The sequence below is a fragment of the Pyrus communis genome, chromosome 4 (genome assembly GCF_041283825.1).
Source record: "Pyrus communis isolate YQ-2024b chromosome 4, ASM4128382v1, whole genome shotgun sequence".
Lineage (NCBI taxonomy): Eukaryota > Viridiplantae > Streptophyta > Magnoliopsida > Rosales > Rosaceae > Pyrus > Pyrus communis.
This window is the reverse complement of record NC_142568.1, coordinates 5803766-5869308: the sequence shown is the minus strand read 5'-3', so window position 1 is coordinate 5869308 and position 65543 is coordinate 5803766. Positions and strand designations below refer to the sequence as shown.

The 65543-nt window shown below is 38.1% G+C and overlaps 7 protein-coding genes across 13 annotated transcripts; 1 reads left to right on the top strand and 6 right to left on the bottom strand.

Annotated features, from left to right (window-relative positions):
- Nucleotides 1–9743: 9743 nt before the first annotated feature.
- Nucleotides 9744–11247, bottom strand: LOC137722766 (large ribosomal subunit protein eL24z). Its single transcript, XM_068461849.2, has 3 exons — nucleotides 10887–11247; nucleotides 10621–10769; nucleotides 9744–10062 (listed from the first exon to the last, which is right to left on the bottom strand). The coding sequence occupies exons 1-3, from the start codon at nucleotides 11073–11075 to the stop codon at nucleotides 9909–9911; spliced, it is 492 nt and encodes a 163-aa protein (XP_068317950.2). The 5' UTR covers nucleotides 11076–11247; the 3' UTR covers nucleotides 9744–9908.
- A 349-nt stretch (nucleotides 11248–11596) lies between these two features.
- Nucleotides 11597–15439, bottom strand: RFC2 (replication factor C 2). The gene is made up of 7 exons (XM_068462583.2): nucleotides 15135–15439; nucleotides 13865–13971; nucleotides 13660–13761; nucleotides 13201–13396; nucleotides 12276–12404; nucleotides 11999–12193; nucleotides 11597–11910 (listed from the first exon to the last, which is right to left on the bottom strand). The coding sequence occupies exons 1-7, from the start codon at nucleotides 15285–15287 to the stop codon at nucleotides 11800–11802; spliced, it is 993 nt and encodes a 330-aa protein (XP_068318684.1). The 5' UTR covers nucleotides 15288–15439; the 3' UTR covers nucleotides 11597–11799.
- A 6602-nt stretch (nucleotides 15440–22041) lies between these two features.
- On the top strand, nucleotides 22042–25787 carry LOC137722797 (E3 ubiquitin-protein ligase At1g63170-like). 4 transcript variants are annotated; one of them, XM_068461890.2, is made up of 5 exons: nucleotides 22042–22832; nucleotides 23396–23518; nucleotides 23619–23751; nucleotides 24697–24852; nucleotides 25029–25787. In XM_068461890.2, the coding sequence occupies exons 1-5, from the start codon at nucleotides 22261–22263 to the stop codon at nucleotides 25200–25202; spliced, it is 1158 nt and encodes a 385-aa protein (XP_068317991.2). In that variant the 5' UTR covers nucleotides 22042–22260; the 3' UTR covers nucleotides 25203–25787. The 4 variants fall into 4 exon arrangements, with proteins under 4 accessions (XP_068317991.2, XP_068317993.2, XP_068317990.2 ...); XM_068461892.2 differs by having other exon boundaries at nucleotides 22044–22832; nucleotides 23399–23518; XM_068461889.2 differs by having other exon boundaries at nucleotides 22054–22832; nucleotides 24694–24852.
- A 1280-nt stretch (nucleotides 25788–27067) lies between these two features.
- On the bottom strand, nucleotides 27068–28075 carry LOC137723573 (uncharacterized). The gene has a single exon (XM_088692410.1). The coding sequence runs from the start codon at nucleotides 27880–27882 to the stop codon at nucleotides 27199–27201; it is 684 nt and encodes a 227-aa protein (XP_088548536.1). The 5' UTR covers nucleotides 27883–28075; the 3' UTR covers nucleotides 27068–27198.
- Nucleotides 28076–50781: 22706 nt separating this feature from the next.
- On the bottom strand, nucleotides 50782–52958 carry AT-HSFB2B (winged-helix DNA-binding transcription factor family protein). Of its 3 annotated transcripts, none has more exons than XM_068462024.2 (3): nucleotides 52599–52958; nucleotides 52033–52337; nucleotides 50782–51906 (listed from the first exon to the last, which is right to left on the bottom strand). In XM_068462024.2, the coding sequence occupies exons 2-3, from the start codon at nucleotides 52300–52302 to the stop codon at nucleotides 51175–51177; spliced, it is 1002 nt and encodes a 333-aa protein (XP_068318125.2). In that variant the 5' UTR covers nucleotides 52303–52337; nucleotides 52599–52958; the 3' UTR covers nucleotides 50782–51174. The 3 variants fall into 3 exon arrangements, with proteins under 3 accessions (XP_068318125.2, XP_068318124.2, XP_068318126.2); XM_068462023.2 differs by having other exon boundaries at nucleotides 52033–52347; nucleotides 52599–52889; XM_068462025.2 differs by having other exon boundaries at nucleotides 52033–52330; nucleotides 52599–52817.
- Nucleotides 52959–57876: 4918 nt separating this feature from the next.
- Nucleotides 57877–61235, bottom strand: LOC137722435 (bifunctional UDP-glucose 4-epimerase and UDP-xylose 4-epimerase 1). Its single transcript, XM_068461439.2, has 9 exons — nucleotides 60678–61235; nucleotides 60180–60229; nucleotides 59965–60100; nucleotides 59430–59531; nucleotides 59094–59321; nucleotides 58764–58845; nucleotides 58531–58613; nucleotides 58345–58436; nucleotides 57877–58179 (listed from the first exon to the last, which is right to left on the bottom strand). The coding sequence occupies exons 1-9, from the start codon at nucleotides 60870–60872 to the stop codon at nucleotides 58095–58097; spliced, it is 1053 nt and encodes a 350-aa protein (XP_068317540.2). The 5' UTR covers nucleotides 60873–61235; the 3' UTR covers nucleotides 57877–58094.
- Nucleotides 61236–62223: 988 nt separating this feature from the next.
- LOC137722434 (transcription factor MYB3R-3-like) lies at nucleotides 62224–65542 on the bottom strand. Of its 2 annotated transcripts, none has more exons than XM_088692409.1 (8): nucleotides 65387–65542; nucleotides 64933–65131; nucleotides 64676–64727; nucleotides 64470–64527; nucleotides 64086–64180; nucleotides 63862–63965; nucleotides 63513–63641; nucleotides 62224–63159 (listed from the first exon to the last, which is right to left on the bottom strand). In XM_088692409.1, exons 2-8 carry the CDS (start codon nucleotides 65067–65069, stop codon nucleotides 62346–62348), a joined length of 1389 nt encoding a protein of 462 aa, XP_088548535.1. In that variant the 5' UTR covers nucleotides 65070–65131; nucleotides 65387–65542; the 3' UTR covers nucleotides 62224–62345. The 2 variants fall into 2 exon arrangements, with proteins under 2 accessions (XP_088548535.1, XP_068317538.2); XM_068461437.2 differs by having other exon boundaries at nucleotides 64933–65093.
- Nucleotide 65543: the final 1 nt, after the last annotated feature.

The following is a 65543-nucleotide window of genomic DNA, read 5'->3' as shown; positions in this document are numbered from 1 at the left end:
AATGGTCTGTACGACAGGACTGTGCACCTAACTTGGATCCAAAGTGAGCGTATGGTGCGGGAGGTGAACATCACGTGAAGGACTGTGCCCTAACCACGGTCGGGAGCACTAACACCGGGGCGCAGGTTTATGAGCTCTCAACACATCTCACGTAATCATCAATTCACATAAACAATCTACAACTCACCTGGTACTTACCTGAGCGTCCACCGCGTCAAATCACAATATGCGCATATCATACAAATTCATAGTCTAAGCATAAATCAATAAGCATGGCATTTCAAACATAATTTCATTTAAACACATTTTCTGGGAAATAGCAAGTATATAAGTATATACTGAAAACCAAAAACCCATTCACTGGTATGTGGAAAGGTCGTAGCCCCCAAGCCTCGATTGACTACGCTCGTCTTGAGGATAGGTCTCACCTATATGCGAAACAACTATATAAACGTTAACTTAAAGCACATAAACGAAACTAGCTAATAACTTCTCATACATTGCTCAAATAGGGTGTTTGAATATACCAGCGTGATCTACTCAATACCACGAACATCCCCATATTTTTTGAAAAATTTTCTGACCACCCACGCGCCGGCCACGCGTAGGCACGTGCCTGGCACACGTATGGAAACCCTAACTGCGTTAGGGAATATTCTGTCCAAAAATGGAATATACCGTTAAATATACATGACGCCGTTAGTAACACCGTTAGTATATTCCATCAAAGTTGACAGAATATTCTTTGTCTTCTCTGGTGATCCTCGCTGAAGCCTCCGCCGGCCGCCTTCTGCGTCGCTGGAAACTGGAAAAACTTAGAACTTCGATATCTTCTTCATTTCTCAACCAAAATTATGAAAATTTCACCAAAATGAAGCTTACAACGAGTAGAACAAAACCTTACCACTTTTAGGACTTAAATCCCATGGGATCTCGTCGAAGAAACCTCGAACACTCCGGCAACCTCTGCAACTCGATGAACTCGAGCTTCCCGACGTCCAAAACATTTCAAAATTACTCCCCGAGCTTCGTGAAGACATCCTAAAGCTCCCTAGAACCTTAAAACTTGAAGAAAAGTCCACGATCACGACTGCATGAACAGTAACCCAAAACTGGGTTCTCTGGTTTTCGGGTTTTACAAGCTCTCACGTCGAACTAAGGGTATGGATGAGCTCTTAAGCTCACAAAGAACACAAAAGCAACCTCCTCGAAGTTGATCCGTGTAAGATGAAGCTAGTTTGAAGAGTGACCGTACAACTTGTACGGCTGCGGAGGTGGGGGCTGCCGCCTCCCTTGGTTTTTTGGGGGAAGTATCCCAATTCTTTTTTACGGGCCTGCCGAATCCTACAACGGATGAAATCCGAGAGAAGGAGAGAGAGAGGGTCAACAGAGAGGTTTGGGTGTATGTGTGTGGTCTTAGTGGGTCACCAACCAAAAACAAAAGAAAATAAAACCTAAGTCCTAACTAGTTCCAAAAGTATAGGAAAATTAGGAATTGGACCACAACCAAAAACATATTACACACAACACATCTCAATGTCCAAGGGCAATTAAGTCTTTTCCTTACTCTCGAGGATAAAGTAATATACACCTTCGGGACGGGTTGTCACATAATTTCTTTTCTTTAGTACTTATTTTATTATTTAATCTAAAATTTTTTTATAGAGCGATAATGTTAGTGGGTTAAATAATTAATTACTAAAAGAAAGGAGAATTAATGGGAATCAAACCCGCATCAAGGTACATAGATATGATTACTTTCGATCACTGTAATAAAACATCATATGCCTAAATTTGTTTCTAAAAGTTGGGAAATAAATAAGTTAAACCAGCTCACGTCCAAAAAAGAACAAGTTTAAACCATCTACTAATTGAGCTCAATCTCCAAATTTCTTTGCTACGAGTGTATTTTGAGAATCCTGTTTTGGGGCATCATGTAAGGAGAAAAAAGAAGCAACTTTTACTACTCACATATTTGGATTGCCCACCTTATCTAATTGTGAGTTTATAGTTGTGAATCAACAACCACTGCAATCTTGTAACAAATATTTCAAACCCTCGAGAGACCAATATATTAACCCCATTTAAGGAGAGTTTTACATGAAACCATGGACCGGAACACTACGTGGTTGAGAATTCGATTCATTTATAGTCTTCTGTCACTTATGTCATATTGGATCACTAGTAAACAATACGGCTAGAGGGCTCAACTTTTTCATCAAGATTTCAAAGTTGAATCAATGATTCACTACTAATTATACCGATGTTGTCTCAACTTAACCACCTGCAAAACCGATCAATATTGAATTTTATCACAAAAATCTTCAATGCAATTAAGAATGAAACCATTCAATATAAATAAGATATAATAATTTATTTTTTAATGTTTTCGATGTAAATTTATATTCATGAAGATATTCATCACATATTGTGCATGTAAAATATAAGTCATGTAAATTGTAAGATGACAAAATGTTACTTGGTCACAACACTCCTGGTAAAGTGAGAAGGCTCTTCTTACTTAGAGCAACTCCACTATGGTCCATAGCCCAATGGACCGGCTCCAAAACAAGGGGCAACAGCCCCAGCAATCATGTCCAGCCCATGTGGGCAATTGCGCAGGAGCGGGCCTGAGCGGGAATCACTGGCCCGAGAGCCAGATGTGGGGGTGATGCAATGTTGACATCAGCCACGTTTTATTATTTTTTAAGTCAAGTGCAATCATAACACGCATGCGTGGCGTGTCCCAGACATGTTTAAGGTGTTGGGGCTCGCGGTGCAAGCGTGCGTAATGTTACCGTTGGATGCCACGTGGCAGCTCTGTGTTTGTTGGATTTCAACAGTTACTTTTTGTGGGCCGTTGGATTTCCAACAGTAAAAGAAAAAATTCAAACCTTCATTAATTTCAGCTGTTGGATTTGAGATCAACGGTTCACGTTATTCACCTAAAAAAAATAGAAAAAGAATTAACATTTAAAAAATCTGAAAAGTTACCGTTGTGCCACGTGGCACAATCTGGAGGGTTGGATTTCAAACTTTTTTTAATCCAACGGCAGAAATTAATTAAGTTAATATAAAAATTAATAAAAATGTTAAAAATTAATAAAAATTTTGAAATTAAAAAAAATTTTGATTTTACTTTTCTATAAATACATTCTCATTATCTTCTACCTTATTCCAATCTTTCTCTCAAATACTTTCAACCATATTTTCTCAAAGTTTCAACCATAATTTCATATTTTCTCAAAATTTTCAACCACAATTTCATATTTTCTCAAAGTTTCAACCACAATTTCATATTTTCTCAAATACTTTCAACCATATTCCAATCTTTCTCTCAAAGTTTCAATCCAATTGTTTTCCAACAAAATGACTAATGATGCAGGTACGAATTGGACGCTTCTTGAAGATGTTACGTTGTGTTCTAACTGGGTTAAAGTTACTCATGATCTGATTACAGGTAATGAGATGCAGTTGCGAGAAATGTGAGTCTTATTCATACCAATTATCTTGAGAAAATTGGTGGGAAAAGAACCAAAGAATCGATGTCCAATCGTTGGAGAATACTGAGCCAATCATTTAGTCTTTGGAGAGACGCCTTGGGACAAGCTAGTGCTAATCTTTGAAGTGGAGAAAATTTAGCGGATCAGGTAACAATATATTATTATAAAACGCCTTGGCACAAGCTAGTGCCAATCCTTTTCTGTCCCCATAAACTCCTTGCCATGCACTTGGACAATTTTTTCAGGTCCAGTGCATATAGTCGATGCTTCCAATCATCCCAGGAAAACATCGCATCTCGGCCTTTTTCAGAAGCATTTGCAAGTCCATCTCAGTAGATCTCCGGAGGTACTCTACAGTGTAGATAGATTCGATTACGGAGTAAAACCTCATCAGGGACTCAAGAAAGGTTGATTTCCCCATCCTCGTTATCTCATCTACTTGGTCTGTAGATGCTCCATATGCAAGCATCCGCAAGACAGCAGTAATTTTTTGCTCAGGAATGAGACCTATAACACCAAAAGCATCCTTATTGTGCACAAAGTAAGAATCATGGTTGCAAACATCAATCATGATTTTGTTGAACAAATGTCGTTCCATTCTAAAACGACGTCTAAAGTACGTATCAGGGAATGCACTGTTACGAACAAAATAATCGTCCAAGAGATCCGTACCTCGTCGTTGCCTGCTTACGGAACGGCTGGGTCTGCAGTTCTGAGCCATAGTTTGGATGACTCGACGGGAATGTGAGGCTCTTTGGTTTCTTGCTTCGCCATTTATCCTTCTACGCTCCTTATCCTCTTCGTTTTCCATCTCATTTTGGGCCACCAGGAGATTGAACATTTCTTCCCCTTGTTTAAACAATTCTTTCTCTTGCTCCTCAATTTTCCAAAACATCCTTGAAGAAGAAGACATTGTAAGAAGGAAGCAGCAACTATGAATAATGATACAAATTTTGATTTTGGTGAAGAAGGAAGCATAAACTATGAATAATGATAGAGATTTTGATTTTGGTGTGTGATTTATGGTTTTGGTGGTGGGTTATATGGAGGAAAAAGAAAGGATTAGGTTGTAAATAATGCCACGTGGCATGCCGTCATTCGTTAAAAATCTGATCGAAATCTATCCTCAAAGATTGTCTTCATATTGTGACACATGGCGCGGCGTGATTGGTTAAAAATCTTATAGGAAATCTATCCTCAACGATTCTGAAAAGGTACTGACACGTGGCATGACAACATTGGATAAATATCTTATTGAAATCTGTCACCAAAAATTGTATTCTCAAATAATGACACGTGGCGTAATGAGAACGATTAAAAATCTTATCCAAAATTACAAATAAAATTATTTTGTATTATTTTATAAAATAAAAAATACTAATATTTTATTGCCTATTGCCATGACTGTTCAATGTAGGGGTGGAGATGCAAAAGAAAATTACTGTTCATTAAGGCAGTTCAATAGTTACTTGCCCTAGGGAGCTTTTATAATGGTGGAGTTGCTCTTATAAATAAACAACACGAATTTAGATGTGACTAAAAAGTAAAAAACGTAAGCTTCTAAAGTTGTATTTGCTCGTGCCAAAAAAATCTTTGTAATCTTACTATTGTGTTGTATTCAAAAGAGATATATAGTATTTTTAATGTACATGAAGCACAAGAATGTGCATCATGTGTCATAATATAAGTTGAGATAATATATATTTTTGAGTGTCATGACACTTGTATTATAACACGTGGTGTACTAGTTCGTCTTTTAAGTATATTGAAAATTCTTTGGTTGTATTCTTGTTAGGCTAGAAAACGGGTCGTGTTTATTGCTTTCGTGTTATACTCGTTATCTTAACCAGTCGTGTCGTGTCCTGTCAAACCCGATAATGTATTAGGTTCTTAATAGGTGACCCAAAACGATCTAATTCGTTAACGGGTTATGTCATTTAATTTTGTGTCGAGTTAACGGGTCATGCAAGAAATTGTCATACCTAATTTCTAGATCTGGCACTCAATATCTTGTCGGGTTCTTAACGGTTAACCCGATAATGACCCAATACGTTAACGGGTTATCCGATAACGATCCAAATCGTTAATAGGTTGACAAAAAACCTGTTATTTTCGTGTCGTGTAAGAAATTGCTAACCCTAATTCTTGCACAATACAAAATCAAAATTAAACATTTCGTTTTGGTTGGCTGTGTCAACACTAGTATAATTTTTATTGAATTAATTATAAATAATGACTCATTCTGTTAACCAAGTTGTTTAATTAGTAAAGTCAACTGTGTATGTAATAGCTGGTTGCATTGCAAGTTGTAGAAAGGTTTACAATGTCAAAGCCAAATGTTTATTCCTTAGTTTGTTTGATTGTTTGGAGAAGTTAGTCAACATGACAACAACATAGCATCAGTTAAACAAGAACAACCTACCCACTTACCTGCCGATGCAACATCCATTTCATCATAAAATCAAAATAAGAAACAAAGAAATGATATTATTTCAACAAATTAATGGATCAACATGATTATTAGACTACCAAAATATCATAAAATTTGGGTTTTTATTTATTCGATCAAAAGTTTTTTTATAACCATTTCGTTTTACTTTTTATTTAAAAATAAAATAAAAATAAAAAAAAATAAAAAAAGAGAGAGAGAAGTGAAACTACTTTCTCTAGTTTTCAAATTTTGGTTTTGAGTTTTTATTTTTTAGTTTTCAATTTTTTTTTTTAAACTAAAATAATTACCAAAGTTGTTGGAAGTGGACTTTTGGCCCGTCTCTCTGATAATTTCTACATGGTATCAGAGTTAGGGAACGGATCTGTATTGCCACGCGATAGGCGAGTCCCCTAGGCTCTACGCGATGATGGTGGGTCCCTTAGCCCCGCGTGTACAGTCAGTCCCCTTGGCTTCACGTGGTTGCCAATGTGTGGATCTCCCACATATGATCCACTAATCGGATCCCACATGAGGGGACGTGTTAAAATATTCCACATCAACCGTATCTCTGAGAAAAGAAGAGTTTAAATATCTTAACCTCGCTCCAACTAATACTGAAGCCTTTTGTGATAAAACCTCACACCTGATAGATTGTGCATATGGTAATTACCAAATTGAGGACAATATTAGTGTTGTTGGAAGTGGACATTTGGCCCATTTCTTTGACAATTCTAAAACGATGTCATTCTGAATATAAACACCAAGAAGATGAGAAGTGACTGACCTAGAATGAAGATTCAAGTCACGTTAACAAACGACATCTTCACACATATTTTTATTCTCAATAAATATGCAGAATGCAATAATGTGGTAATTAACTAATTAAATTCCCTCCTTAAACCACCTTGAATCTGAATATGTGGATGGTGAATTTGGTGGTGAAAAGGACATGAGGAGAAGGCATAAATTATGGGTAAGGTGCGCTTTGGTGTGTGTTGAATATGAGAGCATGAACGAAGGGGACATTACATCTGGACAGAGAACAATGCATGAGCAAAACTTACGCGTATGCCAGCCGTATGCGTGTGTGTATATCCAAATATGTACCAAACGATGGCTTTTGGGAGATTGACTTATATGATATACACACACACTTTTACTGTGATCTTTCGTGTCAATGAAATAAAGACATGTGTAAATTGATGCACGTGTCCTTTTTTTCATTGACACGAGACGTCACACGATGTACCTGTATCACACAGCTATATCATGTTAGTTAATTTGGGTTGTTGGATTTGGAAGAGGTTGGATGAAGTTAGACACATGCAGTTGCTTAGAAGCTACATGCTATTCGTTTTTTGTTTTCTTTGCCATCGGTGCATTGCCATTCTTGTGTGTCTTTTGCTTGTTCAGCTTGGCAAGTTAATTAAAAATGCAATTAACTAGTTAATTTAAAGTATTTAATTAAGGAGTTGGGGAAGGGGTGCTTTATTTGATTGAATTAGTATTTTATAGATAAGAATAGTTCATCCACGACCACGAGCCATGCCATGTCAAAGCTGCTACTTTTTTCAGCAAACCCTAGCTTTTGTTGCTTGCATGGAAATTTAAACCCAGTGTTTCTTGCCACCTAACCTGAGGTCTGTGGGACTCCATTCACCAGTAACTGTCATGATCATCTCGTTTATGCACGAGTGAACAACTAGTTACAAAAGTATCTCGCAATGCAATAATTAACGACTCACAACCCCTCATCTGTGTATGAGCAAGTATGTTTAGCAAAAGCCTTTTTCAACTAAGGTTTGAATTAAAAAAAAATTGAACTTTCCACGTGCAAAGCCACTAAACTTTTCCTTTTAATATTTCGGCCCCACTTTAACACACTACCTGTTTCCTGCAATGTGGAGATCTTAGAAATTTAGAACGGCATAAAGCAAGTGTTTGTTTCTTTACATGCAATGCATGGCTTGCTTCTGCTTCTGCTTGCGAGTTGCTTCCAATTCCTGAAGAGTAGCTCATCTTTTATGAAACCTGAACCTAAGGTTAAGTCCTCCTACCTCTGTCATTCTAGTATACATACTCTCTCCATATGGTTTATTGATTATTCATCCTCAATTGAATGTGTTTTCACTATCTTTCTTCCATCACTTGATGCATGAGATGTTTCAAAATCAAATTGGACAGCTATTTAACTAACTGTTCTTTTGCATGTAATGTACGACTTGTGCAAAAGAAGAACAGAGAGTTGAGAGCTCAATGGGTTTGCAAAAGAATGAAGATGTTATCCACAATTGAAGGTTTTTTAGCTGCAAATCAAGGGTAGACAAAATGCATAGGGTAGACTTTTTCAATATGATTAAATTCTTGATTAATGAAAATGTGATTAACTAAAGTATTACATTACATTTGTTATCAGTTCTAATTCCAAATTATGAACAAGGATTATGTGGTAGTTGGTTCATCACACACTAGAAGCAAATAGGTATTGGATTTTGACATATGTGATGCACATTACACCACATATCAAAGGAATAAGTGACGATTTCAGTGTCACTCACATATATGATTTGTAACGAATTTATAGGTTATTGAATTTCATGTTTTGTGACACTTACTTTGTCACATATCTCCTTGAACTAGGTATTCTAATCAATTATAGCTCACATATATGATATGTGACGAATTTATAGGTTATTGAATTTAGTGTTTTGTGACGCTTACTTTGTCACATATCTCCTTGAACCAAGTATTCCAATCAATTATAGCGGCAAGTTTGATGAATGCATCTAATTAGACTACTTTCAAGTACATTAACAATACTGAACTAATGAATCCTAGCTATTCAATCTAAAATATTTCAATTGAAGTATTTTGTCATACTAATTAATATTTAAGATAAAGTTTATAAATATTTTTCTTTTAAAAATAAAGTATATTTAGTAATTTATCTTTATTTGTTAAGAAAATTAAATTAATAGCACATCTACTATTATACATTTTTTGGTCATTTCACACAGTTACAGCTGCTTTACATAAAAGTTTACCAAACACTTTCATACTGCTCTTTTTTTTCCAAAAGCACTTTTACAAAAAAAGTTTACCAAACACTCTGCTGCTTATTCTCACAGCATAGCAGAAACAGCTTTTTTTCAAAGCACAACAATACCAAACCAGCCCTAACTAGAATCAAGGAAGGGATGTGCTATCCACACACCCCATTTTACTTCTCACACACCCTTTGATAATTTATGTCCATTGATCTTTTTCAATTCATCCGATCCGACGGTCGAAAATTAAAAACGTGTATGAGAAGTAAAATAGGGTGTGGATATCACACCCCTCAAAGAATTGCCAATCAGTAAACCTTGGGTTTCAGACGTAAATGAAGGTTTTAATTTGTTTTAATCAAAACGCAGCCACGATGATCATTTGTTTCAATTAAATAATATATTGCCATGTAACAAAGCAACAATATTTTCTCTAAGGCCTCGTTTGAGTAGAGCTGACAATTTGTACCCTACCCGTTTATCCAAACTAACTCATCTTCCTCTTTCATCCACCGTACTTTTGCCAAAAACCTCTCCATCCCTTGAAAAGTGTTACCACCCATGCCTACCACCCATTAGCTTAAGAGTTGGGTTTGAGTGATCCGTTAGTTTAATGGGTTAGTTTGGGTGACCCGTTGACTTAACAGTTTGGTTTGAGACTGACCCAAACCCCATAAAAACGACCCGTTTGCAGGTTTACATTTGACATCTAGGACTTAATTGGAATGACTACTTGTTACGTTCAAGGTATGATAATAAAAATGACAAAACTTTCAGTGATGCAATTGAAACCCAACAGGAAGATCCAAAATTGTAGTGGCCAACAATGCAAATATTGATCCATACAAAAATGCAAACCAGAAAAGACTTAAATTGTCAGAGCAAAACAAGTTGAGTAAATTGTTAAGATAGGAAGAGGAAGAAAACTCATCGCTTTCCACCACCACCTCCAAGCTTGGCGGCCTTGGGAGCAGCAGCCTTGGGCACATTTCCCTTGGACTGGCCCTTTGACTTGGACACCGATTCGGCCTTCTTCGCCTTCTTCTCATCCTTGGTCTTCTTAATCCTCTCCTTAATTTCACTGCCAAATTCACACGCGCAGATTTAAATGAGCTAACAGTGTCCTTGTTGAACAAAACCCAAAACTGAATTTCTCGTCCTAATCAATTGATTGAATTTTTAACAAATACACATAAATATGAAAGAGCAACAGTGCATGTTGAACAAAACCAATAATTGATCAACTTAGAATGTGTCTGGGAATGCTTTGGTAAGGCAAAACGCGCTTCTGGATACCAAAAACACCTCTAGCAGAAAGTGCTATGGAATTCTAAATGCGGTGTTTTTCTTGGCACTGGTATTTGTGATTAACATGTTCGTATGCTTCTAACAAAAGTGGTTCTAGCAGAAGTGCTTATGAGCAGAAGTTTGCAGAATCATTTCCAAATTGCCCTTTGATCAATTGATTCAATTCATAACGCATAGTTAGCCTACCACAACAAAACCCTAATTTTCAAAATCTTAATCATTTGATTCAATTTATATATATAAGCCACAGATGTGAATGAACAAACAAAGGACAAGTTGAACAAAACCCAGAATCCATTTTTATCAAAATAATTCATTCAATTAAACATACCGAAGAGCAGCCTCACGGGCAGCGTCACGAACTTCGGGCTTTTCGGTCCTTCGCTTCTGGATAACTTCTAATGTGGCACCAACAATGGACCTCGAATAGGGCTTCTTGGTCGAGCGGCGCTTCTTCTTCACAGATTCAGCAGCAATGTCCTAAACAGCAAATCACATCAGAGACAGATGAGCTTCCGATAATATCCCTCATTCATCCATCAAACAAATCAACGATTCAAACCAAAACGCAACGTTTCACGGATGTTAGGCTTCTACCTTCTTGTGTTGCTTCCGGTACATGGCCGTCCAGGTGAGCTTGGAAGGCTTGAGGCGGTTGTGGAAGTACCTCTTGCATTTGGAATTGGCGAAGAGGAAGACCTGGGAATCGGAGCGGATGAATCGGATTCCCTTTCCCGGGTAAATCTTGTCGCCGCTGAAACGGCAGAGCTCCGTCTTCAGAACCATGGCTGCTCCTCCGCTGCTTCTGTGCCGCTGATGTCTGCTGCCGCCCCTGCTGCTGCTCGCTCTCCTCTGCTAAAATCTTCGACCTGTCCAAACTCTAAAACCCTAATGCCTCAGGTACCCAATTTAACGTCAACTGCCATAGGCGCTCGCTGTTTCCCCCGCCCAAGACGACACCGTTTAGGAAGCACTGGGCTGTTTTATAACTTTAATTTTGTAGTTTTGAGGCTCAGCCGGCATACGTATGTAGAAGCGTGCATAGACATTAGACGGTTCAATAGTTCACACACGTGTAGACAACTGTCTCTAGCACGCTTCTACGTACACAATAGTCAATCCCTCGGGGCTCAGGGTATTGCCCAATTGGTGAGGTGAGTGAAGGGACGAATTAGGTCTAAGCTAGGTCCAGAGTTCGATTTCTTCCGCTACCAAAAAAATAACTAATGGCTTCTTGAACTTCACATTTTGTCTAGAATTTGTTCATTAAATTATACGAGAAACAAGTACTTTGTAGCATGTATACCTTGGAAGGAAACTGAATATCATGTTTCAAATTTCCATTACTTAGTAGTGTGCTTGGCAATTCTAGACAAACACAAAGAACTTGCACCTAATCCATTTCTCCCGACAAAACAAAACGATTTCTGAATCGAAACCACAGTACAATACAAATATTCACCATCGAAAAGTCTCAGGTTCTACTTGTAATTAATACGACTTTCTTTTTTTATGTTTCCTTCGCGGTTTCACGAACTAGGGAAAGCTTAGCCAGAAGACCACACATCTGAAGGTACGAGCCAACTCCATCACAGATTCTCATGTGAGCAAATCCAGTTTCCTGCAAACTCGCACGAGTAAAAGACTTGTCAAAACACAAGATCTCAGAAATAATGAGAGGGAAATCTCTGCATAGTGTGCATATGTACCTTCATGAACTCCAATTTCAAAAACTCAGCCATATCATAGTTTTTTATGATACGGAAAAAGGTTGTGATTATGTCTGTTGGGGAGTAACCCAGATCGTAGAGCTGCTTGAGACCCGAACAAGCATCATCAAATTTCCCTTCCAGTATGTTGCGCACCATATTCTTTACATGCAATGGGTGAGGCTGGTCACAGACCTGTAAACCAAAGCAAATCCTTTAGGACTACCAAAGAACATACAAAACAATAGAATATTTGAGCGTATTTTGTAAGTATGACCTTGAAAACATTTTCTTGGTTCACAAACCGGAATCCACTGTTTGTAGCTTGCAAGTTATTCAGTGCCTGCCTCATATCACCATCAGCGGTGAAAATAATGGCTTCAAGACCTTCTGGAACATATGGAACCTTCATTTACAGAAAACGCAGATGAATCATACACCACCCAAATTTCAAATATAATTTATACATGGCAATGGTTGATTGTGAAACAACTTTTGATCATTGGATGGAAAGGCTCAAATTATAGTGAATCTCAACAAGTGACCTATATGTTCTCGGAAGTTGGTAGAATTCCTAGGAAATAAAAACATCGAAGCCCAAGCAAAGAGATGCTTATTAAGCTTCATCTGGAGGCACAATTATTAAATATCTTCTGAAACACCGGTTGCAACCCTAGAGTTTAAGAGTCTAATTCAAATGTCAACCTAAAAACCAATATTAAGACTACTAGAAATTAGAAAGATAAGAAACTGGTTGCAAGGGTTTTTTTTCCAATCTCTAGGCAATGATAGCACAAATGCATTGAAAAACACATGGTACCATGTTGTGCTGCAAGTGAGACACACTGACAGAGGAAAGGATTACGGACGACATGCAAATGTCATTTTATTGAGTAAATGAACAGCCTTCCGATAAACAAAATAGCTTAGCAAGGTTAGCATTTAAAGCTCCAGACGTAGTGAGGAAAAGAAATAAAGCTGAATAGATGGGGAAATAAATAAGATGGAATCACCGCAGAAGCTAAAGCTTTGACAGAGAAAACATAATATGCTCTCAATAATAAACTAGTGTAGATAGATTAAAAAGAATTAATACAACCTAATAGTTAAGTAAAGTTGCACAAATACTTCTTTACATTTGAAGATAAATAATGACAGTATGCAGAAATGACATTACATACAATGTCAAGAAATTTCTTTACCTTCTCAGCTTGAACGACAATCATTAGGCGACCAAGTATCTCCTCATCAGTCAATCTAGAAAACCGGACAAGGGCACATCTACTCTGAATAGGCTCAATGATTTTGGAAGATGTATTGCACGCAAGAGCGAAACGAGTAGAATTTGAATATATTTCCATTGTTCGCCTCAAAGCTTGTTGTGCTCCAGATGTCATGCTGAATTGTGTACAATACACACCCAGAGTATTTCCGACACCCAGTGCCAAACCCAAAAATTAATAATTAAACTAAGTAATGCAAATAACAATGTTGTAGCATCAAATAAAATAGAGAGATAAATGTTTTTTCTGTGATGAAAGAAATAGACAAAAGGATGAACAGCCATGCACCAAAAGTTAAAACTTATAACACATAGGCAGATGGATAAGAGCAATTTGAAGTTTTCAGATTGATTTCATGGAGAATATCACCAGGGTTACCTGTCAGCTTCATCCAATATGACAACTTTATGGCGTCCGGAAGGCAGTGTAACTTTCTTTTGAGCAAACATTTTAATTTTGTTCCTCACAACATCAATTCCCCTAAAGAAGAACCGACAGTAAAAAAGTTCATGATAAATCCCAATCACAGTTTAGAAACTGAATTCCATCAAGACCATTTTACGTACTCATTTTACGTACTCACCTGTCATCTGATGCATTCAGCTCTAAAACAGCCTCCTTATAGTTTGGTCCCAAAAGCTCATGTGCAAGAGCCAGTATGCTAGTGGTCTTACCAGTTCCAGGAGGACCCTGAAAACAATAAACAGTGACCAGTCAAGGCATAGGTTAAGTAAATTTAAGCAACTATAACCTTCCCGCTTAGTTCACCAATAACCCTAAACACAAAACACCACGCCTCAAATAAGTTTAATAGCTCAGTATTGAGGAAATCTTTCACAATGCCATACGGAACATTTTGATAACCATTTTGTTATAAGTTTTTTGTGTTCACCTTTTGTGCTATAGATAGAGGAAAAGTAATAGGAGAAGGGAGGAATGAAGAGTGTGAAGGAGGATGGTGGAAAAAACGCAAAAGGGGATGGAGTGACATATAACATGAAAACTAAAAACCAAAACAGAGAACACTTTTGTGTTGTTTTCACTTTCAAGTCTCTGTTTTCAAAATAATCTCCTTCATTTCTCCCTCCTCCCTCCCACCACCTCCCTTCATCCTTCTTTATTCATCATTCTCCCATACGGCTTCTCTCTATCTCAAGCACAAAAATAAAAACTAAAAAACTAAAAATCAAAATGGTTATTAAACGGGCCAATAGTTTTTACACTTTCACCTCTCTTCTAAGCATAAGATCCCAAAGTTTCTGTTGACGTAAAATTTGATACCAAACTGAAGTTGCTTCTAGCATGTACCTCACTTCCACTCTGCGTAATATTAACAATTAGTCAAATTGATCCAAATTCTAGTTAACCGGACAGAAATTTCAAATTCCTATAAGTCGTCACTGTTCTTGTTGAACAGGCAACAATAATTTCCCCAATTTCAAACTTATGAATACCCATGGAACCTGAGAACACAAGCATCCAACACAATGAATGGCCTTTAACCAATCTTCTCTCAAACTTTTCAACTTCAAGTCTACAAATGCCAATTATGTTGCATAATTTATCAAATTGTCTACCAAATAAAAAAGCCCCATTCCTCTCCTCATATCCTAAAACCAAACTGAGCCCAGATGATAGTCCAAAACTTCAAAACTACAATGCTCATTCGAATTTACCTCCACGAAAAGCGACCACTGCCTCAACGAATACACAAATCACAGACCACAACACAAAATTACAAAGAATAAATCCACATAATCAAGCTACAAATTTGACATTCCGCTAGGGTTTAGGGTTTTAGTAAAATTGAAAACGTTGGATTGGGTGCAGAAATGAGCGAGAAAGAAACGTACGGCTAAGATGAGGTTGGGCATGTTGCCGTCGCGAGCGATGACCTGGATTCTGGACACGGCGTCTTCGTTGCCCACAATGTCGGCGACCTTGGTGGGCCTGTACTTCTCCACCCACGGCATGTCGTAGGCTGACGAAGAAGAAGACAACGCCATTGCTGCTGCCGTCTGCTGATGGCTGCGACAGAGAAGGAGAGGTCGTGGCGGCTCACGAAGAAGATGGACTGGAACTGAAAACCCTCTCCCGAACAGCCCTCTTTTTGCCTTCTTGCTTCGATTTGGAGGGAAAATTGCCCTGCTGCTGTTTATTTCGAAGGGCTTGGAGAAGGTCCTATTTATTTGTTTCTAGGGCCTGAGCTTTTGATATTTACATATCCAACCCCACCTTTCTTCTTTTTTTTTTTTTCTTTTTTTTTTTTATATTTTATTTTTTGGCTCAATCCTTTGGCTGACCCAATGAGTTCGGATAGTGATTTTTAGAATCCATTTTCAGCCGTTCAAACATGTAACCCAACCCAATAACCCATTGTTATGCGGGTTGGGTTAGGCAGGTTTATCGGTTTGGGCTTTATACTATTTTTTTAATAACAATTTTATTATTCTTCACAAACAAACATTAAAATCATTCAATCGTGTAAATCTAAATTTCCTTAACAAAAATGAACTTGAAATCTCAAATACTTTATTATTAAACTTAAAATCCGCGTTCCAAACTTCAACCATAAAAGAAAATCAACTTAACAATTCTATAATCTTAATAAAATCCAAAGCTAAACATAAATTGACATATAATCCCAAAATTATAATAAAATTCAAAACTTAAACATAATGAAAAGCTTTAAGATAGTAGCAGTATCCATGAGCTTTGAGTAGCAAAGGTTGACGACCATCAGCAACATTAGACAATAACTACGAATTTATTCCCAAAGTCAAAGGTCAAAAGCATTCAAAAGGGGTTGTAAGCCTACAATGGATTCCAAACGTTCATTAAATCATTAGTAAACCATGAATAACAACACAAAGCATTAGAATTTGGATAGAAGTTTACATTGATTAGTTCATAGAAATTGCAAAGTACCTTAAATTGACCATGTACTAATCAACAGTATCCATTTCAGATGTGGAGGCAACTGAAAGCTCTACACAACATATATAAATTAAAATAAAACAAGTCAGAAAGTATTTAATTGAAAAATGAAAACCAAATACAAGTTTAAATAGTTTGTTACCTGATATTATCTGCTCATGGATTTCCATCTCCTCAATGGATGATGATTCAACTTCTGAAAAGATAGGAGGTAACTTTAATTAGTTTTGAGTGCAAATCAGTGCCTCCACCATCTTAGGAGTCAGGGAACTCCTATAATCATCAAGAATACGTCATTCAGTGCTAAAGGCAGATTACCAGTATTGCAAACACATCCATTGCAATCTTAGCTAAAATTAGATATTTTTCCTAGTGAACCTTCCACCATTTCAAGCATTTAAATTGCTTATCCATTGGATTCTCATGAGGTTCCAGTAAGAACCTATTCACCTCACTTCTTAACTCACCTCTATTTCTCTGTTTTCTTATCTTCAGAAATTAAGACAACCTTGCATCTTCAATAGAACTACTATCAGCAGCTTCCATTGGCGCACTGCTACTAGATGAACCAACATTAGGAGCTTGGGGAGCTTGTTCATTAGACTTCAAATAAAAGTCATAAAGCTGCACTAACACATCTTTAATACCATTAGTCAATTTAGTCACTTCATCTGCACCGTATACAAAACTGAAGCAAAATGAAACATAATCCAATTTAAATCTTGGATCAAGCACCATTGAAATAATCAGAAGCTTATTGACATTTCCCACAGAACCCTAATATTTGTCTTAATTGGATTTCATACTAATGGCCATTTTTTCCAACAAATGATCACCATTGCTACTAAGGACTGTTAATTCTTGTTGTATTGAGCACATCTCATGAAATGCAATATTGGAAGTCACAGTTAAAGATCCACTGAACTTGAGTATCACATCATAAAAGGTTTTCAAAAACCTAACAAAATTTGATGCATTATCCCAATCATCACTTGTAGGAGGAATATACCATTTTCTTGCTCACCATGTATAAAGTAAGTAACAAAATGTCCATCATCTTCCTCCAGCCCTTCAAATGCTTTTTGGAACTTAAGGGCAACAACCAACATTAAATAGGTGGAATTCTACCTTGTTGGTACATCTAAAACCACAAGACCCTTAGACTCTATTTTCACACGATCCTCACATTCCTTAAACTTCTTTAGCCTTGAAGGCGAAGACCTCACATACCTGAAAGCGAATCGAATTCTCAATATAGATTCATGCAATTCCTTTAACCCCTCAAACACAATCAGATTCACAATATGAGCACTACATCATAAATGAATGTACACACCATCAAGAACAAGAACATCAGTTTTCCAATTTTTCAGTTTCTTTTCACATAATTAACATCCTGATCATTTGCTGAAGCATTATCAACAGTTATAGTGAACACATTTTCTATTTCCCATTCAATCAAACAGGATTCAATTAGTTTCCTAATTGTTTCCCCTTTGTGATTTGGTACAGGGCAAAAATTCAATATGTTCTCATGCAAATTCCAATCACAATCAACAAAGTGAGCAGTTAAAACCATATAACTAATGTTTTGTGCAGATGTCCAACAATCAATGGTAAGACAAACTCTTTGTGCATTTATGGTCAACACATTTTTCAAAAGTCTCATCTCATCCAAATATAATTGAAACACATCTCTCGCAATAGTTTTGCGTGAGAGATGGGTACATTTTGGGGAACTAATACCATAGAAAAGCTTAAACCCTTCATTCTCAACAAAGCTAAATGGTAGCTCGTCAAGAACTACCATCTTGGTTAACCCAACCCTACAAGCTTCCTTACTAAAGCCAACTGCCATAAGGCTACCATCTTTCTCCCAAAGCTAAGGATTTTTTGTTTTTTGTCCTCAACCTTATGAGGATACCTTTTACATTGGTTAGACAAATGATTCCACAAACTAGAGGTCTCATACTTCTTAGTATCACAAGCATAACTCTTCTTGTCGTAGTTACAAGTAGCTCTAGGGTCATTGGGATCAAAAGATTCAACACCATCAACTTTGGTGAAGTGATCCCACACTGTGGACATTTTCCTACTTGGTTTTTTGTTCTTACCACTATCCACCAGTGGAGGAAGAGGCACTGATGAGTGGAGGGATGTAGTGGCATAGAGAAAAACAATAAAATTATAGGGTTTTTATAGATTGAGAGAAGATGAGGGATCAATCTCGAAGAGGCCATAGAGAATAATCAGGGATGAAATTGATTCTTGCATGATTTTCCAACAGCCTGATTTCTGAACTTGTGTCTGAGGGTTGGACGAAAAAAGGAGATTAAGTAATTGAGAGAAGAAATCATGTAAATGGGCTAACATATATCTATATTCGGGTGGTTGGGTTTTGACAGTTTTGTATTATTGCAACCCATGTAAGATTAGCCATGACTTCGGGTGGTCGGGTTTAAACCCGAGAATAATTTTTTGGGCTTTCTAACCGACCCAACCCAATTAATGTTAGATGGGTTGGTTGGTTGACCCGCACAAATGCCCACCCCTAATTACCAACAACAAAACTTTACAACACAAAGGACCAAAATTTACAACAAAAAGGCCCAAAAACAAAAAATACAAACAACCAAAAGTTGAGACCGAAACAAGGAAAACTTAAAACAGCCAGTTTCGCTGCATCTTCAGTCATAACCATCACTGGAACCACCAAAATAGCAGCCGTGCATGTTGATCCGCACAAATTCTTACGCCTAGTTAAGCCTTGCATCATCAATACCAACATTTAATCCCAAGCTTCACTCCTAGCATAGCTACAGACAACAAAGAACCCGCAACCAATTGAAAGAACCTTGTGGGATTCCACAAGCAACACTGCCAACAAAGGCAAACAGCAAAGAGAATGTGGTGGTGCGATGAACACCCAACCCACTGGAAGCACCAGATATATACTCACCAACTCGGAAGACCGCAACAAATCGCTGCAAAGTGTGACTAAAGCTCGAAAATTGGATGAATATGGATAAGTGACATCAAAGGGGAGATAAGAAGGCAAATCAGCCAAGAAAACCAGGGGAAAAAGAACGGATAGGAGAAGAGAAAAAAAGAAAGAAACAAACAAAAGAAAACCCATCGATCTCAGCCGTAGCTAGGATCAGCGGCACCGGAATTGGACTCGATTGGAAACCACTCACACAGATCGATGAGAATCACCCTAAAATAGAGGGAAGGTCTCTCACAATGATAGAAAGAGAGAGAGAGTTCCAGAAAGCCTCAGCCTATTCTTTCTCTTTTTCTTTTTTTTTAGTCAAGCTAACTTTCTTATTCTAAACCTAAAAATTTGGTTAAAAACTTTCGAAAATAAATTAGGTTGAAATTGGAGTATTTATAAGATTCAAATTCGATAGTTCTGACTTTTTGAGATGGTTTTGTATTTTGATTATGATTATTGTGTTGTAGTATATACTTTTAGGTATCAACATGTTGTTGTGGGGTTTGAAACTTTGTTTAACATGTGGAATGTCTCAAAAATATATGCGGCAGAGAGTAGTGTTACATACATATATTCGATCCATGTGTTTAGATGTTCCTTACAAATTATGTTTAAGGAACAAAAGTTAACAAAATTGAAATTTTGGTATGGCATAGCCAAAGAGTGTTATTTTCATTCATATATTACATGACAAGAATTGGAGATGTTGGTACGCGATTCCAGGTAGCATTTTATGTCCTAAACTATACAAAGTTCAAAACTAAGATTAGTTCTGCTGAAGACACCCAAATCTATAACTCTATTGATGGCGTCTCCTTCATTCTCTATGACATCGTTGAACTGAAAATCAAAAGAAAAATAAAATAAAAAACAATTCAATCACTCAAGAATTATCACATTAAATTGCATATGAATTGAATCACATTTCTTGGTACGCCTAGTTGCGAAACCAACAATGTAATCAAGAGAATCAAGATGTGAACGTTGAGGGTGGTAATGGTGTCAAAAATGGTCGTGATGGTGAGGCCAATATGATAGTGGCAACGATGGTGATGGGGGTAGTGGTGTCAAAGATGATAGATGAGAATGTGGTGATGTGGGGTGGCGGTGATAGTTGTGATGGTAGTGAAGTGGTGATAGTGATAATAATGGTGACGGTAGTAGAGACATACGTGATTTTATTTTTTTTAATTAAATTTTGACTTTATTTTATCAGAGAAATGTGAGGGTAATGAGGTGTCAGTGAGACGCAGTGTTGTATTACGAAACGCAGCTGGTCATCTTCTTCACAAGGACTGCGCCTCAGCTGCTGTTATGCCTCACGACCTCGACGCCCGCCTTCCAAAGAATTAACGTAATGGCGATTTGGGTAAGTTAATTGGACTACTAATATAGAGAAAAGAAACATCAAAATCCGCAGAAAGTTGAAGATCCATATGAAACATATTTGAAATCATAAAAATTGTAAATTATCAAGTCAGTAAATAATTGTCTGAATTACAACTTTACAGCACAACTAATTAGTCTACATTATACAATTAATATTCAATCCGATCCCATGAACTCCATCAAAATCATACACCAACTTGTCCAAGAAACCTCAACCGATCACCGCTGCTCTGATCAATGCATAGTACATGCATTCAAGAGGCATCCCACCCGCCTCCCATGCTTCACACGCTTGTTTGTGCGGCAGGGAGTTAAGTGACACATGATTTTTAGCACCATTATATTTATTAGTGGATGGAATTAGATCTTCTTTAGATCTCCTCACTGGGGATCCCGAGGATCAAGTGACATCAACCGCTCATCACAAATCGTATGGCCAAAGTTTTTTTTCTTTTTTATATTTTCAACAGTAATGCAGCCTAGTTTTGCATGAAAAATATAAAAAAGAAAAAATTGTGATCATACAATTTTTGATGAATGGTTGGTATCACTTGATTTATGGGATGCCTAATGAGGAGATCTGGAGAGGATCAATTACCTAGTGGACATCAAAACATTCCGATTGAATATGATGAAGATTATGTTGGAGGTTTTTTTTTTTTTAGTTGTATCAACTTTTGCATATGCTGCACAAGGAAATGTTCTGCACTCTCTCCATGTTTGGATGGGATGTAAGTTAAGTTCTCTATTCGTTAAGAAGAGAAATATTAAGGAGACTTTAAAAAATAGAATTATTTATGGACTCTCCGTCACTTTATATTTTTGGCACAATTTTCGTGCCAATATTATAAAAACTTGTGCCCAAAACATAAGGTTGCGGAGGGTTTTGTTTTGAGAAAGTCTTATTTGCATTTTTCCATTAAGAATGCACTTATGTACCCATGAATTTACATGTGGGTGGAAGTGGAACCATTTTGGTAACTTCCTATGCTTTTACATTATGTCTCTATGAGAAATTTTGAAATGACTTGGAAATATAAAATAACCAATGAAAAATTTTAAAATTACTTAGAATAATAAAATAATAGAATTAAAATGACGAAATTTTATTTTCTTAAAGTTAATCATGGAGACGATTGTTATAATAGTGGATGGTGACAGCAGCGACAGAAAGACAACAATATTTGATGGTGGTGGCATCCATAGTGATGGTGGCAGCCACTTAATACATAAATTATGAATTTTTTCTAAATTCTCAATTTATTTTCCTCATCGAAATATTGTGTTATTTTACAAAAGAACCATTACAAAAAAAGAAAAAAAAAAAAAAGAAATAATTCGAGTTAAACTGTAAATACCAAACGAAACGTGTACGGTATGGTCAAATCAATTTTACCAAGCACTGGTCAAATAAACCAAGAAAACGGAGTTAAAATTCCAAAGCCGTGTCCGTATTCGAACGACGTTATCGTCATCGTCGGCGTTTGTCTTTTCTCCATCATCGTTCTCACCGCCAAAGAACGATCAGAGCTCCCGCTCAAAACGCACCGTTTCGGAGATCCGCATGGGTTGAGCCGATTCAACTCACCGAGTCAGGGCATTCCATTCGACGACCTCGCAAGAAACTAAACATCCCCAAATTCTGATTCGAAACCGAAATGGCCTCGCCAAACCGATCTGCGGAGAACATCGTCGACACGACGCCGTTGTTGACCAACTCGGGCTGGTCGTCTGACGATTCGAACTCGGGGCGCCAGCGATTGGTGCGCCGACAGAGCCTGCAGCAGGCCGCGCGGTTTCTTCGCCAGGCCAGCAGCCGCCGCCTCATGCGCGAGCCGTCGATGCTGGTCCGCGAGACCGCGGCAGAGCAATTGGAGGAGAGGCAGAGTGATTGGGCGTACTCCAAGCCGGTGGTGGTTCTCGACATCATCTGGAACTTCGCCTTCGTCGTCGTGGCGCTGACGGTCCTGGTTCTGAGCCGGGACGAATTGCCGAATGTGCCCCTGAGACTGTGGATCGTGGGGTACGCTGTGCAGTGCGTTGTGCATATGGTTTGTGTTTGCGTCGAGTTTCGGAGGCGGCAGTCCCGGCAGAGAAGCCGGTTTTCGGGGGTGAATTCTGCGGAGGAAGGGGTGGGGAGTGTTGGGAATTTGGGTTCTGGGTCGAGAGAGGGGGATTTGTCATCGCAGTACGTGTCGTTGGCTGATCATATGACTGAGGAGGGTACCAGGTAACAACTTTAGCTGTGCTTCGCAATTGTAATGTTTGTTCTTTTATGTGGTGTTTGTTTGTGGGTTGCTGTTAGTTGCTGCAATTTATGATTCGAATGCGCAAATGTTGCTGGAATAATGGTGATATTTTTTTTTATTTATTTATTTATTTTTTTTAATAATGTTTTTGCTGTCTTTGGCATTGTTGTTCATGCCATTTGATTCTTAGTAAAAGTTACTTTTACTTGTAGCTTGGTCCCAATCTCTTTGAAACCAATAGAGGGATCGGCATTTATGCGAAATTATGATGTAGAGTAGAGAATTAGTTAAATGAGTCTTTTTACGTTTACGGATTGCTGGTGGCACCGGTTTTCTCTCGTTTGAAGCTCTATAAATCTGAAATTTTGTATGCTACCTGTCTGTTAGAATCGGTTATTGATGATTGAACTGGTTTTGTACTGGGATTGTAGGATGCTGTTATATTTGGAGCCAGTAATGTGTGAAAAGTTAATGACATATGCTGTTATTTGTTACGTTTATCGTAATTTCATATCTTCTCATTGTTTTTGCTTGTATCTTTCAGCAGCATTGCTAAACACCTGGAATCTGCAAATACAATGTTTTCGTTTATCTGGTGGATCATTGGGTTCTATTGGGTATCGGCAGGTGGTCAATCTTTAGCAAACGCCTCCCCGCAGCTTTACTGGTTTGGGCTCTCTCTTTCTCTCTCTCACTCTCACACTCTCATCCATTTATTTGAAATCAAGGATAAACTCTTAACTATGGCAATGTGGCTTTGTCTGCAGGCTATGTATAATTTTCCTGGGTTTTGATGTGTTTTTTGTCGTTTTCTGTGTTGCGCTGGCATGCATCATTGGTATCGCGGTTTGTTGCTGTCTTCCGTGCATTATTGCACTTTTATATGCTGTCGCAGATCAGGTAGTTCTCATGCCCAGTTATCTCTCTTTTCTGTGTGTGGGGCTGTGTTGGTTTTCATGTTCATAACTATTGGTGTTTTCTATCATTACCACTCCGTAAGTTAGGTGAATATTGCTGTAGTACTGGTTTATAAGTACTAGACTAGAGGCTTGACAAATGAAAGCGGAACCTGACACGTTCTATATAATTCTGCGATAGCAAACTTTATTTACCAAATATTTGATAATAACAAAAATTAGTTGAATCTTGTTAATGTGAACAGAAATTTCGATGTATTAAGATTTTTAGTTGGAGAATTTGGACTCTAAAATGGGACCCAATTGTATGGGCTTGCTTCCGGTTTAGCATAACTTTATGTGGGGTGGGTTGGAAAGTTCAGTTCTGATGTTTTCTATAGAAGAAAGTTTGTGGATAGCCTTTATCAGCTCAAAATAACGGGCAAGTTCCCGTGTTGGTAAAACAGTTTGCACTAAATTAAACCATTCCTTTCTTTCATTAACTGTTAACTTTCATCACCTTAGAAATTATCGGGTATATCCTTCTTAGAATTTGATACTAATCATAGATGGTTGAATTTCTTGGTGTCTCCGTGAAGCACCCTATGTAACTATTAAGATTCATAGATCTCTTCTTTCTATTGATATATGAGGTTTACCAAACTTGATGCATAGTAGTTTCTCTTGGAGCACTTTGGGGATGAAAGATTTATTAATATTATACTAATTTGTTTCATTTATTAAATTTTCTGGCTCTCTTTTAGTTGCATCAAATTTATTGGGCCTGACAAAAATTTGATGGGAATGTGCTTGATTTTTGTCTTAACTAAAACTTGGAAGTAATTTGAATTATTAATTTACTGAAGTATAGCTGTTAGCTCTTAGCATTAATATCAATGGCATTCTTCTTGTCCCCGTATTATGTTTGTGTGACCTGCTATTGAAGCAGGATGGAGCATCTAAGGAAGACATCGAACAGCTTCCAAAATTCAAATTCAGAAAAGTTGGTAATGAGAAAGTTGCCGGCGATGGACAAGGTGGAGGAGTAATGACTGAATGTGGTACAGATTCACCCATTGAACATGTTCTTTCTCAGGAGGATGCGGTAAGTTGCTCTTGATTTTTGACTTATAGTCTTGTTTACTCTCTTGCGTTCTTTTAGCAACGAGGATTTTGTCTACGTCAGCTGTCATAAAGTTGGTTTTGTTTTGTATTCGTGTCACAAATGGACTGTTCAAAAAATTCTTCTCACATCAGTTAGATGATCATTGCAATTTACAGGAGTGCTGCATCTGCCTTTCTTCTTATGACGACGGAGTGGAACTGAGGCAACTTCCTTGTGGCCACCATTTTCACTGTTCCTGCATTGACAAGTGGCTTTTTATCAACGCAACCTGTCCTCTCTGCAAGTACAATATCTTGAAGAGTAGCAGCCAGGATCAAGGGGAGGTTTAAAATTCTTCTCATCATAGACTTATGCTTGGGCACGCTGCAGAATTACATACAAATTCGTGCTCGAGACTTAAGTGTAATCATATGCAAAGCTTGGCACTGAACTCAAAAGCAGGCTTTAGACGTCCTGCTGGAGGGTAAACAAATGCAAACTTCGCCCTCGACAAACTGCAGGTCTTCTATATTGTCATTGTTGATGTTGTTTGCTGTTGTAGAGTAGGCATGGCAGTTGTCATTGATCTTGTCGGCGTAGTAGTGACTGACAACAGCACATCGTTTTCGTTGTTGCCCTGGCGTTCTTAAGGTGCCTTCTGTACATGGGTGTTGCCAGGGCATTTACACGGTAAATTATATATATATATATATATAAACAAACTGCTTTCGAAAGAAAGTTCACTTGATTGTGTAGAAATGTGTTATCACAAGTTAGTAAGATTATTTACTGACCGGACCATTCCATGTGCTTGCAAATTACAGTCGTGCACATCAAGGTCGTAACAAGGCATAAATCCCAATGTCTACTTTTGTATGGCACTTAAAAAGGGCTGCTATATCAGAACACGGAATAATTTTTTGGTGTGATCGTAACTACTGTAGTGTTGTTACTCAGTTTGTTTATATTGCAACACGTAACACGCGTTCGTATAAACCAAGTTTTGTTGAGTAACGATACGAAGAAAATGATCACAAGTCAATTGTTTATGAAATATACTTGACCTGAACAAAGACGTATCCCTTTATTCTTTTGCCTCTCGTCACGTAGGAATAGACCGAAATTGACGAGAGGCGAAATAACACGGGGATATTTTCGGAACCTGCCCTGTTCCATTGTTTATAGAATTTCTGGACCCGCCCCGACTGGGGGTCCAGCCAGTTTGTCCACCCCTAAATATGGTTGCGAGTTAGATGCCCTATCACAATCAAATCAATTAAACAAAATGATAGGATTGGGGGATTGAAATGATCGTAAGTTAAACCCACCAATCTCTAAAGTTGTCATGGATCTTATCCAATGAGGAAAGATAAAGGGTGGTGCTATTTTCATACTTTTTTTTTTATTTTCTATACACTTTTGTTAATTTTTGTCAGTTTGTTCAATACTATGAGCAAAATTAAGAGGTGTATATAAGAAGTAAAAATGAGTATGGATTGCACCACCCAAGATGAATTGTCAATGTAGTGAAAGTCAATTGATTGGATTTGACGAGCTTTTAGTCTTTACATTTGGAAATACTAGACAACTAGTGGCTGTTTTTGTTTTTCTAACGTCTCAACCACTACTACTTAGTAGAAAGAAAATTGCAAGAAAGTTCTCCTCACTCTCGTCATTGATTTGATTCAAGTATCAATCTTTTCACGACATTGGGCATTTTGATGTGTACCTCTAGCTTCTCCACCAGGAAAAAACACAACATTATATTTGTTTGTCGAAAGTGAGATTCTTTTTAATATAAAAATATTGGAAAAACGAGAAATCAAATATAGAATCTCGATTTAGCGTAATATTCTAGAGTAATAAGCTAGCTCAAGGAAGGGAATCCTTACGCTATAACCTAAGAAATACTGTGGAAATATGAATTTTATATAGAGCTCTCAAAATAGATTTAGTACTCTAATATTTTTATTGCATGCTCCTTTTGATTTTTCCAAAATTTCATTTCAAGTGAAACTAAATTTATACCAAATCAATTTACACTTGCTAAACATAGGAATGCATTTTTTCAAAACATTTGAAATAAACAACATTGTTTTATCAACTAGCTTGTCATCCAAGTTCAAATCTTCATTTCTCGTTGTTAGAAAAAAGAAAAAAAGAAAAGATTTTACATGAACTTATAAATAAATTAAGCTCATCATATTTTTCGTCGTTTCCAAACAAGGTAATAATAATTTCTCATCTCATCTCCAGAAAGTAGACATAAAAGTTACATTCCCAAAAAACCTAACAACTAAACGCGACCAAAGTAAAGACGTGTTGGTTTCATCCAAGTGTGTGGTTTTAGTGCAAATTATTGACATGGTCCCAGCCATCTGCCTCTTTACAACCGAAACCCATGTGACCTCTCCGACCTTGACGACTCACAGGGCACTCACCCAAGGGTGGCAGTAGGGTTGTGACCGGCGTACCAATGACTGTGCCACACATACCAAAAGCCGGTGCAGTCATTGAGTTTAAAGGCTGGTGATCGTTGACCGGACCCAAATTCTCCAACTTCACAGAAAGGTTCACAATCCCATTAGTCCTGGAACCGTCCCTAGCCCGTAGCCGGTAACTCAAGAACCGTGCCGAACTAGCCGGCGGGAACCCAATATCATTGGCCGGGATTTGGCACCAACCCAGCTGAACCCGGCCCATTATGAGCCTCTTGGTGAAGAGCTGGAGACATATGCAAGAATACCTGTTGTTGAAGAAAGTCGTATCAATAGGGACATGAAATTTGTCTCCCCACGTAGGGTTGACGCCTCCTTGATCATCCACCCTTGTTTTGTACACGTGGAGGGTGCGATCACCGTTGGTTTTGGGTGTGCATGGCGGAGCAATAGTGGGCTGAAGAGTGGTGAGGGTGATGAAGGGTCTGATTTTGTTGGAGAATAGAGAGGGAGATGAGGTCTTCAGACCTTGGGCTGATAGCACTGTGATCTCCATCTTCATCAGTGACTGGTGGTTGTGCTGCTTCAACATGGTGACATATACATACACAATATATAAATATATATATGTTATATATATTGAGATCTTATATATATTGGACTTGGAGGGTGTCTATAAATAATATATGGGTGTGTGTGTAGCAAGCTTTATATATTTATTTGATAAGGGAGGTGGATAAATATTTAAGAGGAGAGAATTATTGGGAGCTTCAAGGCTTCTTACAGTGCAGTTTCCTTGTGGGGGAAATAGATATGGAAATTTAAGGCATGTGCAGCAATGTATGACTCAGACTTGCTCACACTGAGGAAAGCAAAACAATGGAACTTTCCCGCTTGTCAAGTCAACTTGAGTGAGAGGTTTTTGTGCTTGTTTTGATGTTTTCATCCTATACACACGCGGTCAATAGCGAAAGTGTCCTAATCGTTGTTTTTACGTCTCTCAATCATAACATAAGAGTACATTTCCAATCTTAGTAAATATAATAAATAAGACGCCACTTAATAATACAATCTAGCTAGTAGTATTTCTTTCTTTTTGTAAGTAAGATGTATTAAATTCGATTCTTATAGAGGACCAATTGAATCTTTTTTAGGTCTTCGAATGGTAAAATGCTCTTTCAAGTAGCATCATCTCAAATCTTGACCTCTCCTCTATTTCTTCCCTCAAGAGGTTCTTATTCCATGCCTTTGTTTGCCCGGCCTTACCAAACCTCCTGACATTCCACTCCAAGCACCAAACACTATCACTCTAATATCGAAAACTTGAATCAGATACACTACTAAGGCAATCTCCAACTATGGAGGGCCACATAGGCCTAAAAAATATAATTTTTTAAGGAATAGTAACAAACTAATTTTTTCCGTCTTTAACCATATTGGCTAAATATTACTCTCTTTGTATTTTTATTACTTTTTAGCATGCCCAATTACCTTTTCACCATGTCATTAACTAAAAAGCTCAAAAAGAAATGCCTAAGGCCATCTCCAATGGAAGGATGGCCAAATGGTTTCCTCTAGCCCTGTAGTTTTGCAAGAAATTATATTTTAATGAACAGTGTCAGACCATATTTTATACCATCTTCAACCGAGGGGGCCAAAGGGCCATAGGCTAAACATAATTTATTATTTCAATTGAATTAATATGGTTACTTAAATTAAACTACCATATTAAAAATTAAACTACCATATTAAAATAAGGTTTTCGAACATATTTTGAGTGGCACTTGTCGCCAAATGAATAAGTCTCCGGATTTCTTATCTTTATACAATCTTAATAATTTTTTTGGATAGGATTTCGAGTAACACGTGTCGCTAACGTGAGTAACTCTCTAGATTTCTTATCTTTATGTAATCTCAATAATTTTTCGGATAGGATTTCGAGTGCCACATGTCACTAAAGTGAGTAACTCTCCAGATTTCTTATCTTTATATAATATGAATAATTTTTCAAATATGATTTCGAGTACCATGTGTCGAGATGTAATTGGTTGTGCAAATTTTAGATAGGATTCTTATATAAGTGGCATTTCTCATCTTCAGCTTCTAATGTTAATAAATTGGCTGGATATTGGGGCAGAATTCACACACCTTCATTTTTGCCCTCTCAAATATCTTTTTCAATTCAAGTTTGCAATGAATTCCAACTTTGGATCCTCTTCGTATTCCAACCAGGGGTCCTCATCCAATTCTAAATTGGAAGATAAATGGGCACAAATGAGACGAGAATATGAGGAGTCCAATGAAGAAGATGAAGCATGGTGTAACACAACATATATGGCAGCAATGGCTGAGGTCATGGTGTGTGAGGAAACTGAAGAACAACCTTAATGGGATGACTCTATTATTGGTCACTCTTACAAACCACAAAATAAAGAGATGGCGCATGAGACTCTGATGAATAACTACTTCAACTCCAACTCAGTGTACACAGAAAAAGATTTCAGACGTCGCTTTTGGATGAGGTGTCATGTCTTTGAGTGTTTACTTCATGATGTCCAACATATCAATCCATACTTTCGACAGAAGATGGATATAGCAGGCGGCCCTGGTTTCTCACTTCATCAAAAGGTTACTATTGCACTTCGAATGCTGGCCTATGCCTCCCCAGCTGATGAGATGGATAATATATATGGTATATTTGAGTCTACATGCCTTGATAATCTTGCTGAATTCTGTCACACATTTGTTCAAATTTACAAAGAGGATACCTCCGTGAACCAAATCAAGCATATCTGGCTCAGCTTATTTGCAAAGCTGAAGACTGTAGCTTTCCAGGCATGATAAGGTCATTAAATTGCATGCATTGGCAGTGGAAGAACTATCCCACCGGATGGCAATGAGGATTTAGCGAAAGATCTAGAAAGCCAACTATTGTGTTAGAGGCAGTTGCCTCGTTTGACACATGGATCTAGCATGCTTTCTTTGGAGTCCCAGGATCCCAAAATGACATTACAATACTCAGGCGTTCACCCCTCTTTAATAACCTAACGGAGGGTAAATCACCTCAACTTGACTACTACATCAATGAGCGTCAATACAATATGGGGTATTACTTGGCAGTTGTCATTTACCCAAAGTGGGTGACACTGATCCAAGCAATTGCAAACCCGTGGATGATGCACCAAGAAGCATACCAGAAATATATTGAGAGAGCTTCAGTATTCTACAAGCATGGTGGAAGATCATTAAGGAACTAGCAAGAGGGTGAAGTCAAGATAAATTGAACTCCATCATGATGTCGTGCTTCATATTACACAACATGATTGTGGAGGATGAGTGAGATGGCTATATTGATGGAGAGTTTGATGACGACCAAGATACTCTAAATGGGTCAATGAGGGCTCGTGTGAAAATATATGATGGGCCTAATTTGCTTTTGGATCCAAGAACTGGTAATATCTCTTTAAATGAGTACATGAGACGCCATGGGATGATACATTCGCGTGCCATATTCAAGTACCTAGAACAGGATCTTGTTGCACATCTTTGGGCCAAAAGAACCATGGAGTAGGCGTTTAAGTTTTATGTTGTTAAATGTTTTGTTTAATGTTGTTTAAGTTTGAATAACTCCCCTAAGTAATATTAGGGTGGAGATTGTGTTGTTTAATGTTGTTTAAGTTTCATGTTGTTTGATGTTGTTTAATTTAAAGAGTACAACAATTTAAATTTAAAAACTACAACTTAAATATTAAAGACTACAACAACTTCATTTTAAAGACTATAATCGTCATCTTCATCCACCATTGTAGGAGTATAGTTGGATATAAACAACTCCCGTTGGGCCATAATTTCCCTCTTTTTCCTATCAAAACATGCCTTACTCATTGGAGTGTACTCCGAAGTGTTCCTTTGCATGTTCCTATTAGCCATCTCTTCTTGTATTTGTTTTGCCCGTTCTTCGTGCCTATGCTTCCTTTCTTCCGTGGCAAATGCATTTTGCTCCACCATTAATCGCAATGAAGGCGTCATTTCCTCTCAAAAGGCTAAATCATTCTTTGCCTTGCCATTTTCCTTCAATTTTTGGGCCTTGTTTTGTCCCATAGGCCTAGGTATGGAAGATTCATCCGGAGACGGATTTTCTACCCTTATTTCTTGAATGATAGGAGATCCTTGTTCATCCCCAATTGCATTTGAGGAAACATTTCTGAACACCAGAGTAGGACCAAATCTTTCTTGAGGTGGATCTTGAAATAACACCCACCCCTTACAAATTTTCCAACAACCGTGACAACTAAAGGGTTTTTTCATGTCATCCATATACAATTCCTCCGCTTGGTGTATCTAGAAAATATAATTACAAAAATTAAACGAAATGAATTTATGAAATTAAATGTAATATAATTAAATATTTAAAATAACTTGTGAAAACACTTACTTGGTTGTAATAATTGGCTCCGCTTTCATGTCTGCTTTGGGTGTTTAACACTGCTTGGTGCCATTTATTCAAACTTGGTTGAAGATGTTTTTTCCATCTTGAAGAACAACTTTCATGGTTTCGGGGATTCGGTGGAGTGGTGACTTCGTAGAACTCATAGTACTTTTTGGACGTACGAGTCCAAACACCTTCACTTGTTTGAGAACTCCCCTTGACACTATCTTTTGAGACCCATCTATAAGCCTTGCAAAGATCTTCATATTCTTTTCGGGTCCAAGCCCTTCCTTTCATTGCAGATGTGGAAATTTGAGAATTATTGAAAAAATTGAAGGAAATATTATTGGAAGAGGTAAAAGAATAGAATATGAAGAATTGAAGTAAAATGAGGTAAGATAGTATGAATGGTGAAAATTATGTGAGAAATGGTGTAGAAATGGCTTAAGTATTTATAGGAAAAAAATTTGTCTGAAAAAAAAAAAAAAAAAAATCAAATGCAACAGTAACATGGTGTCAGTATGACGTCAGCTAGCCATTGCTAGCTGGCATCATGTTGATGCCAAGTTACCATTGCATTTGAATTGTTGGGCTGGGAGAGGGCTGACTGGTAGGCTAGATGAGGCCAGCCTGCTGGCTTGATTTCAGTTTTTTGGCCCGGTGGGGCCCACAAGCTCTTTGGCCTAGCCCTCGGTTGGAGACCATTTTTGTATCATTTCAAGCTATTTTTAGCCCTATGGCCCTTTGGTCTAGCCCTCGGTTGGAGACCATTTTCGTGTCATTTCGAGCTATTTTTAGCCCTATGGCTCTTTGGCCGGGTCAGTTGGAGATGGCCTAAGTGCTTAGGGGTGACACTTTTTAGGCCTTTTGGGGGTTGATTTAAGCCCCGAGTACGCCCATTTGTAAATGCTCTTTGGTTGGAGATTATTTTGTTCAATTTCAAGGCTAATATTGACCAAATACCCTTTGATTGGAGATGGTCTAATTAACATCCCAAACACACAATATCACTACAAGCATAGCACAGACGTCTCTAGCAGCAGTTGGTGCATTCATGCACTCACGAAAAATAAGTCAAGGGCTTAGCCCTAGTTTGGTATTAAGGTGATTCTGAAAAAAAGTGGCTATCAAAAAAAGCTGGAAGCTTTTTTATGTTTGGTAAAGATTCAACTTCAGTTTTTTTTTTCACAATTTTGGGTGAAAAAAAGCAAAAAACACAAAGCTGCAAAACCCAGCTTTGAAAAACCAGCTTTTTTTCACATATGTTTTACATAAAAGTTTATCAAACACTATAATACTGTTTTTATTTTTTCAAAAGCACTTTTACAAAAAAGTTTACCAAATACTCTGCTGCTTTATTTCACATTTGCTTATTCTCACAGCACAACAGAATCAATTTTTTTTCAAAGCACAACAATACCAAACCAGCCCTTAGTCAATACTTCAAAACTCCTGACTCATAGACTCAGATACATATATGAATATTAATTACGAATAATCTTTTTCTTTTCTTTTGATTTGTTTTTCCACAAAGTTGTCGAGCAGCATACGGCGGGGTGTGAAAGTCGTTTTGTCATACACATTATTCCTGTTGTTTTAATTAATTAGTGGTTACAGATAGCTCGCCGTCTCTGGTCTGCTGAGATGAGCATTTTTCCATGCAAATTAATTTGCAACGCAATTGCATGGTGGGAACTGGGAAGGTTTATCAGTCTGCAGAAAAATCAATAGAGAATTTGTTATAGATTCAAAAGTTATAATAATTGTTGGAAGTTGTACAAGTGTTACTTATTTGATCCAAGTCTTTTAACGAATCCACTTAGTTTCATAAATTAGGTCGTGCACGAAAATTACATGCTAAATTGTAGAAGTTAGTGGTCGGCACAAATATACAAATAACAAGACACGTCAGAAAGCAACTCTTATAAATATTATATATGAGGATCGATGAGTCAATTTCACATTATATATTTTACTTTATTTTTAATATGTTTTGGTTAATATTTTGGAAGAATTTTGATACTTTGAATTATATTTTCAATATAGGGCTTTCGACTTCTTCTGGAGCAAAACATGGTCAAGTGGACGAATTTTGGAGTAATTCTAGTTGGAGGATGATAGTGAGTCACTTAGCTTGATCGTATCAAAATATCATATTTTTCTACCCAACGGTTATTTTCTGGTGATAAAATAAAGGAGCAATATGCAGTGCTGAAATAGTGACATTTTGGGCTTGAATTGCATTTTTGGAGTCCAAGATGACCTCAAATGGATTTGTGGCCTTCTGGAGATGTGTTCAGAACATCATGATCTTCAAAATAACCTATTATGGGCAGGATTTAGAGGATATTTGAGGCTAAAACGTGGCTGGACATTTTATGTGCAGTTTCTCCTAGTTTAATTTGGACTTTATGTTTTAATATATTTTATTATTAGTTAGCTTCCTAGTGGAAATAAGAGACTTGGTTCCTAGGGTTTGTGTGGCTGGCTTTGAGGGAGATATTTAAGGTTTTAGTCAGCCCTAGTTTGGGACTACGCTTTCTTTTATGCTACTTTGGAGACAAAGAGTGATTGCCAGGGTTCTTGGGGATTTTCTACTTTAAGGTGTTTTCAATCATTTTCTTAATAATATAATATTTTCTATGATTTTAATTATGAATATGCGTAACTGATTCCTTTTGCTAGGGTGAAGCCTTGAGCCTTAGCATGAATATGTAATATTTATTTAATTAATTATGATTGATTGCATGCATACTTTGAATTATTGATTACTGTGATTAAAACTATCTAATTGTCTTAATGCCTGATCACCATTAGGATATTTAGAAAATTAATTTGATGTAATTTTGGTCAGAATGTTCCCTGAAATTGATGATGGCTTCTTGTGATTAATAATTGTAATTTCACTTAAGATGAACACCACGTCTTAAGGGTTGCATGGTTTTTCAAAGGGTTTTCATAAAGCATAATAAGTCTCTCATGTTCAGATTTGATCTGAACGTCCAGATGGGTTGCATGTTAGATATACGTTCTATGTTGGAGGTTCCAAGTAGAATATAAATTAGGAAAACCCAACCTTCAAAGTGGCATGTGTAGTTCATAAATAATTGGTAAAAATACATAGGATTGCTAGGTGATGGTGGAACCTAGTGCTTTTATAAATTGGTATTTAAAACTCTTTTCGTTTGTCATATTTGTTTTTAATTAAAGTTCGTTTTTAATATTACTCAAGTCTAAAATCTCTTTTCTCAACTTTTAATTTTAAGTATTGAGTTAGGTTTTTTTTTTTATATAAATTATCCAAATAGTCTTTGAGAAGAACGACCTTGCATGAGCATCTATACTGCAACACCCTTATATTCTTGCAAGTATTTCATGTGTTTTTATCCCTACTTTTGTAGATGGTAAAAATCATATCAAGGATCCTTTTCGGATTTGCATATTCTATTTGTTTATCGTATATTGTACGGTCAGTTTTCGTTATTTATTGTTTGTGTTTAATTTTAAATTAAAAATATCAAAATGATTTATAATCGCATGATATACGATAAACAGATAAAATGTAATTTTTTTTCTAAGATTCTCAAAAAAGAGATTCTGGATGGAATCCAAATCCAAATTTTACTAAATTTTTCTTGGTTCCAAATAAAAATAAAATAAATAACAACAGAAGTTCACTAGGAAAAGCTCTAGATTGGTCCGAGTTGCAGCATTTGTAGGAAACGTTCACACATGACGTGCTCGATAGAATGTGCTGACTTTAAAGAACAAATCCTGTTTGAGTCATAATTTTCCCACGATCGTGGTAGACTCGGTGTCATTCGAAGGCTGAGGCTATCTCTATTGAATGTATGGCATTTCAGGTGTGTCACTGTTGGCCGTACCAACATACTTGGTTAATCTATTTGTTTGTTTTAGTTGTGCTTGCTAACACAAGTGGCAAGTGCGTGTGTCGCGTAGCTGTATAAACTCGAAGGATCTGACTGTCGAATTCTTTAAAGAACGCAGAAAAACAACGCAAAATTTATAGAAATTGAAATAAAGAACAATACTAAATGAAATGTAACTTCTAGAAGAAACATTCAACAATTAGAAGAAACATTAATGCATCACGGTTCCACCTACATACAACCATGCAGTTTCACTATTTTGATTACTTTTTAAACTCAACTGAGATACAAACAATGAGTGGCAGTCAAGTTTTCTCCATTTCTACTTGAAAAGTAATTTTCATTGTAGATATTCAAAACTAAACACCCATTCAATTCCTTATAGGAATAATCACAAATATAATTTTTACATATAACAACAAAATATTAAGAAATTACTTCACCGAAGTCGTACCAATCTACTAATTTATTCAATTCACGAAAAGCATGAATGTTAAAACAAAACTATAGGAAAAACATGATTGAACCTATGAATCATAACCGATATTCATCAATTCGAAAATAGAATAAATAAAAAATTCCATTGAACATCCACAATGTAAAATTAACATTGAAACTCTAGAATAGAATCAAAATAATAAAACTACATAATCGCAATATAAATTTCCCTCCCATCCATAGCTAGGAAGATTAGTTCTCCATAGATGAAGAGAACAAAAACCCTAAAATAAAGAGTAAAACTGATGAAAAAATGGGGGAGAGAAGCTGGAGCTGTGGCTCAGTGATTGGGGATGAATTTCAGGCCCAATTCTACACGGTACGTCTTGCGTTTGATTCAAGCCGCTACAAAATCACAAGATGGTGTCCAGGAAAAGTTGAAATGCCTATATAAGTCTTCCCGACCTCCCAAAAAGTAATCTACCATGTCGACGTTACCAGTTGATCTTTTTTTTTTTTTTTTTTTTTTTTTGTTTTTAAACAGCAGTCGCAACCTCCTCTTTTTCATATCCCTTATCCCATCCTAACCCAGCCAACGACAACATCTAATAGGTTGGGCCAATAAGTTCAAAAACCCAAATCTCCGTCCTGTCTCAACCCTAAATATCTCGAAAGAGTTAGCTTGTCTTAGGAAATACCCCGGTAACATCAATGGCTTGAAGATAACATGAATGATCTAGATAATGACTTGCTCAAGCGAAGCATGGTGTAGAAATTAAAAGATTATCAGTTTAACATGAGAGAGAAGGGATTTGCATGGTTGCATGGTGTGGAGCCTAAAATAATCCCAAAAATTCTAGATGCAACACATGGACTTTTGCCCAAGAAAGACAAGATTGCCCTCAATAAATGGGCAAGCTCCTCCACGCGCAGCTCACACCCCTGAAGGTCGCAACAACTGAATACGACTGCCCACATCTTACCTACCCTTGGCAAGGAAAAGTCAAAGCATTAAAGATAAGGATTAATTTGATAGGAGCATATTTATGTGACTTAGTTAACTTGTTTTCTTGCATTTACATAGCTAATTTCTCCTTGTTAGAGTGTTTTAAGCTATTTTCGTGTGTTTTCAGGTTAAATTGACAAAGTTGGCAAACAAGTGCAATTTGGAGCATTTTAGAGCAGTTTTGGGCTTGGAATGGATTGCATATGCATGGAGCAAGGTGGATGGACGAAATTGAAGATCAAAAGAGGCTAGGAATGTGCTTAACATCTGGAAGAATTAAATCAAAGACTTGGAGGATAAGGAATCAGCCACAAAGAAGGAATATTATCCAAATTACCTTATCTTATCCAAACCTTATCCAACCTTATCTTATCTTATCCTATCCTAATCTTTTCCTACCTTAATTTCAGCTTCAAAGAGGACTCTTTTTCACATTAAATCGCCTAAATATCAGGTTCTAGAAGCCCTATTTTCGTGCCCTAAGTTTATGCCACATGTAACCCTTCTAGAAGTTCTAGAATCTGCCACAAGGACCATTCCTTGTCCTCCTTGGAATCTGATTAAAAGTGTCCTTGTTCTTTGGTGATTTGGAGCCCTAATTCCTCTCCTTTCCAGCCCAATTTCGTGCCTTCCCTTCACCCTATAAATACATGATGCCGCAACACTCATAAACCACCACCCTCTACCACAATTTCACACAACACCATCCACCACACCTCAAGAGCCTAAATTCACACAAATCCCCATTGTGCGCAGCAAGGAAGGAAGGAGGAGCCACCTGGAGTGTTTCTAGGTGTATTCTATCTTTGTTTTTAATGTTTAAGTTTAATTATCTTTGTTTTGCGAACAAAGATTGACTTCGTTCAAGTAAGTAATCCCAATTTAAATCAATTAGGGATAATTACTCCATTATCTCAAGATATTATTTCATATTTAATATCGTGAGAATATTTCTCCATAAACCTTGGACAAGAAGCCGCCATGTGTAAGGTAAATCCCTAACACCATGGCTAACCACTCCCTTATATATACCCCACATTCTATCAAATTTCGGTAAGCTTTTGCTACCCCTAAAAGCCCTAAACATTTTACTCTTCTCAGATAAACTAATTTAGGCATGGAAGATCCATTGGCCTAACCCCCTTACCTCGTGGGCGCGTGAGGCTTAGGTCCTTAATCAAAAGTGTTGATTGTTTTACAGGTGCATTTTCATCAAAGCTAAAGACGACGAAAATTTTTATCCACAAATTGGTGCTTTCATTGAGAGCTGATTTAAATACTCGAATAAGCCTCTTGCATTTGGTTTCTTGAATTTTTTGTAATGTTGAATTTCTCACATGCCGTATCAATTAATTTTTCCTCGAAAAGTTTCTTAATCAATCCCTGGAGAAAGGAATGGTAGAAAATTCAAAAACCACGATGAACGGAACCCCATACGTACAAGGATCGGACTAGAGAGTGGAGACGAGGACATAGCCCCAAGACGGCGATCCTCAAGGCTTAATGCAACGTGCGGGAGGAGCCCCACTGCCACCATCGCGACCCAACAGCCACGGCAAGGTCGCCAGGCCACGGCCCAAATACCGGCACCACTGCCCTTGCAGCGCCCTAGCCCTCAAAACCCTGGGTAGGAGGCCTAGGTCCATTTCTTGGCCCACGAGCAAGAGGCCCAATGCTTGGCAACTATTATAGCAGGCCTAGGCAAGGAGGCCCAGCCCATTACAATAGCAAGCCTAGCTGTACAACAGGCCTATATGAGCCCAACAAAGTTGGCCCAGTCAATAAAAGCAGCCCACGGGTAGGTGGCCTAGGCCCAGCTCGCTATTAGCTAAGCTTAAGCTCACAAGGAGCAAGTTGCGACCCAGCGTCAGCCAGCCCACAGGCCACCCTTGGATGCCCACGCGCATGCTCCGACCACCCAGTCGGGTTGGCCGGCTAGCGAACCGGCTCGCAATCGAGTCTAATTCGAGGCCACTTCTCGCAATTCAGATTCCGGCCATCGGTCTCACGATAGACCCAAGGTTATTTTCACCCCTCTTTTTAGTAGGAATGCCCGTTTTGTAACTGTAGTCCACTACTCTTCCACCACACATAAAGACGCCTATTATCCAGATTCTTCCAATCTAAATGACAAGCACCACCTGCCCCAGCAGGTTGCCAATTTAACAAGCACCATCGAGCAACAGACCACCTTGGTGAACCAGCTTATTAAGTGCATGAGATGCAGCGCACCCTAGACGAAGTGTCCCAAAGCATAACGATGGTGGAAGAACGTGACTCGTTCTAGTGACGTCCAGGCAAAGAGTCGCTCAGCCCACCACAAACCGTGTGTTCAAGTAATGTGCACTCTCGTTTAGACCCTAAAAAAACGTCATTTTCTGCCTCTATGTGCAAAGAAGCATTCATTCTTAACTTGGGTCACTAGTCAGTATGCATTCAAGGTTGGGCCCATACTCCGATAAACACTCAGGACATTCCAAGCGAAGCGTCCACACAAGGTTAGGTCCACAAGAAGATCCTCTTGTGAGGCACCGAAGTAGGCAGCCACATAACAAACAGAGAAGAGCGCGAGAGTAGTCCAACTCGAGTTCTACTGGCAGTCTCCGTCAAGCACGATGACGAGTAGCCCAGGATGAACCACATACACCGCGATTATGGCACAAATACGCATGACATGCAGAAGAGCAACGCAGACTAGCAGGTCAGCACAAAGACTCGTAATAAAGCAGCTAGGTGGATTCTTGTGCATTGAAACCACTGACAAAGCTTAACCCCGTCAGGTGCACATCCAAAGAAGATTAGAACGATCTTAGATATAAAGTCCTCTACTACTCTAAAGGAGATCCAAGGTCTGACCTGGCGGGCAACTGTACTTAAATGTTTCCTCTCGCGATCCACTGACCGATGCAAGACCTTCTTTAAGGCAATCAAGAGGGTGTAAAAAGACAAATAGGACAAGAAATGCAATAAATCAATCCAAGACTTGTAGAAGTACCTAACATCACCTTTCTAACTGTCCAAGCTGGAAGCAGTGGAGGATCTATGCATCTATATGGTGGTATCTGAAGCAGCAATGAACTCCTTATATGAAAAAGAGTTAGGGGCCCAACCACCTGTATTCCACAGTTCAAAAGCTTTCATTGATGTAGAAATCAGATACCCGAAAAACAAAACTTTGATTTTGATGGTAGTTGTTGCAATCGGGAAGCTCAAGCCGTACCTTTAAACGTACACATTCATCGTCATGACGCAATATTTTGCACAATCTAAACGCACGACATTAAAGGCGTGAAAACTGGCAAATGTTCTGATGAGCACATCAACTCGGCCCAGAAACGCTTTAAAGGCAGCCAAGAACACCATAGCCACAACAACCCCACCTGCAGAAGATTTCTGATGTTTTCACGTCGACAAATTATCCAACTACTAGGGATAGAAAGTAGGCCTAGTTCTCACTACCCCAGACGGTTCGATGCTCGAGCAGGCGAACACTCTAAGCTTCAAAGCATCAAACAACGAAGTAGAGTATGAAGCCCTACTAGCAGGTCTCTGATTGGTTAAAGACCTAGCAGTGAAAAAGCTCGCAATCTATTCTGATTTCCAATTGATCACCAACCAAACCTCAGGGGAGTACGCAACAAAACATCCAAGGATGGCCTGATACCTCAAGAAGGTACGAGAGCAGCTGGTGACGTTCTAGGCGTACACACTTACTTAGGTTCCACGAGCAAAAAATGCCCACACAGACGCACTAACAAGCCTAAGCTCTGCTTTAGACTATTAACTTAAGCACTCTATTCTGGTCAAGTACTTGGAGAAGTCGAGCATAGATGAGGAACCAACAGTCAAGGTGGTAATACAACTCCGAGTTGACAGGATCTCATCATCGACTACATAGTTAACAGAATGCTGCTTGCAAAAAGATTGGAGTCCAGAAAGCTCCAAATGAAGGCAGCACACTATTGCATGTGGAACGACATTCTCGTTCACATATCTTTCTCAGGGCCACATCTCCGCTGCCTATTGTCTCCTGACGACGTGAAGGTTCTTAGCTTAAAACCTCATATGGGTCTGCTTTCCAGTGCGAGAGGGTTAACTAATTCCCCAACACCTATCTGGGTATGCTTTCCAGTGCGAGGGGGGTAAACTAATTCCCTGACACCCATCTGGGTTTGCTCTCCAGCGCGAGAAAGTAAACTGCTATGGAATATCTAAACGTGGATGGGTTTTGCAACTACTCAGTTTCCCCTGAATGCATTGACTACCTATGTCAAACTGTTCCCAAAATTGGCCACAATAGACTTTTTCCAAAAAAGACTTAGTCGACTGAAGGATTCAGTTTAGCGGGAGCTCGAGTCTCTAACTAGAAAAGACGTTAAGTGCAGGATCCCTGCCCATTAAAGAATTCGTGTGACTAGATGGTCCGTCCTCGACGTGCAAGTTTTAATGAATGTAACTCTACTCTAAAGTGTTGTAATACTAGTTAAGCGACTTACAGAATCAATTACAATTAATGCCCAAGAGATCCGTATCGAGCTACGTGCAGCTTAAAAGATCAAGAGTCAACAGCTTAGAAGGATATGGCCTCTGAGGTGCGATTTCGCCTACACCTTAAGCCTAAAACGCCTCTGAGAGCCAAGGCCAACACCTAAAGTGGTCATGCATGTTATTTGCTTTTGTAAGTAAGACACCCGACTGACGACCTAATGGCTGGTAGCCCTAGGCAATCTGTAAGCCGAGACTTACAACTATTATGACGACACAAACCCATTTGCTTATTTAAAAGCAACACTTCCGGCCGATGGTCTACGATTAAGTTTTGGAAGAGCTAAAGCCGAAATGTACAACTATAGTGGCTACGTGGATTCCTTTGCTTTCTACAAGAAGAAGGTGTCCGGCTGCTGGCCTTATAAGTTAAAAATTTCGCAACAAGCCCCGGGAGGGCCAAGGCTCGTGCAACTGCTAAAGATGAGATTCATGACTATAGCAGCTACGCAAACTTGTCTGCTTTCTTCGCAGGCTAAAAGTTTGACCACTAACTCTATAAGTTAGAAATCTTGCATTTTTTCCTCATGCAGGTAAAGCTCCTTGAGCATCAAAGCCGAGACTAAAACCTAAGTGACGACGTGGGATTGATTGCTTCATTGAGGCAGCTCACCCAGCAGCCTAACCTTCGGTAAAGTTCTGCAAAAAAACATGGCAAAATAGAAGGATGAAGCGAAGCGAAGCAAAGCAAGGAAATCTGTTTATTAAATTTCCGGCAAATTGATAAACCGGTTTGAATGCCAACAAAGTTCAAATAAAGCAGAATGAAAAGGAAAAGAAGAAAATTCCTAAGTCTAAGCAAAAAGATTACTCATCGGCAGCTTGTGCAACCACTAGTCTCTTGACTACCAAGCTCTCAGCAGCCAAAGCTTCTATTAGCCCATCCTCAGCCGCTCCTGCTTAAACTGCTTAACCCTTAGCTGCTCCACCAAAGGCAGCCTCAAACGAGAAGTGAAGCAAATTAACTTGAGAAATGGATAAAAGTCTTGAAGTCATTCTTGAAATACTCATAATCTGACAGCCTACCCTGAATATGGTCTACATAGCCAAGCTTGTAGAAATCAGCCTGATAAAAAGCAAACACCATTTCATGGCCTACCTTTTCATTATCCAGCTGCACATTCTCTTCAACAAGCCTAGTGTGAGCATCATGCAGCTTACCTAGTTCATTTTTTAGGTTATCGCTAACAGACAATGTACCTTGTATATCCACTTCCTTGGACTCAAGCTTACCAGCAACATCCTTGAGATGAGACACTTCAGCATGCATGAAGACAAGCTCATCGTCTTTGGCAAAACAAGCAAATCGTAGCTCCGAATTGACATGCTCAAGGTCCTTAACCACCGGTGCAACACGATTAACTTCATTCTCTGCAGCTTCTAACATTGCTTGAGTCGCACTAAGCTTACCCTTCAAATGGACGACCTCCTGATGAACGGTATCCAACTGCATAAAAGTGGGGGCAGAGACATCAGACTTCTTCAAAATGGCGAGTTCAAATTCGAGCTTTTCGATCTTTTCAGCAGCAGAGCGAAGCTAAGCCGTTAACCCCACTTCGGCCTCTTTAGCACACTTGACAGCATCCTGATCGATGCTCATGGACTCAGCTGCTAGGATCAAAGTCTTATGCATTATAGCAATCAGGGAAGACTTTCTCCTATAGGCAGGACACTTCGCAAAAGAGTTTGAGCCGATAACTTTCCCAACACCATCAATAAACTTGGCGCATGTATTGACATCCTTAAGTAAGTCAACCTTCAGAAACACACTAATCTCGGGAAACTTCCCAACTTCAAACTCTGTGAATCTCTCACAACTGCCCGTGCGAGCAAACTTCCCTTTCTCAATAGACGAATCAGTTGCAACAGAATGAAAAACAGGCTCAGACGCCACCTTAGCAACATAATCCACCTTCCCGCTCTTCATAGCGGCAAGCCTATCAGAAGTCGAACCAGACTTAGCTCATGAGGCACGCTTTGACACAAACCCAACACTATGGGCACCACCGAAATTTTTCGTTGGGCAATCTTCTCAGCAATGGTCGTGGCTACTTTCGGAGTAACAGGTTTCACAGGCTTAGGCTCAACGATCATTTTCGTCACCTTGGGAAAAGTCAGATGAACGACAAACTCTTCTCCCTAGATGATGCCTGACCCATATAGACCTCGGCCCACATCTTTCTCTTTTTAGCAGAACGAGCTTGTGTCCAACTTGCCAAGCACAGCGCCTTGTGCCCAAGTTGTGGCCTTAGCCATGCAATTCATGGTTCATGAAGCCCGACCTGTGGCCCAGGTCATAAGCAAGAAATATGGCACCTCATGCCTCTTTCCTTTCTGTCCTCCACGGTATAGCAAGCTCGAGCCTACCTCGACATACTTTGCCCATGCCAAGTCAAAATCTAAAAAGGCTGGAGCCTCGCAGCTCGCCAAGCTTCGCACTCAATGCGCCGTTCACCTCGCCAACTCATAATCACCTTTGCTCGAGGCATCGAGCAACCTATGGCGAGACCTTAGCTGCTCTACACCATCCAGCATGCCTGATTGGCCTATGTCAGATTCAAGCCCCCAGAAAGAGCTCGAGCCTGGTGGTTCACTCTGTATTGTGCCCCAGCGCCTTAAGTTGCAGCCCTAGCTGCACAACTGCCTTTGGTTCCAACTAAGTTGAGCAGCCCAAGCCGTGGCCTTTGCCACGCCACCTCCTTGACCCACGTTGAGCCAACTCTTGGCCCCTACCAGCTGATGTGCTGTATCACCTCAACGGCTGCCCTGCGATAGCATCACCTAAGAATACAAAGAAAATTACTTTTTTCTTACCTTGGTGCAGTGTGGAGAAGAAGAACAACAACGAGAAATGACTTTTTGCAAGGGCAAGAAAAGAAGGGAGCTAGGGGAAGGGGAACAAATTTCCTCTAGTTTCTCTCTTCCTTGTTGGAATGAAGATTGTTCTCCAAATTTATTTAATCCCCTGCTTACGGCAGAATTAAATAGGTATTGGGGGCAATTGGTTTCCTTTTCCTAGAAGAGTCTATCTTCAAGTCAAAGAAGGATATCTAGTTCAAATTGGGAAACAACTCTACAAGCCCATGCAATTTGGGATTTCTTCACCTACTGCCATTTTCCTATGTATAGCCCAACAAGTGTGGGGGCATTTGTGGAGCCTAAAATAATCCCAAAAATTCTAGAGGTGACACATGGACTTTTGCCTAAGAAAGACAACATTGCCCTCAGACTCCTCATATACTCTCACGCGCAGCTCACACCCCTAAAGGCCCACAACTCACCTGCCATTGGCAAGGAAAAGTCAAAGTATTAAACATAAGGATTAATTACCCAAATCTTATCTTTAATACATTTCCAATTGAAGATTGACTCCATTCAAGTAAGTAATCCCAATTTAAATCAATTAGAGATAATTACTCCATTATCTCAAGTATTATTTCCTATTTAATATCTTGAGAATATTTCTCAATAAACCTTGACCAATAGGATGCCGCCATGTGTAGGGTAAAACCCTAACACCATGGCCGGTCACTCCCCTATATATACCCCATATTCTACCAAATTTCGGTAAGCCTTTGCTAGCCCTAAACACTTTACTCTTCTCAGAGAAACTAACTTAGGCATTGGAGATCCATTGGCCTAACCCCCCTAACCTCGTGGGCGCGTGAGGCTTAGGTCCTTGATAAAAGGTGTTGATTATTTTGCAGGTGAATTTTACCAAAGCTAGAGACAGCGGAAATTTGCATCGACACATGACATTCTTAGCTGCATGATTTGAGCTTTCCCAGGGTGATAGTAAGGCTTTTAATGGTTGAGATGTTTGATGGATAGCTATGGGAATTACTAAGGTTTCGTGAATGCTGAGTCATAAAGCTTGGAGTGTGCTTCTAAGCTAAATAGAACTCTCTAGGATTCTTCCTAGGTGGTTCTCTCTCACTACGATATCTCTCTCTCCCTGTGTTACTCTGCATCTCATTTTGTAGATGAAGGGTAACTCTCTAGGCTTCAAAGGATTCTCCGTTTGTGGCTTGGTCTTCCCTTCCTTTCCTTAGTTGTTATATTATTCACCTTTTGGTGTAAGATAGATGCACTATTAAGACTTGCCGTTTGCTTCTTTCCGAGACGTGGCTTTCCCAGGGTGGTCATCCGCATACTACTTTTGGTAGCGCGCCTCATGGCTTTCGCACATTGGTTGTCTGTGTAGGCTAGGAAGGGAAAGTCAGCATTAAATGCCTGACTTGCTAAGCTTAACATGCATTTAATGCAAGAATCTAGTTTCATCCTAACTAAGGGAGTTGGCTTGCTAGGAAAAGAGGTAAACTAGGCTAATTCTCTCTCAATGTTGCATGCCTGAAATACAAAGGGTATGGGCTTAGATCTTTGGGTCCCCAAACAGCCCAAAGTTTTCCATGACCCCGATTCCACGTAGGCCCAATAACCTTCCATAACCATCCACACTACAATCCACTTGACAAGCCCCATATATGTGACATAGGCTTAGCATGACAATGATTAGCATGAGGAAGCATGGCATGATGAGTAGACATGAGCATGGCGTGAGTATCCAACTTAATCACCATGGCGTGGCATGTTTGTAAATATATTCCTCATTCCCGTGCCTTGGCATGTATTTGGGCTTAAGTATAGGCTTTACATGACAATTGGACCTTGAGACTTGGTTAAATTAGTGTGACATTTTTGGGCCCCAACACATGTAAGTAAACATGTCATAATATAGATTTGACCCAAACTCATTAGGATGATGACTAAAAGGTGGGCTTTTATTACATGTAAATATTGCCTCAACTCATAGAGGATACATTATAGGTTCAATAACCTAGGAGTCCAAGTCAGTGCTAATTATAGTTGTAGGTTTACTTCTTTTTTCTCAACAGTAATTTCATGTTTTCAACAGTATACGATCTCCGGGTTTCATTTCTTCCAATGCAACATTACAAAACATAAACATATATGATGAAGAACAAGTCACACACTGAGTTATTGAGTATTGGATCATGGCCGACGGATCGGATCAAGAGAATTCTGTTGTGTTATTTTCAAAACTTGGGAGAATAAATTCTTCACTTTTGGTGCTGTTTTGTGAATCATGGATATCAACAGAGATACAAAGTTGCTGGGTCACGTGGCTACTACTAGATTACTGGTAGTGTTGCTATCTGCACTCTCTGCTGCTGCACCGTTCCTTGTACCTTAACTTTTAGTTAAGTTTTCGACACCTTTACGCAGATCTCTGATGCATCATGCATAACTGATCGAATCTTCCCCAAGATCTCACAGGGTCGATCACCGACGGATAGTTTCCACGGAAGATGTTATTGGTTTTGGTGTGGTAAGTCGTGGAGTTGACCACGATGAAAGACTTTATTACTAGAAGACAAGTGATAGTTCAAGTAGAAGGTTTTACGCCTTCAATCGGAAATGATAAGATGTACAAGATTAATCTGCTAGAAGCGCAATGGAAGTCTTGTCATTCTTCTTGTGGATGTTGCATCCGTTTAAGAAGACACTAGTTGAGTTGCCCAATATTGCGAAAATACTTGATAAGCTCCATGATGTTCAACTGTGACCTACTGATAGGATTTTTACCGCCTACAAAAGTAGGGATAAAAACACTTAAAAATACTTGCAAGAGTACAAGGTTATCGTAGTATAGCAGCTCAAGCAAAGTCGTTTTTCCACTAGGATTGAATGAATAATTTGTATTTAAACTAATCCTTGGCTAATTATTTAGAACAAAATTTTGAAAAGGTTGATTTTGGAATTTAAAATAATAAAAACGATTTTAAATAAAAATAATTAAATAATTGACAAAGTAAAGAAAGCAAAAGACAAAGGCTTTGGAAAACAATTTAGACATTAGGGTTTTGCCGTCACCATTAACAATCCTATGCAATTTTACCAATTACTTATGAATTTCTACATACATGTTTTGAAGGTTAGGTTTTCCTAATGCATATTTTCCTCGTGATGTTCAAGCGAAAACATATATTTAACATGTAACCCGTCTGTGATGATCAGATCAAATATAAACATGCAAGACTCATTAAGTTTTGTGAAAACTTTTTGAAAAACCATGCAACCCCTAAGAGCGTGATGTTTGGCTTAAGTGAACTTACAATTACTAATCACAAGAAGCCCCTCCTCAATTTCAGGGTGATGTTCCAACAGAAATTGCATCAAATTACTTGTCTAAAAACCCTAATGGTCACAAATCACTAAGACAATTAAATAGTTTAATCGCAGTGATTAATAATTCAAAGCAAGTATGCCTCAATTAATAAAACCACATATTCATGCTAAGGCTCGTGGTTTCGCCCTATCAAAAGAAAATTAGCTACAAACAACTATAAAAACTAAAGAAAATATATTAACTAGAAAATGATTGAAAACACCTTGTAGGTAAAAGGATTCTCCAAAATAAGGTGTAACCGAATGGCTAAATAGCCTTATTTATACTACTCCAAATTAAAACCCTCATAGAAAAGGTTTTCTAAAAACTAGGAAATAAAATAATAAAAAGATAACTAGAAATTACATTCCTGTTATGACTAGGAAATTTGCCCATGAAAGAGATAGCCACGTTTTTAGACCTTCAGGGCTCCAAAATAAGCCCAAAACGACTCGAATTAAAGATTAGGGCCTCCTATTTAAGTTCCAAGACAAGCCCAATTCCAAAATCCATTATCTTTCAGCTCAAAAGTCACAAATAAGCTTTGCAGTCCAATATGCCAGCACTGAACGCTAGGCATAAATTAATTCGCCACAATCAGATGTTTTGGGATAAAATTATGAAATTTTGACACAGCCTTCTTGACAGATTCACGAACCCACTTCAATTGGAATCACTCAAAAATTCTACTGTTTGATTACTTTTTGCTCAAAACAAGTTCGCGTGTTCTATATTAGCAAAACATCAAAATCTCACCAAAATAATAATCAAAATATACCAAGAATAGGTAATAGCATATAGTATAAAATCAACTCATCACTTACCATCAAGCCCTTCTTGAACACCGAATTACGCAGTCGTTGTATCTTGTGGTTTTGGAAGCCCTTCTTGTTTTGGATCCAAAGATGCCAGACAAATTACGCACAAGTTGTCGACGATCACACTATATTTACGTGCTTTTATCTAGTGGAATCAGCAGGGGCCTTATTGGTGGTTCTGCAATATTAACAACGTAAATGATTTTTTGGCGCAACAACTAGTTGGTGTAGAGTTTTTGAGGTGCCATTTAGTGATGAGAATTGGTCGAATTCCGAGCTAAAGGCCTCGACCGTTTGGTCGGCTGGATAGGATTGATTTTAAGAATAAGATTGGATAGGCATGAACTTGTAAGATAAACTTGTAGTCCATATATAAGAATATGTTAGATAATCCTTCATTTTGGGGATTCATAACCCATCATATTTAGTCTTGTTTATCTCATATTTTGACACAACAAGGGACGAGACTCAAATTCATTTTATTTTGTCACAACCTATCCCAACCAGTCCACCAAACATAATTATTACTTGGTCATTGGGTTGTGGTTGTTCATCCTTCTCTGTTGAGGCATCGAACCACTCCGGAATTCGAGCCTAATTATATATATTTCATAAAAAGATAATGCTAGGTAGATAATGAAGAAAAATAACCATTTTCTACATGAAGTATGAAAACGTGGAGGGTCATGGTTTTCGAAGTCCATATATATGGCCTTGCCGTATCAAAGTCCATTTCTAATAATTTATTCGTGTTTTTATTCTTTGAATTTCGTTTTTATTAGAACAATCGTGCTCGATTGAGTCACAGACGACTTGATGGCTACCTTGTCCGTTCTTCCTCGGCATCTTATTCTCTCTATCGCCAAACGGCTAACTTTCATTGAAGATTTGATTGCTTTTGGCCCAGTTCGTAAAGCCCCACTGACCAATTCCTACACACTAAAAACTCGATCCCTCGATTTTTCCACCAGAAATTCACTCCCAAGAACCCCAATTTTTTTCCCCAAATGACCACAAATAATTTTGGAGAAATTTGGAAAAACAACTAAAAAAATGAACCCCATAAGAAATTATAGTCACCATTTTAAGTTTATGATAATTATAACCAAAATTTGATATGAAAGTAGTAATATACCCCTAATGAGTGAAAAGTTATGAACTTCCTCCCTGTTTTTTACTGTGAACAGCCAATATCTCTTTGCACTAGCTCGCCCCTTTCCGAAAAGCTAGTTATTGGCAAAATCAATGAACGCTTTAAATGCTGATAATTGGAGTTGGATCTCAACTGATGAGTTGTTGTTAACTCTATCCTTATTGCCTAGGGAACGAGAATGAGCCTATACATTTCAGAGCCCATTCAGTAAACTTTTTGAACCTTAAAACCACCCAGTCCACCTAAACGCTAGACCCTAGTCCACCGCTCAACTAGTGCCTAGCGTTTTTAAAAACCTTGACAGCAGCTTCTGCCTTCAAGACCTCATCCCCATTGCTAGAGGTGCTCATGCAACTTATTAAAAATAAAAAGAGGTAACCAATAAAGCAAATGGCACATCAATTCCAAGATTAAAAGGAAATAGATGGGCAGGGTACTCAGCGGACACAATAAACAATACCGCACTACACTTGTAATACAAAGAAAATAAATAAAAGGAGGGGACATCCAAGGACTTCAAACAATAAAATTTGATGGATTAAAAATGTATTAGTACTTTCATATTAGCTTTAGTTATAATTATCATAAACTTCAAACGACGATTATAATTTTATATAAGCTCGAAATTTTGGTTAATTTTAATAAATAGAATAACTAATGAAAATGATTTGAAAACTTTGAGTTTTAATTAAAATGACAAAAAAATGTTATAAGCGAATAGTATCATAAATAACTTTTTTAAATAAAAATGTCTTTTTCGTTAAAAATGAACAGTACTGAAAATGTTTCGTTAAAACCTTCTTTTTAAATTTCCACAATGCAAATGACGACATTTTCATTTCAGGAAAAAAAATAAACAATATTAAAATTGAATTACAGGAGGCATTTCAAATGAACGTATAAAAGCTCAGATTTCTTATACGTTGAAGGAGTCAATTCCTTCCTCCCCCTTATCCACATGCTCTATGCATTTTTGTTTGGTAAATGTCTTTGACTACAAATTGCAAGCAAAGCAATTCAAATGACGCAAATCTTCAACTTCTTTTTTTCTTCATTTTCCTCAAACGCTTCTTAAATTTTCCTTCATCTTTTTCAATTCATTTCATAAAACGGTAGTAAATTGTAAAAAGAGTACAGAAAGTAAAAAAATAATGTACGGAGCACCACCTATAAAAACCCCAGCATTTGGGACCGTCTTCTTTCCGTCCTCTGGGGCGCTTCATATGTCATCACGCGATCTCATTCCCGCCCATACGACACCGTCCCGGGTTTCGGTTCTTATCTTTTCCATCCACGTGGCGCCATCCCAGTTATTATCTCGCACGTGCGCACATTCCTCCCCGTGCGTTGCTGTCCACGCTTCCATTATCGGCTTCCATAAACAACAATCGCCTACGTCATCTGATCATTTTCAATCACTTTCCGAGCTCCAGCCACGTGGCGTCACAATCGCGCTTCAAGCTCCCATCCGACGGCTCTTGCTTCGCCCCCTCGGAGCCTTCCCGAAGCTGTTCCTCTTCGTCTTCGTCTCTCCTCACGCGCTTCACCCCGATCGAAACCCCGAACAACCTTGGCCTCATCTCCTCCTCTTCTTCCTCCTCCTCCTCTTCCGCCCCGGAAGCCTCCGCGTTCGCTCCGTCGCAACCGGCGTCTTCTGCAGCAGGCTCAGCCTCTTTCACCGGCGACAGCTCTAAAGTCCTACCGTCATCCACTACTCCTCCTCCTCCTCCGCCACCGCTCTCTAACTGACCAGACGCGTAGTTCGTCATCAACGCCAATATGTTATTACATAACCCGCGGAGCTGAGTCAACTCGTGACTCAGATGCATGTTCTCTTTCCTCAGCCGCTCGTTTTCTTCTAGAACGTCCGACGTGGAGGTGGAGCTCCTGATTCGGCTCGCCAACATTGCCGGACCCGCCACCGGAGACGAATTGGACGAGATCACTTGCTCGTCGCCGGAGTTAGACGGAGACACCCGGGGAGCCAACACGGATATCGCCGCCATCGCTGGCGGAACAACCGTAGCTGCCGCCGACACCGATGGAGAGATTTTCCGGCGCTGAATCTCCCGGAGAAGTCCTTTCTCGCCTTTCTTGAAGAAATCGTTTGCGAACTCCCATCGATCCGGCACGACTTTCCGGAATCCCTACAAAATCCAATCGCAAAATAGATTAGGAAACCGTAAATCTGAAGTGACTCAATCCTGTTCGGTTGCCGAGAAAAGAATCCCTGTTTGGCTGGGAGAAAAAGAGGGAAAGTGAGGGAGGCTTACGTAAGTGTTGAGCTGGCGAACGAAACTGGAGAAATTGTTGTGTTTGAAGTACTTGGGAAGCAAATCTCTGGCGAATTCGGCAGGTCGCCAGACGATGAACGCCGATCCATCCTCGCTCCACGATATTAAATCATCGACGGATGGATCGTCAACCAGCTGATACGTTTTGGTCAAAAACGGCGTCGGAAGCGATCTCTGCGAATCTCCTCCGCCGCCACCGCTTCCAGCAGGCGCCGAGTCGCCGTTCTGCTCGGCCGGCAACGAGGACATGGTTTTTTTCGCCTTTGGCTTCTCAGATCTGGGCTCTAATAGCAACTGATATATCAAAAATCCGTTCAATAAACAAATAAATAAATAAATAAATAAACGTTATTTTATTTAATTAAAATTATTTAACGCTCCGTTTGGTTACCGAGAAACCGCGGAGGATTAGAAAACAAAAATTTCTGGAGATACGAAATTTTACTTCCTATTATTTTTTGTGTAATTAGATTTCTAGGTATTGGAAATGGAAAATTCAATAAATAAAAAAAAAGGAATTAAATCAAGGAGCCGGCGTGTATTACCTTCAAAGCGTGGATTTAAAGGTTTGGGGATGAACAGAGAGTAGGGATTTTCCCACCAACCGAACAGAAAAGTTAGATTGGACACGAAAGCCAACTCGATCGATCTTGTTGCAGCAGGCAGTACGGGAAGCAGCAGCTCAGAGGGAGAGGGAGAGGGAGAGGGAGGAGAGGGCGAGAGGGAGAGGATTTCGCTTTTGTTGTTTCTAGAAGGTTCCGCAGGAGGAGTAAATGGTAGGAGGAAGAAGGGAAAAGGGTGTATTCGTGGGTTCGAGAAGGAAAGGGAAAGAAAATAATAAACAATAACTTTTTTTATTGTTTTATGGGAAAAAGAACTGTGGGGCCCACGGAGAAGAGAGAGAAAGGGAGGGAAAGTGATTTGGAGCGGATTGGAAGGAAGGAGCGAGAAGAAGTAGGGAGGCTGTGAGAGGGTGTGAGTGGTAGGTTCTTCTTCTAACGTCTTTTCCAGAAGCTTCTCCCATTCCTTCGTTTTTCTTTTTCTTTTTCTTTTCTTATTATTATTATTATTATTTTTATTTATTTTCTTTTTTTCCAAATACAGAGATGTCTCATACGTGTCGGTAACCCTAATCGTCTGCTCTGGACAAGAATTCTTTGAGGGATTTGGATCCTCGTGAACACGGATTGTTGATAAAAAATCGTATAAAATATTATTATTTTGTATAAAAAGTATAAAAAAGAAAAAAATTATGACTCACTATTTTTTATCAACGGTTCGTGTTCTTTGATCTTTAGGATCCTTATGGAGAGAATCTGATGAGAATCCAAATCCTTCTTTTGAGTCCAAAAAACATGATTATTGGCCAAGAATGAAGAGGAATAAGCATTGTTTATTTTCTTTTATTTTATTTTCAAAATTATCCGAAGCCCAAATAATAATTTGTTTTTCATTTTTCCACAAGATGTCTTAAATTCGAATTACCTATCAAATATTTCTGGACTAATTTGTTTATCTGATGCTTTTTTATGGCCCGTGAATTACATCAAGCTGTTTGCTATGTAATTTTAATTGAGACGCCACTTCTGAAGTACAAATTTATTAAGATCACATTTGCCTCATTTAATGCGCATCTGAGCGTAGAATTACTTTCCACGTGTAGTTCAAAAGCATTATCGTCTGCCCTCCTGCTTGGATTCTCTTCACATCCCTTTATATTTGTACGGTCACGGTTAATTTACGTTAACATTTTATATTCTTATTATTTTTTGTCTTATTATCTTTATTAAAAAATTAATATAAAATATTTACGTGGCTTAACCATGATCGTATAAAATAAAAAGAAATGAAAGACAATCTACCTCCTTTTCCGTATGGGCTCTCTTAGTTCACATGTTATAATCTTTACCGTGTGCTATTGTTTGCTTGCCCCAACGTGCTTGTCGCTTTTAAAAAGTTTCTCTTTCATTAAGTGAAAGAGAGAAAAAAAGAATCTCGTAAAAAATCAAGTATATTGATATTATCTTATTTGCATTTAATTATCACTTAAAATTAAACTATGAAGATAATATATTTTAAATAATAATATGCTGAAAGAGAGGAGTTGAAAAGACAAATATAAAAAATATGAGAAAGAATGAGAGGGATTTGAAAAGGTTGAAAGAGAAAATATAGATTTCAAAAGATAGGTTTATATCAAATTTTTTTTTGCTAAGTTTGTAATTATGGAATTGTGGTGCTTTTTATCACTATTCTAAAAATTCCCGTCTAACGTCTTCTAAGTCTCGTCTAGGCTAGACGGTTGGCCACTATCCCAATTAATGCTTAGATTTTGAAAATTAAAAAATGGCTCCTAGACCGCCTAGGCACCCGCCTAGTCTGTCCAGACCCGCCTAGGCACCCACCTAGGTTGTGACTCATTTAGACAGAAAATAGATAACTTTCATTTTGCATTTTATTTTTTACAATAAATTATTAGGGACTTGTTGTGTACTTAAATGAACACACATAATATGTTTGTTTCCCATGTTTTCATTATGTTCCAATATTTCATCATTATATTTTGTAGTTTATGATGATATATATTGTAAGTATAAAAAGACACTTATATACACGAAATATAATAGATTTACTTAAATCTACCTAGGCCCCAACATGCTGCCTAACTAACGCCTAACGTATTTTAAAACTTTGCTTTTTTATGACGTGTGACCTCACGTTCTTATTTTAAATATTTCCATATAATTTTCTTCAACACAATTGGATTAGAAACTTTCGTTTTACAAATACAAATCTATCCGATATACATTCTTAATCATTATAAGAAGTGTAAGACATTCTTACGTTGTTTGTTTGACTTCTTCTTCTTCTTTCTTTTTTTTTTTTTTTTTTTTAAATTTACACAGTGCCTCTCCAAAGCTTTGTTGCAAGGACAAGGATCATCTCTAGATTCTCTTTGTAAGGATTCGGGGATCAATCAATTGTATCTGTTCATCATATATTTTGTGATTAGTTTTCGTTAGATACTATTTATATTCAATTTTAAATTTTAAATTTTAAATAATTTCTAACTGCACGATGTACGATGAACGGACACGATTCGATCATCTGAATCCCTACAAAGAGAATTCGGAAAAGATCCTTAACAGTGAACAATGACTTTGTGGACAAATATTATAGGTGGAAAGGATGCACTTGATATAAGTATGTAGTTATATATATATAATATAAAAATAAAGAGCCAATTCAAAATAGAGAGATGTAGAAGTTGTCATTGGACTCGATGATTTGACATGGTATCAAGTAAGACCAAAGCACCACGTTCTCTCCTTCGTGAGAGTTCTTCTTTCCTTCGTGAAAGTTCTTCTCACCGCCTGCATGTGAGTGCATCTCCAGCTTCTGTTCTTCTCCTCACTGCCATTCATCCTGGCTATGATTAGGGTTGGTGGTAGCCCCTTGCTCCTCTTGTTTTCCTTTTCTTTCCTTTTGTCCATGCTGGTTTTTTAGCACTTTGGCAGTTGTTGAAGCCTTCTTTTTAGCCACTTTAAGGGCTCGATTTGGCTTGCTTTCTGGCAACTGGTTCGAGTCTGAAGATGCAAGCTGTTTGGTTTTTTTTTTTTTTTTTTTTTTTTTTTTTTTGTTCTGTTTTATGTTGGGCTTGGTTTTGTTGTCTACTTTTGTTGTTGTGTTTGCGTTGTATGCGAGCCTATCTCTTGTAATTATGTGTTGTTGGTAATAAAACTTACAGTCCAATATCCAAAAAAAAAAAAAAAAAAAAAAACACCTAAAATCGTTTTTTATGTGTTTTATTAGGTGAGCATTTGAAAACACAATAATTATAAGAGACTAACTACCAAACATAGATGCCCAAATAAATTAAAAATGTCTATAAATAAGAAGATAAAAATTATTGTTTGTTTAGTGAAATATGTTCACGTAGTATAATTAATCTATTCATAATAATACACACATGAATATGTTATTAGTACTATATTCTAAATCATAAAATTGTCATCCACCTGTGATATAACAGGTGGACTAATTGTATTACATGATTGCAGGATGACAATTCTTCCTAACGCATCAAATATCATAAACAAGGATTGGAAATATATAAAGTATGAGGCCTATACTCTAAGGTCCCGTTTGGTGGGCAGGATAAGATGATTGATTTCCAATTAAATTGGACTTGTAGCCCAGTCTATGTTTGGTGAGAAAAATTTAATACCGAATGGATTGACTACAAATCTGAAATAAAAAAACTATGATGGATTATGTGGTCCAACCACACACATAAATTATGTAACCTATCGCTGTCAGTTCAATCCTATCCCTAAAATAAAACCCAATCCTATCTAAGTATTGCTTGGAATAGCAGAGGACGCAAGAGATCGGATCCTTAATCCTAATACATCATAATCCTAATTAATCATACTTGTTTGTGAAGAATAGACAGACAGTGTAACACGTAGCCACCTCTAAATTCATCCTTGTTTCTTAAATTATATTTTTAATTTCTTTTTATGATGTTTTCTGGGTCCCTACAACATCTAATTCACTTTCAATCTCCACTTAAATTATATTAGCCACTGATTAAGAGGCCAGAGGTCCCTCTGATTAAACATGGAATTATTCTGCAACTTTTTGTTTTATATTTTCTTCATATTAAAACGGCATTCAAACTATTTAGTACTACGGTTTAGTAATATTTTTCTTCACTTATAAGTGAAATATCTTAGGTTTGATTTTCGCCAAAGACGAATTTAAACTATATTATTATGACTTGTCCATTGTGAAGCTAGCCCACTCCCACACTCCTTTATGTGGATAATATCATTTGTTCAAAATAAAAATAAAAATAAAAAGAAAAAGGCATTCAACTATTGCGACTGAGACCAAAAACTCAAAAGTCACTATTGCGTGAGCAAAACACATCTACTTTTAGGGTGAATTGCCAATTTAGTCCCTAAATGATAACTTGAGTGAAAATTAAGTCCTTAAACTTTCTTTTTTGTTTTAGAAAAATTAGTTATTGAATTATAAAAATCTGCCAATTACATTCATAATATTAGATTCGAAACTATTTTATTCAATTTTTCGTCAATTTAAGTTACGTTATTTGCATGTGATACACATACACATTGGAGGGTAGATAGGGTAATTTTATTATAAAGAAATAATGTATGAAGTTAACTTTAGAGGGTAAATTAAAAGTTAAATTCGCAACTTATATGAAATGTTAAGAACTTATAGATAAGAAAATGACAATATTACTCTCTAAAATGTGTTAAGTGAGTTGACAAAAAATTTGATAAAATAACTTTGAATATAACAGTAGGAATGAAATTATTAATTTTTAATAAATTTAAGAACTTATTTACTGAAAAATAATTTAAGGACCGAATTTTCATTTGATGATAGTTTAGAAACTAAATTAGAACTTTACTTTTATGATGAATATGTTCTTCAATCGTATCGTATGTCAACCTCGCTCCACAATACTAACCTCCATTTGTCTACGCTAGTGATTTTCCGGAATGATGACTCGAAAAGAATCATAAATACATTTTTTTAATTAAAATAATAGAATTTTTGACGTATCGTAATCCTGCAACACAAAATACTGTCTTCAATCTATGACAAAAACATAAAGGTCGCCAGTCTAACGTTCAATAATTGTTCAAACTTTACCAAACCCGTACGTTTCTCCAATTCCCCTAGGACATTTTGACCCATCACAATCCTACCATTTAAACTTTTTCTTTTTCTTTTACCAAAAAAAAAAAAAAAACTTTTTCTTTTTCGATGCTTATAATATCTATATTTTGCCAAAGGAATTTATTCCCACTACCTTTTTTTTTCTCTCTAATAAAAAGAAAAACAAGGAAGAACACATTGATTTAGAAACATATGTTGATGTTTCCCAACTACACTTCTTTTAGGCAGTGTGGAAATTATTCATATCAAGCGCAGGATCTTCTTCCGTCCAATTTCGGACTGAACTTCGGTGTGCTGCCGCGCGTATATACATGCCAACGCCTTCAATACTTCGACTTGTAACCGTGAGGATTGTTTACTGCCCACTTCCATTGGTCCCTGCACATCTCCTCTATTCCGTATTTTGCCCTGAAACCGACATCAGATTAGCGGAGAGAATTATACAGTTCCACGATGATAGATAGTCAACCTAGTTCAACATGAGTTATATGTATACAAATGGGATGCATCGTACAGGCAACAAAAAATCGTGACGAATACATGTGAAAAACGAATAGATTGAAATGTACATACTTCCACCCGAGTTCCCTTTCAGCTTTCTCTGTTGACGCATAAACAGCAGTAGCATCTCCTGGCCTCCTCGGACATAGTTTGATAGGAATTTTCTGGTACACACAATCGAGAAGTACTTCAGTATCGCATATTTAATGTGTGCACGAGAGCGAGAAGGGATAGATTTTGAAGGAGACGAACAATCACCTTGCCAGAAGCTTTCTCGAAACCAGCAACCATTTCAAGCACCGATGTACCTTGTCCAGTTCCGAGATTGTAGGCAGCACAACCTAAGACATGAAATTATCTTTAAAACACCCCAATTCCAAATAAACTTATACGATAGATTGATTTAGAAACTTGGGATGCTGATGAAAAACTACCAGCAGGGGACAGCAAGTATATTTCGTATAAATAAATGTTGAAATTAGATCAATCACCTATATTCTCTGTTGTAAAAAGCTTCTGAAGGGCAGCAATATGACCATCTGCTAAGTCCATAACATGGATGTAGTCTCGGATCTGTTAAAAAATGAAAAGTAAAATGAAACTGGTAATTAGGATTTACCTGATTACATATGGTGAACAAGAAATTTGTGTATCAGCGGCATGATTAAAGACGATGCTATGAGTGGAACATATGCAGACCAAGCTAACTCGATTAAACAGAGGACTCGTAGTAGATGGAGGTCAATAAACAACTAAGTGAATTCTTACCACTCCTGCCCAATTGTCTTAAAGAAAGGAAAATCTTAATGGATTTTACATACCGCAGTACCATCCTTGGTGGGATAATCATGACCAAAGACATTAAGCTCAGGCAATCTTCCAACAGCTACTTGCTGTATGTACGGCATGAGGTTGTTTGGGATGCCTTTGGGATCTTCACCAATTTTCCCACTCTCATGAGCCCCGACAGGATTGAAGTACCTCAGCAGAATAATTTGCCAATCTGGGTCTGCATTATGCATATCTCGAGCAATTTCTTCAAGGAAAAGCTAGTAAGAGTAAATTTGATGTTAGAGAAGACAGGCTGCATCCCTTTTATGCCAGTTTTAACTCGAAACGAGAATGCAACAATTGCGGGAGAAAGACATGGTGTATACCTTGGTACGGCCATATGGATTCAAAGCTACAAGGTTGAAATCCTCAACACATGGAATTTTTTCAGGTTGTCCATACACAGTTGCAGATGATGAAAAAACCATCTACACTCAGAAAACATCATATTCATTCGGTTAGCAAACACCATGCGCTTCTTTACTCTAAATGGCAAAGCCAATAATTCAAAACCGCAGTGCTCTTCTGTTCGTAATATATTTTGTGCTTGCTTCTATTTAGTTTTATAGGGCACTAGAGACCGCGAAAAAACAGTCGCCAATTTAAATTACAGCTCACCGATGCTTAAGTGCGTAATTTAAAGATACTGATAGTTATTTCATCATCTAGCTCAACTGTAAGATACTGAGGGTCTACCTATCTATCTAGCACTCACATGCAGACATAACGAGCATTTAAAACACGAATCCAAGTTCCATTGGTTTCTTGTGGTTGGTTATACACTGATCCTAACATACGGGAAACAAAATATCGCAACCTAATTTGAGGCTCCACTGCAGAACTGAGAAAACAGAAGCAAACCTTTTTACAATTGTATTTCGCCATGACCGCGTAAAGATTAATAGTTCCAACCAAATTGTTATCATAATAACGGTGCGGGTGTGCAACGCTTTCTCCTACAGCTTTTAGGCCAGCAAAGTGGATTACAGCATCAAACCTGTCACGTTATCCAGCAGAAATGTCAATACCTAAACATTATAATGACATACTTAGATGCTAATAAAAAAATTACTGACTTAGTTTGAGAAAACAGCTTCTCCAAATCGTCCTTATTTCTGAGATCGCCCTGCACACAGATATTACCAATTTGATTAGCGAGAATAACACCAAAGAAACCAAGAAATCAGTTTGACAGGCTTTCTCAGGAACCAAACAGGGCAAAAGTTCACTGAAAATTGATAGAAAAGCTGATTTTTCTCTAGCTCTGTCATTTTAATATCTAAAGTGATCAGTCATAATCCAACCGAACCTAAACAGTTGACTAAATCAGAAAAAGAGAGTTAACAAGCCAAAATTTTCCTTCTCCAGTCCTGATTTCCCTAATTTTCTTGGGAACCAAACGGAGCGATGTAAAGCTAAAGCAGCTAGTCTACTAAGCATAAAAGAGATCTCGTCATCCAACCGACACTAACACACTAACAAGAACAGAACAGCAAAAAAGTTCAAAATTATTTTCCGTTTCATTTCCCTAATTTTCTCGGCAACCAAACAGAGTAATCCAAAGCTAGAATTACCAGCTGAAAGTGGAGTTTCTGAGAGAGCTTGTGGCCGACCAAGTCCCTGACGCGATCAACAGCTTCGGCAACGGAGTTATCGAGATTATCAATGACGGAAACCCTAAACCCCGCCTCGAGCAGCTGAACCACCGTGTGGCTCCCTATAAACCCCGCGCCGCCGGTCACCAGAATCGTCTGCTCCATAGACCCCATGCTGCTTCTGCTTTCTGCGGCTCAGAGAAAGAAAGCAGAGAGAAAGAGAGTTGAAAAATGGAAACGGATTGAGAGCGAATCAAGGAGGTTGTTTGGGAACCCGGATAAGAAAGTGAAGTGCGTATCGAATTGGATTGCTGAGTGCAGAATTTGAATTATTTATAATAAAAAATGGAATTCGGCTGTTTGAGGATTAGGATAAATCCGGATAAGCATCAAATAATTGAAATCGCGGATTTCGATGATTTGCAGAAAAACCCAAATGGGGAAGTTCTTCAGCAGTAGAAGGAAGTTTGTTTCTTCGTTTCCTTTGGCGCGATTTTCCCTTTTCTGTTAGGGCCGGTCACTGGACGTTGCACGCGCAGTGGAGAGCGTGGCCTACACGGTCTCTTTCTATTGGGGTGTAGGGAGACTGAGCGACCGGATTGCGGTGGACGCGTCGGACTGCGTCATCTCCTGCGGGTCCCTAGTTGACGTGCAGTGCGGTAATTTTCTTTTTGTTGAGGTTTTTGTTTTTTATTTTCTTTTTTTGTTTTATTTTTTGTTTTGAAAGCGATATTTTTTTGTAGAGATTGTAACGAATAACTTGACTTGTCGAATACGATACCGGTATCTTAATCCTTTCGAATTGGATGATGATAATCCTAAATGATTAAATATTTTCGAATTGGATGAGGATAATTTTAAATAATTAGATAATATTTAATTTTTTTGAATTGGATGACGATAATCCTAAATGATTAAATATTTTCGAAGTGTATGAGGATAATTCTAAATAATTAAAACTGAACTAAGAGCGTTTTATTATAATAATAAATATTTTGTAATCTTAATTTATCTTGCATATATATATATATATACATACTATATAAAAAAAATTAAATATTTATTTAATTATGTATGTCTAATTTTATTAATTGATCTCAATTAATTCTTCGTTACTACTCAGAAGATAAGTAATGGGTGGGGATGACAACATAGTAGTTGTCCAACGAGATACTGCACATCCTGAAATATTGTCTTGGGCGATCACATATTGCACCGCTTGTTTAGTTTTTACTATTTTAGAAATTCTATTTATGTTTTGCTAGTTTTAATGAACCCATTTCATATCATGGTTCAAATGTCATAAGTCGGAGTTTTTTCATTATTAGGACCACAATGAGTTGGATTCATTAATTTTCATTTTTGACATGATTTAATCGTGATCGTTTAAATAGAGGAAGGCTGGACAGAAGAGAAATTTGAAGGAGGGGACTCCACCTTGTGATCTAATGAAAGATTTGCAAGAGCCTATTAATTTGCAAAAATGCTAGAGCTTCAATGTGATGAGAGTTAATAAGATCCAAGATAAGGTGAAAGAAAAGGATTCCTTCATTTTGGGCAATGGAAATTGCAGATAACCTGGTAAAAGGTCTGCAATGACTACACTTTGACCAATTCCCATTACATACGAGTAGAATAAAAAACAGGTTATGCACCAAAACCGACATCTGGAGACGCATATGCAGAGAGTGCATGGCCACATTGATCACTACCCGAATCCTTTTCTGCATCGAATTCGCGTTCTAGGCGCCGTCCTAGAGATTTAACAGCCGCTGAATTTTGAGGCCTATGACGGAAAGAAAATGAACCAAACTTCCCGTTTGCAAAGTCGCTGCTGTTGGTACCTCCTCCGTCACTAGTACTACTCAACGTGGAGCATGCCTTTGAGCTGTCGACATCAGGGAAGTTATTAGGATCAGTCCTTCTGGAGCTTTTCTTTCTTATGATGGAAGGAGTGTTTTTGAAACTCAATGCTAAGTTCTTCAATCTAGACCCCGGACTGCCACTGCTAACAGAGGTGTTCTGCGCAAGGCTTCGGGGAGTCGAATAGCAAGGTGGCCTAGTGGGAGGAATGCAGTTCGATTTGGTACTAGTGGATGCGTCCATGAAAGCAAATGGAGTGGCAATTTGTGGATTTATTAAATTGCTTGCTCGTCCCTCCGTAGACCTGCGCTTCTGCACTTTGACAGATTTCCATTCTGAACGAATGTCGTGACTGTAAGAAAATCCAAGAGTCAACTCAGTAGAACAAGCATTGTCACTAATCTCCGTTTCCGTTAGATGATTGAGTGAGACCACACAGTCAGAAATCTGTCCATTTTCTTCAACCTCGAGACGATCTGTTCTTGCCTCACCACTTAAGACATCAGATTGCATATCCACTTCACAGCCATTAGGTGAGTATGAATCGAATTTCCTCTTCAACGTGCAATTCCAGAAATTTTTAATTGCATTGTCGGTCCTGCCAATTTCAATGGATATGAGATGCATTCAACAGAAGGAACCAATATCTATAAATAAACATTGTATAGCGTATTTTCCCGAGCTTTGTTTCAGCAGCAAAAAAGTACACATGCATTTCAGAAATCTGAATTTGAACAATTAGTGAAGTAGAAGACGCAAATCTAGTTTGTCGTATAATAATCGCTATCAAAAAGATGAGCAATCCAGACTTTCCCCCATTTACATCATACACCATAACTGACAGGCGAAAAACTACAGATATATTCATGTTCCAAACCAGCCATAGTTTAACTAAATATATATAAGAAATCCAAAACAAAACTTCAATTCTATCAACTATCAATTGCATACCTCCCGGGTAGAAATCTTGCTATTTCTGCCCACTTGTTACCGTACAACTGATGGTAGTAAGCAATAATCTGCTCCTCTTCTTTTGTCCATGCATCTCTCTTAATTGCCGGGCATAAGTGATTGTGCCACCTGAAAATAGTTATTATCTTCATTATTCTGTAAACTAGTAAGTGCAAAGCTGAAAGGTTAAAGTACAATTTTTATTTTATTTTTAAAACAAACGATATTATCTACACTAAAAGGGAAGGGGTTACAGTATAATTGAAAGCTAACAATTACAGAAGACAGAGAATGTCAACCATTTGATGCCAACAGTTTGACACACCGAGTAAAAATCATGGTCATGTACCTTTCTCGGCATTGTTTGCCTATTCGACCTGGTAGGAACTCAGCTGTAACAGACCATCTTTTGGCACCATGTTTTTCGACTTGCTTGATAATGCAATCATCTTCCTGAAATCCAAAGACAAAGAAAAATAAGAAAAGGGAAAGGACCAGTCACATATCAGTTTAGCCTGCAGCAAAACATTGTTCTGCATTGATAAAAAAACATGCAAGAATAACTTTTTGCACCTCCTTTGTCCAGGCTCCCTTGACGACTTCTGGATTTAAAACCTTTTTCCAGCGTTGCAGGCACTGAATATCTGTGCGCCCGGGGAGACCTGCAGCTGCAGAAATAAGAAAATAATCTTCATGAACAAACGAAGAACCTGCCTCTATAATTAACCATCAAATGGAAAGTGATGTTTAAATTCTAACAATGCAAGGTACACAAAACAAGTCTAGAATCCATCACCACCAATGCTCCGAAGCCTATATCAGTACGAATCCCATGCCTAAGCTCTCAAAACATTCATGTGCAGACATAAAGTTATACTAGTTACCACATTTGTTATCAACTCGCACGAAACTAAAAGCTGATTTTCGAAAGCAAACAGGAGAAATTGGCATGCCCACCTATTTTCTTCCAACTGCTTCTGTTGAACTTTGTGACTAACTCTCCTAGAAGATTATCCTGTCAACCAAAGTTCAACTGATTAATAAAGAGATAAGCTTTTGAGAAGCTGAGAATTCTAGCAGAAGATACATAAAGAAAACCTGCACTGAGACTAAACCACCATACAATTACTATCAATTAGCAAACTAAGATATCTATCACTGACCTCTTCCGCTGTCCAGCTTTTCACTGACCGTCTTGTTGGACCCGTGGTTCTCCTAATACAACAAATTGAGCAATGTCAAACCACAGACCGAAAAATTTGAGTACCGGAGAAAAAAAGAACTCAATTGCGATAATGCGTAGCCAAGTAATGGACCCTAATTTTCCCGTATTTTTCAATGATGAATCATGTTCTATCTATCATACATATTCCCCCTTCAAATAAAAACGTTAGTTGAAATGAAATGTGAAACCATATACCAGTGAATCAAGCTTGGCTTCGGAAAAGGGGAATCTGAACAGTATTCAGCTTCATATAATGCTTGAAAAAGGAAACCCATTTTCTCGTGTGAACCGACACCGGCATCCTCTGGATGCTCCCTATTGATTTTCGTCATAATCTCCCGAAAAAATCAATTTTCCTGGGAAAACTCAGCATAGTGCAAGCAGAAAGCAAGCACTAAATCAGGTAAAGTGGGAATTTTGAATATGCGATACAATTCAACAATCTGTTTGGTTCCTGAGAAAACCAAATAACTGAAGGAAAATCGAAAGCACCAAATTGATTTCATAATGTCCACAAATTCAGTACTAACAGTGGGTATGAAATCTACCACATTTCTCGTAATTTTCCCGCATTTTCTCACCAACCAAACAGAGCACCGATTCAATTACACGAATTGTAAAAACAACAGAAACAAGAAAGATCACTGACCTCGTCTGAGTAAGCGTCGGTGGGAATGCAGCGCAGGAATTTGGCGGGAAAGCCGAGAGCTTTGGATTCTGAGTGAGCGACTCAGTGAGTCGGTGGAACGGAGTCGGTTGTTCTCACTCAGTGGGAGAAGAAGTAAGAAGTGAGATTTTGAGTGACA

What these genes read in the sequence shown, in the direction of transcription:
- LOC137722434 (XM_088692409.1), bottom strand. Translation starts at nt 65,069, where the DNA reads ATGACGAAAATCAATAGGGAGCATCCAGAGGATGCCGGTGTCGGTTCA. An exon ending in AAAGCTGGACAGCGGAAGAG is followed by an intron (nt 64,528 to 64,675) that starts GTCAGTGATAGA and finishes TTTGGTTGACAG; the next exon opens with GATAATCTTCTAGGAGAGTT. An exon ending in AAGCAGTTGGAAGAAAATAG is followed by an intron (nt 64,181 to 64,469) that starts GTGGGCATGCCA and finishes TTATTTCTGCAG; the next exon opens with CTGCAGGTCTCCCCGGGCGC.
- AT-HSFB2B (XM_068462024.2), bottom strand. Translation starts at nt 52,302, where the DNA reads ATGTCCTCGTTGCCGGCCGAGCAGAACGGCGACTCGGCGCCTGCTGGA. An exon ending in TTCGCCAGCTCAACACTTAC is followed by an intron (nt 51,907 to 52,032) that starts GTAAGCCTCCCT and finishes TGGATTTTGTAG; the next exon opens with GGATTCCGGAAAGTCGTGCC.
- LOC137723573 (XM_088692410.1), bottom strand. Translation starts at nt 27,882, where the DNA reads ATGTTGAAGCAGCACAACCACCAGTCACTGATGAAGATGGAGATCACA.
- LOC137722797 (XM_068461889.2), top strand. Translation starts at nt 22,261, where the DNA reads ATGGCCTCGCCAAACCGATCTGCGGAGAACATCGTCGACACGACGCCG. An exon ending in TATATGCTGTCGCAGATCAG is followed by an intron (nt 23,752 to 24,693) that starts GTAGTTCTCATG and finishes CTGCTATTGAAG; the next exon opens with CAGGATGGAGCATCTAAGGA. An exon ending in TTCTTTCTCAGGAGGATGCG is followed by an intron (nt 24,853 to 25,028) that starts GTAAGTTGCTCT and finishes TGCAATTTACAG; the next exon opens with GAGTGCTGCATCTGCCTTTC.
- RFC2 (XM_068462583.2), bottom strand. Translation starts at nt 15,287, where the DNA reads ATGGCGTTGTCTTCTTCTTCGTCAGCCTACGACATGCCGTGGGTGGAG. An exon ending in TTGTCGTTCAAGCTGAGAAG is followed by an intron (nt 12,405 to 13,200) that starts GTAAAGAAATTT and finishes CTGTAAATGAAG; the next exon opens with GTTCCATATGTTCCAGAAGG. An exon ending in ACCAAGAAAATGTTTTCAAG is followed by an intron (nt 12,194 to 12,275) that starts GTCATACTTACA and finishes TTTGGTTTACAG; the next exon opens with GTCTGTGACCAGCCTCACCC.
- LOC137722766 (XM_068461849.2), bottom strand. Translation starts at nt 11,075, where the DNA reads ATGGTTCTGAAGACGGAGCTCTGCCGTTTCAGCGGCGACAAGATTTAC. An exon ending in ACCGGAAGCAACACAAGAAG is followed by an intron (nt 10,770 to 10,886) that starts GTAGAAGCCTAA and finishes TTTGCTGTTTAG; the next exon opens with GACATTGCTGCTGAATCTGT. An exon ending in GCCCGTGAGGCTGCTCTTCG is followed by an intron (nt 10,063 to 10,620) that starts GTATGTTTAATT and finishes TGAATTTGGCAG; the next exon opens with TGAAATTAAGGAGAGGATTA.
- LOC137722435 (XM_068461439.2), bottom strand. Translation starts at nt 60,872, where the DNA reads ATGGGGTCTATGGAGCAGACGATTCTGGTGACCGGCGGCGCGGGGTTT. An exon ending in CGAAATACAATTGTAAAAAG is followed by an intron (nt 59,532 to 59,964) that starts GTTTGCTTCTGT and finishes TTCTGAGTGTAG; the next exon opens with ATGGTTTTTTCATCATCTGC. An exon ending in TCGAGAAAGCTTCTGGCAAG is followed by an intron (nt 58,437 to 58,530) that starts GTGATTGTTCGT and finishes TGTGTGTACCAG; the next exon opens with AAAATTCCTATCAAACTATG.